Raw genomic sequence first — 70,862 nt, forward strand, 5'->3', positions numbered from 1 at the left:
AAGCATCTGCCTTCAGCTCAGGTCATGATCTCAGGGTCCTGGGATCGAGCCCCACATTGGGCTCCCTGCTCAGTGAAGAGCCTGCTTCTCCCTCTCCCACTCCCCCTGCTTGTGTTCCCTCTTTCGCTGTTTTTCTCTGTCAAATAAATAAATAAATTCTTTTAAAAAATCTTTAAAAAATGTTTTAAATCAAATTTATCCTTAAAGGATGAATATTTTCAGCCACTGAAAATACTCAGAAAGGGAACCTTTGAATCTGAATACAGTTCTCACACTGGAATCCTCCCAAATACTCTGAGCAATGGCAGTTTCCTTCAGGAGATGGAAAAGGTGTCTACTTGTATGATACAACTGTCATCAATTTGTAAGTTTTTTGTATTTTTAATAAAAGCCATTTACATTCTTTCCTAGTTAGTCATAGGTGGTTTACATGTCTGACTCCCCTGCTAGTCTGTATTCTGAGAACAAAATCTTGCCTTATTCATCTTTGTAACCCTAGCACAGCACTTGTCACCTAGTAAGTACTTGGGAAACATATTTTTTCATTTTTGACTTTAGAATTAAAATAAATAAATTTAAAAGGGCTATATAATATGGGAAGTACAGTAAGGGAAACAAACCCCTGCATTTCCAGAACCACACGCACACACACACACACACACACACACACACTGTTAGACATCATCTGGGTGACTGGCTTTGCACCAGAAAACAATGAGTTTATGCTTTGCATTAAGATAGCTTTGCATAAATGAAGCAACTTCTCTAATAATGTCTATATACACAAAGATCTATACAGTTATGTTTAGTCTTAAAATACTTTCATGTTTATAACCAGCTTTTAACCCTCCTCCAGATGCTTAGCAAAATATATGAACACAAGTATAAGTAAGGCCATTTTGTAAGTTGGGAGCTAAGGAATAGAAAAGCCTAACGACTTCGGTGAGGACACAGAGGAAATGTCAGAGCCGAAGGCGCGGCGGGGATGATCTAGTTCTCAGCTCCGTCATCGGTGCCTTCCAGAGCCTCTGGTGCAGAACTGCTGGGATGAGCCCAGCCCTGCCCAGCCCAGGTAGCACGTGGCAGGACTGGAGTTTCTGGGGGCAGCGTCACCGGCCTCACCCTCGTGGGACGGTATTGCCATTTCAAGGAAAGGACTAGAACGCGTATCTTTTCAAGGGACCAGAAATACCACCCTTTTAGGAGGCTAAATTTCACCTGCTTTTCAACACTGTTTTGGAACACAAGTTACTCATTCCACTTCAAATGAAATTACTTAGGAAAAAACCCTTTCACATAAAGTACGAAGGGCTGTTTTTGGAAACAGAGACCAGTTCCAAATTCTGGTTCTACCGCTTATTAGCCTCTCTACATCTCAGTTTTCTCATGCGTGGAATGAGATACCATTCACCAGAAATGATCTGTGTTAATGTTCACTATCTGCATGAGGGAACTGCCTGAGGAAGGGCTTGGGGGGTGCTGTGGGGCCGGGTTGCTGGGACAAGGTCACCATCCGACATTAAGTGAAAGTGGAGTTTGAGTGTTGAAGATTTCTAAACTGTGAGCAAAGATACGCTGTGAATTCTCACTTTCTCAAGTGACAAACACTTCAAGGGCTCCCAGGCTCCAAAGTGGGGGTTCAGGTGTTTGGGGGTGGGATGGCTAGATCAAAGCTGTGGCTACAGTGGGGTGAAGGTATGGACTCACTCAGATTAGCAGGTGCAGCCTCGTAGCAGTGGGGTCTGAACCTGAGAAAGTGATCGCTGTGGCGGAGACCGGTGGTGCCCCATGGAAACAGGTGAGGTGCTGATATCCCTGGGGGCCCCTTCCCAGGGGTGGGATTTGCTGCACCTGTGAGTGATGTCTAGCACTACTGCTCCTAGGGGTGGAGGGTGTGTAGCTCTGCATCTCAGATTTTCAGTCCATTTACAATGTCCATTTTTTTTTAAAGATTTTATTTATTTATTTGACAGAGAGAGACACAGCGAGAGAGGGAACACAAGTAGGGGGAGTGGCAGAGGGAGAAGCAGGCCTCCTGCCAAGCAGGGAGCCTGATGTGGGGCTTGATCCCAGGACCCTGGGATCATGACCTGAGCCAAAGGCAAACGCTTACCGACTGAGCCACCCAGACACCCCAGTTTACAATGTCCTTATTCAAGCTTTCCTTGGGCAGACTTGAGGCTCCCGAGGGATCCCCTCCCCTGACGGAAGCTGGGATATTTTACCCCAGGAGTCCTGTCCCACCTGGTGGCTCCTGCCCAGTCCAGTGCACACTCAGGCAGGCAGAACCACCTTTAAACCTTTCAAAGGGATTTTAGATCCTGGTGGGACTGCTGTGCTTTGGGAAGGATTAAATTAATCAGACTTAATATCCTACATACTGTGAGTCAGAAATTTAGTGACCTCTTCTCGATTCATCTTCTTCCCTTAACCTTTTTTCTTCAAGGCTACCTAAAAGTTGAAAGAGTAGTGCAATGAACACCACGCTATCTTTCACCTCTTCTGCAGAATCTGCGCAGAGAGAAGCCCGGGAGCCAGCACAAGATGCGTCTACGATGTACAACTGGTTCTGGAAGATACTGAAGCTGGCCACACTAAAGCTTTAAGCCAAAGTGTTTTTTTGAAATTAGTGAGGTGATTGCTTAGGCTCATTTGGGAAAGAAAAATAAAGTGGCTTCAGGGCTGGTGGCTGTCAGGGATCCTACATGAAGAGCGCATTGGTGCTTCAAGGGCGTTGAGTTTCCCGGGGTGGCTTTGTTGCTATATGAGCCCTGGTATCGGTAATGCACATGTTGGGGGCCCTTGGCCTTCGTGAGCTCTTGGGGCCTCTGTCCTCTAGCAATAATTTGCTTCCTATTTCCTGGAAACTGTCAGAAGTGGGCCTTGTAGTATAATTACCCTAAATTGTTACAACTAAGTTTTAAATGACAGGGAATGAACCCTCTTTACTTACTTGAAAAGAAGCTAAGGAAGACACTTGAAATGTCAGGAGGACTTTTAAAAGGATGCAGGACTCATTTCTCCTTCCATGGAGAACACCATCTCCCAGTTTTTCCGTATGGCTCTGAAGCGACTGCAGGTACGGGGTGGCCATACCTGCAAATTCTCATCTCTGGGGAAGATTTAATTGCCTTTGTCAAATAGCAATTAAGAGGACTAACTCCTTCCATGCATGGCCACGTTTGCTTTAACTTTTTCATTCAACACTTAAGAAAACAACTCATCAGGACAATGAGCTATGACCTCAGTCGCCTCGCCATGGATATTCAAATAGTACCATGTTATTGTGGAAAGGCCTGGCCTTCCTTGCTTAATTTGCTGAAATATACTACCTATTTTTCTTAGCGTCTTTCAGATAGGATGGTGGGGTGGTTTCACTTTAAGGGGGACTGTGGTAGAAAGTGGGGTGGTGGTTTCTGGAAGAACCCCTACTTTCTGTTTCTGGTGGAGGGGAGGGGGGTCATAAAGAAATTCAGCTGCATCAGACTCATTAGATACCACCTCTTCTTTTTCATCCCAGGACCCCGAGATCACGACCCGAGCCAAAGGCAGACGCTTTTAATCTACTGAGCCACCCAGGTGCCCCAGAATCTCTGCTTTCTGAGAGCATGAAAGTTCTCTCCTGTACTGTGTGGCTCCAGGCTGCCAGAGAGGAGCAGGGAGAGATGGAACCCTTTCTTACCTAAGGACATACTAAACAGAGAAAAACATAGCATTGTTCCCTTGTCTTTTATCCCCTGACTGTGGCATTGCAATACCCCGAAAATTGAAGTTGCCCTTTATACAAAAAACAAAGAAGAGGTGCCTGGGTGGCTCAGGCGTTAAGCGTCTGCCTTCAGCTCAGGTCGTGATTCCGGACTCCCGGGATAGAGCCCGGCAGCATCGGGCTCCCTGCTCAGCGGGAAGCCCGCTTCTCCCTCCCCCTCTGCTGCTCCCCCCTGCTTATGCTCTCTCTCTGTCAAATAAATAAATAAAATATTTAAAAAAAACAAAGAAAAACTCCAATCATTCTAATTATTATTTGCACACTTCCATATCTAATGGCATATTCAGACAGCACTGGTAGGCTTTGGATCAAGGAATTAAGCAGTTGATACTTTTAAGGGCCAGTTCTTTTAATTTGATTTTGATTTTTTCTACTTTTATTGAGATGTGATTGATATATAACATTCCATAAATTTAAGGTGTACAGCATGATGATTTGATACATGTATATATTGCAAAATGATGATTACAATAAGTTAGCTAACACCATCACCTCATATAACTACCAATTTTTTGTGTGTGTGGTGACAACATTTAAGATACTCTCTAGCAACTTTCAAGTATGTGACACAGTATTGTTAACTACGGTCACTGTGAGGTACATTCGACCCCCAGAACTTATTCATCTTTTTTTTTTTTTTCCTTTAGGGAGGGAGGAGGAGCAGGGGCAGAGGGTGAGAGAGAGAATCTCAAGCCGACTCAACGCTCAGCGCAGAGCCCGACTCGGGACTTGATCTCAGCACCCCGAGATCATGACCTGAGTCGAAATCAAGGGTCAGATGCTTAATCGACTAAGCCACCCAGGCACCCCTAGAACTTATTCATCTTAATGAGGGGCTGTTCCGTAGAAAATATAGGCATGATAACTCTTTCCAACCAACTTAGAATCTTACTGACATGAGGCACACAAGAGTTAGAAATGCCGCAGCTGGGGCTGAAGGAAGTCAGGGGAGTCACACTAATGATGGTAGGAGCAGCCTGGGAGACAATGAATGGGCGGGCTTCAATGTGGCAAATATTACAGTACATAACACATACATAATGCGAATGGCGGTCTGGCAGATACACGCTGGAGTGCCGCGTCCTGGGAAGGAGATTGGGGTTGCGTGTGGGGGCTGTCAAAGGGGACTGCTGATTTTTATTGCACCCACATATCACTTGTATAGTCAGTGGTGTGCTGGCAAACGTTTAAGAAGCAGTTCTCGCTCTCTCTCTCAGAAAAAAAGTTGCTATCGTAGTGTTCTCCACGGTGTAAATACTTACAGTATGGCTAAATTCAAGCAACCAATATAGGACCAACCAGCTCACAGATTCTTGGACATTTAAGAATTCGAGCACTTATTATGTGCCAGGTTCTGGGTCAAGCACTGGGGGAGATGGAGAAAAAAGTCTGATGTAATCCTTATCTGCCAGGAGACAGATATATAGCAAGGAAGCTCAAAGAGGAACTAGCGGAAGGACAGATTAGCCTTGGCAGGTGTGGCGAAGCAGGAGAACCAGAGAAAGAACCCTGAATGAACTTTGAAAGATGGGGTGATAGGTAAGTAATTAAAGAATCAGAAAAGACCCCGAAGCATGGATGTACATGATGCATTCAGGGAATTGCATAAGATTCTTGGCACCAAGAAAAGAATGAGGCCAGAAAAGAAAGCTGGGGTCATATTGTCAAAGGCAATGAATTTTGCTTTGTAGTAATGAGAGCTACAGACAATTTTTGAGAAGCATCCAGCAATAATTCTTAAAAAAAAAAAGATTTTATTTGTTTATTCATTTGAGAGAGGGGGAGGTGGGGAGGGGCAAAGAGAGGGGGAGAGAGAATCCCAAACAGACTCCCCACTGAGCACAGAGCCACAGGGGGCTTGATCTCACCACCCTAAGGTCATGACCTGAGCCAAAATCAAGAGTCAGACGCTTAACCGACTGAGCCACTCAGGCGCTCCAACATCTAGCAATAATTCTGATGGCAGTGGGGAGACTAACCTGTAGAAGAGATCACTGCAATGTTTCAAACAGAATATAACGAGAGCTTCAATTAAGGCAATGCGGTAGAGATAGAAATGGGGCTGATCCAAATGACATTTAGGGAGGAAGAACTGACAGGATATTGGATTGTCTGAAGCGAGTGAAGAGACTGGTTGCTGGAAGATAATACCCAGGATTTTGAGAAATGACCACGCTGCTCCCCGTGGAAATGAGTGACTTGCGATCCCAGTTCATCATTTTCTTTGTATCTTGCTGACATTTGTGAGTTTGAAAGGGAGAAGATCTGAGACATGAGTGACAGGCCATGAAAATGGCTTTGTTTTACTGTATTTGGATTTATAGATCTTGATTCTGGATAGTTATGCTATGAAAATTATGGACTTCTGATTTGGGATGGAGGGCCTTTCCCAAAACTGGGGAATAATAATTACCCCAGGAGTTTACTGGATAAATAAGAATTTATCCATGGAGCTTGAAAAAAGAATAAATAAGGGAAGGGAGGAAAGCACCTGGGTAAACCTGTGAATCCAGTTATTCCGAAGAGCAGTAGGCATGACATAGAAAGAATAAGGGAGCAGGAGGTGTCTGGTGATTCACATAAGAAAACAGTCGGGAAGGAGGCCAGAAATAATAGTTGATGCCTTAGATGTCTGTATACAAACACACATGGCATAGGTAACAAGCAAAGTCAACTCGGGATTATAACACTAGGTGTAAACATGATGATCTCACGGAAACCTTGTGGATGGGACTCAAGACTTACACCTAGTGATGAAATCAAACCTCTGCCCTATTCAAAAGAAGCATGCCTACGAAGTGGGGAAGGGGATTCATGTGTGTTGTAGAGGAACCGGCTAGAAGCCCACTGAAGAGCATACAGATGAATATTTAGAAGGAGAGGATCAGAACATTACTATATACCATTTTGCCAGAAGGTAATGGGGAAAAGATTAAATTTCACATTTGTATAAAACATCCAGATAAAATTCTTTCAAATTTCAATGGGAAATCTGACCCTGATTTCACAAACATAACATTTTTTAACATAACATTTTTGTATGTTTTTATGCTTGAAATAGCTACACGTGGTTCCTCACAAAACTTTTTATTTTTTAAAAATACTTATTTATTTATTTTAGAGAGAGAGAGAGAGAGAGAGAGCACAAGTGTGAGGGGCAGAGGCAGAAGGAGAGAGAATCTCAAGCAGACTCTGTGCTGAACATGGAGCCTGATGTGGGGCTCGATCTCATGACCCTGAGATCACAACCTGAGCTGCAACCAAGAGGTGGACATTTAACGAACTGTGCCACCCCGGCGCCCCTGACAAAAACTTTTTAAAAATGACCTCTTGAAACTCTCAATAATCTCTAACAAGGAAACAAATTTTGTTGTGTAAGTAGGTAACAAAAAAATTGAAATGTTTTTATAATTATTTAAACATGTACAAAAGTACTATTTACAACTATTTAAAAATGTACAATAGGACTATGGATAATCAAATAGTACTTCCCTTTTTTCCCATTGACATACGTAATGTTGAAATTCATATGATAAGGCAAACATATCCTTTGTGATGGACAGATACACTCCACTTGTCAATGGGGATAACCCTCTAGTCAGGTTAATAACCCCCTGTAGCCACTGTCTGTGGTGTTTTGTTATAGTAGCCTGAGCAAACTCATCCAGTGGAAATAGAGTTCAGCCCCCAGGAGAGAGGGGGCACTGGTGAGAACCAGGCAGTATGTTAGGGTAACAACCAAGCAGGGGAGTGGAACTTCAGTCCCAGAGAAGGAATGAAAATGAAAAAGGGGAACGGAGACAATGTCTAGTGATTTTTGGGCAAACTCTGTGAATTAAAGCTGTTGTCACAGGCTTTCCCAAACATAAAAGATCTTACATCAAATACAAGGTGGTAAGAACCCAGGAAGGCTGGTTCCACAGAGAGAGTGGCCCAGTGGTTGGGCCACATCATCGTGTGTGAGGTCCCTAGTATCCACGTCTGAGTGGGGTAGGCAAGGCAGTTGTATGGAAGCAGATTTAAGATTTATTATATAGAAGGATAAATTTTGGCTCAGAATTAAGAGAACTTTCACTTTTTCCTCTATAAGAACATTTGAAATTTAAAATATCATATTGTAAAATAGAAAAAAAAAATCTCCCCACGATTCCACTTTTTTTTTAAAGCAATCTCTACATCCAATGTGGGGCTCAAACTCACAACCCCAAGATTAAGAGTCACATACTCTACCGACTGAGCCAGTCAGGCACTCCCACAATTCCACTATCTTAACCAAATTCACCATATATTTCCTTTGTCTTTCTTCATGTATGTATACTATAGGTAGTTGGATATAGTAAGTGTACATATAATTTGCATCCTGATTTTTAAAGGAATAAAATTATAGTCTAAGCATGTTCCTATTTTGCTACATGGTTTCCTATAAAGATGACTATGAATGGTTGCATAAGTCTGGGGAGTGGATGAAGCATAATGAATGATTCCCTGTTGTTGGATGTTAAGGTTGTGGCTGGTTTCTTCCTTATCAATATTCTCTTTAAGTTTCCTTCCAGCACTGAGAGATTATGATTCTATGTTTGACAAAGGGAAATGAAAACCACTTCTCAAATTATCTTCTTCATCTCTAATTACTCTTAAGAAGGGGCCTTTTGAGATATCCTGACATGTTACATTAAGTAAGTCAGATTTCTGTTTATTTCCCGAGTGTCACTTCATAAAAATAATTTTAAGGAATTTCTATCTAGTTGACTATGTTGGACATTTTTTCCCCAGATGTATCTCCAAAATTTTCAAAATGGAAAATGACTATCAAGAATTTCTAGACACCCTTCATCCAGATTCCCCCAAAGTTAACATTTTCCCTAACCACAGTACAATAATAAAAACTGGAAAGTATTTTTGATACAATACTCTTATCAAATCTACAGGCCCAATTCAGATCTCACCAATTGTTGCACCGTGTCCTCTTTCTGATTCCAGATCCAGTGAGGAATCACAGGTTGTATGAGCTGTCATGTCTCCTTAGTCTCCATTAATCTAGAATACTTCCTCAGTCTTTCTCTGTCTTTCACACCTTGATATTTTTGAAAAGTACTGGCCAATTATTTTATAGAATGATCCTCAGCTGGGGTTGTCTTGTGTTTCCTCATGGATTTTTCAATACCCCACCATACTGATGTTGTGTCCTTCTCAGACTCTACGGGGAAGCACATGATGTGGATCTGTCCCGTTACAAGTAATGTTAACTTTAATCACCTGGTTAAGGTGGTGTCTGTCCAATTCCTTCACTGTAAAGTTACTATTTTCCTCGTAGTAGGTATTGTGGGGACCTACTCTGAGACTGTAAAAATCCTGTTTTTCATTATACTTTTACTGATAAATTTTAGCTTTTGTTGATACTTCTCTGAACCAATTATTACTGTGTTTTCCACATGATTTTCTTTTGTTGTTGTTGTTGTTGTTGTTAGTTCTCTCTTTATAGACTCTGGTTCTAGGAATCCACATGATTTTCTATTTTCATTATTCTTTCTATTGTTATTAGTTGTAATTTCCTTGGACAGGTTTTATAGAGTTCCTTAACCCATACAGCCCTCGATCATCCTTTTGTTAAAGCAAAAGAAGAGCATATTTATCTAGGGCTCATCCCGTGTTGTTCCTGTTATCAGAACATAAGGGAGCTGCCAGAGGCATGGAGAGGACAGAGCATCTTCATCTACCTGCATTGACTCCTGATTTTCTGGGTCTTCCTCAGCTAATTATAGCTCATTCTGCCAAGGACTCACACACGCTTCTTCATATATCATTTACCCTTCGATCATTACTGTAAAGTAACAAAGGAGGTAGCAATTGCCACTTCCATTCTACAGATGAGAAAAATGAAACCCAAGGAAGTAGATCCACTGCCTGGATCAGATAGCAGCACAACTAGAATTTGTTTCCAGTTCCTGGAGGTTTTTCGTTCCTATCTGGGGCTGGTCTAAAAAGTATATCCTTCTACTTGTGTAGGGATAACATGATACGTCTTCAAGAAAAGACGTTGCTTTTGAACAAACTTATTATCAATAAGACTGTCATGCTTTTGGCTATTTTTTACTGTTCACCATTATAATCCAGTCTATTATCAGCAAATAACAACGATAGTTACTTAAACATAAGCTTCTTACAGACATAAATTTCATTGACTGTTTTCATCTCAAGCTGAATTCTTGGTGATAACCTTAAATTCCAAATATGGAATCTACCATTTATCCAGAATGGTTAAGAGGTTCTGGTTAACTGAACATTACCCTATGGAGCAGGACCACCACCTTTCAAAGAATCCAAGCACAAAGATGAAGGGCAAGTATTCTTTAAAATCAGACAGTGTCGTATGTTAGTACGAAAAGCAACACTTACTGCATGGTGCCATTAAAACAGGAGGTGGGAGATAAGCTAATGTTTTCTTTTTAAGATTTTATTAATTTATTTGACAGAGAGAGAGACAGCGAGAGAGGGAACACAAGCAGGGGGAGTGGAAGAGGGAGAAGCAGGCTTCCCGCGGATCAGGGAGCCCGATGCGGGGCTCAATCCCAGGACCCTGGGATTATGACCTGAGCCGAAGGCAGACGCTTAACGACTGAGCCACCCAGGTGCCCCAAGCTAATTTTTTCTTAAATTATCTTCTATGTTACTTTATTTTCTTGTCATTTTCTTTTTTCCTAAAAATGGCATGTATGAGAAAGAAATTTTAGATTAGGTGGACTTTCTGGTGATTGGTATCTCGGATTTTAAAAATGTACTAATATATCTTTTCAACTAGTTTTTCTCTTTAGGGTACCAGTAGTTAAGAGTTTACCAATGGGGCAGCAAGCATCTGCACTTGTTCACACAATCAAGACTCACTGTGAACCCAGTGTCTCAGAGCAGGCGCCCCTCCTGGTTGGTGTTTTTTGTTTTATTTTTAAGGTCATTTGTGTCCCCAGTGTTTGTCCCTGTGCCTGGTACAAAGTAGGCACTGGATAAATATTTGCTGACTGATCCACAGACCCACTGACAGCCAGACTTCACATCCAGGGTGAGGGCCCGGCTGGGCCTTCCTGAATTCCTGGGATTTTTTTCCTAATTTCAAAAAACAATACACGGTCATTATAGAAACTTGTAAAATAGAGAAACTCACACACACACTCAAAAGAGAAAATAGAGCTCTTCCTTATCTTACCAGCCATAAAGCTGATTACGCCATAAAGATGAGCATTTTCCCATTTATTAAATATTCTTCAAAAACATGTTTTTAGTGGCAATAAAATGATCCATTGTGTGGATGTGCCCTATTTAATCATTTCCTTGTGGGTCATATAAATTCTTTACAATTTGCCACCATTGGAGATAATGTTGTAATGTTATACAGTAAACTCTCCGACTAGTAAAGCTGATTATCAAGCTGCTTTCCAAAAAGATTATATCCATTTAGGCCCACTTGCTAGGGCTCCATAGATTTTAAATGCTGACACTTGAGAAACAAAGGTTTTGAAACTACTCCTTTCCTTTTAAACAGCTTCCATTGTGATGAGAATGAGCTAGTTTTTTCCTGCAGACTTAATTCCGGGCCCCTGTGAAGGGTAGGGTAAATCACAGGGGAATGGATAATTTGGAAAACATGCCTGGAAACCTCAACCTAAATTGAAGAGAGAGCATTAGCCCTTTAAAAAAAAAAAAAAAAAAAAAAAAGCTTTTAGGAGCACCAATACCCCAAACTGAGTGATTAATAACACAAAACAACTAATATCATTATGCTGATTGTTGACACTTTATTTATGCCCCAAATTAAAAACTATTTTCTCTTTACAGAAGGTAAAATCATGCCAGTGAAAAGAGGAAAATATTTGGGCTAGAAAACAGTCAAAAGGAGAGAGTACTTGGGGCGCCTGGGTGGCTCAGTTGGTTAAGCGACTGCCTTCGGCTCAGGTCATGATCCTGGAGTCCCGGGATCGAGTCCCGCATTGGGCTCCCTGCTCAGCAGGGAGTCTGCTTCTCCCTCTGACCCTCCCCCCTCTCATGTGCTCTCTCTCTCTCTCTCATTCTCGCTCTCTCAAATAAATAAATAAAATCTTAAAAAAAAAAAAGGAGAGAGTACTTTAAAAAAATTAACATTCAATAAATAAATAAATAAAATTTAAAAAATAATTTAAAAAAATGAACATTTGCTTCTGAGGAATAGATGTTTCATCCTGAAGCAAAAACTTGATTTTCAAAAATAATATGTAATAACAGCCAAAAGAATATATAGGAAAATAATATATAATAAAAGTCAAACATTATTTGCTATTATCATAAAAAAAGTTCCATTCTTGTGCTTGTCTTTTTCTGCAACTGCTTAGTCCACCTCAGAGACTGGTTGACCAGGTGTTAGACTGGAAGCTTTGCTCAGTTCCTACTTCAAGTATCCTTTAGCTCCTAAATATAAGATGTACACATCTCTTTATTAAGTCGGCATTTAAAATGACTGTGAACCATTACAAACATCTAAAGTATTATTATTGCAATAAAAGAACTTAAGTATTTAAAATTTAACCCTTGGAAGGACAATTCTATTTCCAGGCTTCCAGTCAAGCAAAGGCTGTAATACTTGGAACTCTGTGGAAGGCTCTAGAGATAGAGCTCTGGGCTCTGAGCCAGTCATGCAGTGGGAAACCGCCATTTTAGAAAGTGGGATTTTTGGAGTACAGTGGGAGTGAGACTGAAATCAATCTTTATGCGGGACAATTTTGCCTGAGTAATTGACCCTTTCTTTATTTTATTTTGTGTTTTCGCTGATTGTCATGAAACCCATTCCAGCTTATTTTCCAATCACAAGCCTATTTATTACATTTTACAGCCTGGTGGCTCATGAATAAACACTGTAACCACCATTAGTGAAAAGGGGATACTCTGTAGAGAGTTGGGGTAATGTGCTTTTATTAATGTGAGGTAGTTGGGAAAGCCGTATTGACCCCACTTTCTTTGTATCTTTCTTTAGATAGTCTCATGGTTGACCTTGTAACCTCAGTGCACGATTGGCTAAAGACAGACCATCAAAAGTGGAATAAAGCCACCAGTGTTTTGTCCCAAAGCATCCTGGGAAGTCAATGGATACCAAAGCTATTTTGTCAGGAGACAAAGAATAAGTCATATTTCTAGGGCCCTTATGTTTCCCTTCAACAAGGAAGTGGAATGGAGAGGAAGATGAAAGACACATAACCACTACTAAGCGATGCAAGATATGTTTTTCTTTCTTCTTTTTTAAAAAGATTTTATTTATTTATTTGAGAGAGAGAGAGATAGTGAGCAAGAGCACGAGGTGGGTGGAGGGGAAGAGGGAGAGGGAGAAGCAGGCTTCCCGCTGAGCAGGGAGCCTAACTCAGGGCTTGATCCCAGGACCCTGAGATCATGACCTGAGCCGAAGGCAGACACTTAACTGACTGAGCCATCCGGTGACCCAAGATATGTTTTTCTATTGACATTCTCCTTTCTAGTGGTGGTGGTAGATCTGAAAGTTCTAAGCTGGAGTGAAGGTCTAAGTAGCTGGGATTTGGGACAGAAACTGGGGATCTATGGTCCAGGGCTCCTAAAGGATGGAGGTAAATTGTATTCTAGGATGAAGTGAACAGAAGTAGAACATTTCCATTTCCATCCTCTGATGCCCACACTTGCATGCCTGCGCCTGTTCATCCAGCTTTCCTAGCTCCACCATGCCACATAATACATCCCTTGGTGGCTGGGGCTGGGGTCAATGGGGAAAGATGGTTTAGTGGATATTTTTGGTATTCTGCCCTTTTCTCCTCTTTACCCAGCTCAATGGACCATGTTTTCATTTGAGTTTACATCCTTACCTATGTACTCTGAGGTGAAATAATCTCAACCTTAACTCTTAGTTGGCTCAATCCAGTCAGCCCATTCCACTTCCAAGCTAAAGGCACTGGTTTGGGTGTGGGTATATGGCTTACAGGGTCCCATCAAGGTGAATCTCAGGATTCCTGCTTGAAATCCTATGACTGGGGTGCTTTCTTTCTCCTTGCTCCAGGAAGTATAGGAACCATTGCAGTCCTTTTGCCACCTGACAGAAATGACCTAAAGATGAAGTCAACAAACGGGAGAGGCACACACAAGTGAGTGGCAGAGAAATGGAGCAGGAGCTCCTGGGTTAAAATTACTCTGAAGCTTGCCCCACTCTGAACTTCCAGTTACATAAACACACGAATGTCCTCATTGTTTAATTCCGTTAGAGAAGATTTTCTGTGTCTTGGAACAGAAAACATTCTAACTCTTTATAGAGGGGTGCAGGTGTCTTGTATCTAGGCATCATAAGGGATATCTTTAGAGACATTGTCTCCCTTCTTTTTTTAAAAGATTGTATTTTTAAGTAATCTCTGTGAGGCTCAAACTTACAACCTTGGGATCAAGAGTCACACACTCTACCGACTGAGCCAGCCAGGTGCCCCAACTCTGTCTTCCTTCTGACATGATGTTATGAATGGTAGTCACTCACTCACATTAACCTAGAATGTAGATTAAACAGTATGCATCTGCAGTGAACAATGCTAGAAAGTCATACTATTTAGGCATATATAATACTGTATAACAAGAGGGGGAAGGACAGTATTTGGGCTCTAATCATCACTTATCACATTATTTCTATGACAATATTTGCTCCAAGTCCCAAATAAGTGACTTACAAGTGAACTTTTAAGGACTCTCTGGATCTCAGGTTTCTCACCAGGAGGTCACATTAGATGAAATTTGAGGTATCTTCTAGCTTTAACATTCTATGATTCTTTGCTACCAGTTCTTTTTAAGCAAGTAAAAGTGAAACCCGGCAATAGGGCAGCATTCTTGAGTAATATGGCATTTGAAGATTGTACATTTCCCATTCAGCAAGCTGTATCTTGTTTTCACAGCCGTTGAAGATTTGCCATCATTATTTTAGCCATTTTTGAAATTCTAGCATACTGCTCACATCTTGCCCCTAAATATTTATACACAGAATACCTTATTTCCCACAGCAAACTCATTTTTTGATTTGTCAGTTTTTGGAAACCTGAGAGCTCTAAACAGTCTCACATTTTGAAGCAAGAACAAATAGTAGTTTCCTCCTTCTCTACCCATGGATTTGTCAAAGCAGAGACTTTTTCTAAGAGTGGAGATATTTGCCATCTTTAGATGGTTTCAATCCAAAAATGCAATGGTTCAAAATACTTTTCCTTCAACACTTAAGTAATAATAGATTGAAAAACAAGTGACCAAGTAAGCACAGAGAGTGCCTTGAAATAAACAGATCCAGGCCTGGAATTGTGATTAGGTGAAAATGACCTTACCTCTAAGTGTGGCAGGTGATGGCCTACGTTGTAGAAAATAAATATTACTAAGAGACTCCTCCTCCAAGTCTTCACAAGACCACCAAGAATTTGGAAACTCTACCAATCACTGTTTAAAGAAACTCTATCATACAAGTCCCCACAAAAATAATAGTATGTTACCTTGGATGAGCTGGTTTTTAGCCCAATGGCTTCCAGTACCACACTAGCTTAGATCAGCCCCATGGCCACCTGCTTGGGGGTGGGTTGGTGGGAGAGGGAAGAAGACACAAAGACTGACTGTGGGGTAGCCTGATGAGAGCCCCTATTGGTTACACAGCACTAGTTATGAGAGACCAAAGATGATTTGGCCTATTTCAAACTGTTGCCTTGGGTTTTCCCTGTATATCTTCATTCACAGGAAGTCAATAGATCTCATTCTCTTTGAGTCTCAGAGGGTGTGGATTGCATTAGCTTGTTTTTTCCACCTTATTCCCATTCTCTGCCCTTTGGTTCCCCATTGTATGATCTCCTACAAAGAAGTCTCACCAGGACCCCTATTCTGTAGCCTGGCAGTTGCTCTGTAGGCAAGAGAATGGCTGATTTTATATGTTGCTTCTCTCCCCTGAATGGTGTACTTAGGTTATGTCCAGAAATAACGCCTCTTCAAGTGAGCCCCTGAGTTGGTGCATGGAGGGAGGAAGTGAGAGACAGTTCTTCTTTTGCTTCTTTCTTATCTCCAGCCCACAGTCCATGTATCAATGGAGAGATGAAGCAAGTAAGAGAAAATGTGATACTGATGTTTGTTTTTGATGTTGTGGAACAAAAGAAGCACAGTTGAACTGATGTGGGTCTGAGACTGTACAATGAATCTATTTGGTGTGCAGCTAATTAGGTAGGATATTTTATGGTGACAATTCCTTAAAAAAGGATTCTGTAGGGCAGGACCTTTATCTATATTACTCTCATTAGATGCTCCACCTTTTGTGGTGTTGTGGGAGAAATGTCTTTGACCTTAATTTCTTTAGCAGGTCTTGCCCTATTTCCCATGTATTTGGGGGCTTCTGGGAAGGGAAGACCCTTGGTGTGGATGATGGCTGTTTTTCTTCAAATAGCACACTAGGGCTATCACTAGGCACATCCCCTCCAATGAAGAGAAATTTTGACTACCCCAAACAACACAGTGGTAAACATAAGTGACAGTATTCTTAAACTGAGTTCAGCAAAAATGAAAGGAACTTGACATTGTATTTGAATGAGCCCTTCAGAAGTGACTCTTATTACTCTTTTCCCCTTTTTGGTGTGAACTTATCCTATTTTATTTTTGGTGTGTGCCAGTCATAAATCTGTTCATGTTATACCTAATGGCAAAAGGCATTGCTCTCAAGACTGAAATCTGTTCCTTTAATATTGGCATGATGGAAACAAAAGATCTCTGCTTCATGCTCATGGTGCTGGAGATGCCGTTGATGTTTAATAAATTCTTCCTGATTGGAACAATTAGCCATGAATTCTTTTAAAGTGCTCTTTCCAATTGGCTTGATAAATTAATGGCTAATACAGAATTCTGAGGACAGGCAATATTCTTAAGTGGCTGAATTGGGCGGGAGATGTGGACAACATTCTCAAGTTGGGTGATAGTAGAATATTGTGAAATATCCAGTCCATAAAAACTGAGGCAAAGCCTCAGTTGCAATAATAGCCCCACAATAGATTCTTTAAAGAGTAGCAAATTGACACTAGGTACAGTCATGATTTGTTTGTATCAGGATTCTTGGATCAGAAAATGACTCATATAGATATCACTTGATAATCAGCTCTATTCAATATAAAACCCCCTGCAAAAGTTGATGTTCAAACATTCTGGTCGAGGATCCTACTTAGAAGAAAAAAATTGAATTTTAGGAAGTCATATAAAGAGATCATTGTTTTTGGTGTGGAATGATGTGTGTTGATAATGCTGGATTTTATGCTTTGAGTTTGGAGCACTGCATCTGAAATTTTCAGTACTATCACACGCAACAGTTTATTCAGCAAGTATTTAGTGAATGCTTTGTGCTAGACACTGTGTGTGTTCGTGGGGAGATAAAAATGAACTAGACGTGATCTGTGCCCTTCAGGTCTCACAGACTAGAGGAGCATAGAGATGCAGTAAAGCTGAGCCACTTGTGACTCACTGTGTGTCACAATGATCACAATGCTGCCTGGGCATAAAGGCGGCAGCCATGATCGTGGGAGCGCGGTTGGGTGGGTGGAGGAAGAAGGGGGCCGCTGTGTGGTAGGGACACATTGTGATGGTCTTTGCTGGTTTGGGGATGTGTTTTACAATCATTAGAATCACTCCACTTGTGACTGTGGACACAGTCTGGAGGCGCTCACGAGGACAAAACAGGTGTGGACACGTGGGGCCAAGTTTTAGCCATCGTGCAGTGCTTCCTCAAGTGAGAAAGGTTGTTGACTTGCCAGAAAGAAGAATCTTTTACACTTGTTAGACATTAAAATATTTGCACCCTGAGAGAGTTTCAGTGCCTTGGCAACCTTCAGTTTTGCCTCTGAGAGGCGCCTGGGTGGCTCAGCTGGTTGAGCGTCCCACTGTTGATTTGGGCTCAGTTGTGATCTCAGGGTTGTGGGATCGAGCTCTGTGTGGAGCTCCACACTCAGTGCGGAGTCGGCTTGTCCCTCTCCCTCTGCCCCTGCCCACCTCTTGTGCACACTCTCTCTCTCTCAGATAAATACATACATAAAATCTTTAAAAAAAAATCCTAGGACTTCATTCACAGATCAAATTGTTGGCATATTTATCACTGTGGGGAAGACAGCACATTGGAAGGTGCTATATATATACAGAAAGGGTGAGTTTATGATCTTAAATAATCCCCAATAGGAAATGCCTTTCCCCCCTAGTTTTAGTATTCTTTATGCCTTTGATCACCTTCCTACCTAACTTTTTGAGCCCTTGACACCTTCTCTCTTCCCCCTCACCTCCCTTCCCCTTAAGAGGTGGCCTGAACTAGAAATCTGCATTTTTACTTATTTATCAAACAATTCAAAGCTGCATGTTGAGCCAGGCACTCTTCTAAGCACTTTATAAAAATCAACTTAACTGGGGCACCTGGGTGGCTCAGTCGTTAAGCATCTGCCTTCGGCTCGGGTTGTGATCTCAGGGTCCTGGGATTGAGCCCCGCATCGGGCTCCCTGCTCTGCGGGAAGCCTGCTTCTCCCTCTCCTGCTCCCCCTGCTTGTGTTCCCTCTATCGCTCTCTCTCTGTCAAATAAATAAATAAAATCTTTTTAAAAAAATCAACTTAACTCACATTTCTTTAGGGTGGCTACTGTCATTACCGCCCCCTTTTCACAGATAAGAAAAATGAGAAGTAGAGATCTTAAAAACTTCCTTAAGAACACACAACCAGAGAGCAAGCTGAAGAGCTGGGATTTGAACCCAGAGATTTATGCTCCCAAACTCCACATGGGTGCTTAGTCCAGCCACAGTGCTAAAGCATGGATATATTCTGCCTTGGCCTCACCTGCTCAACCACTGGGTAGGCTCCGTCCTACTTAACCAAGGCTGTTTCACTTTGGCTCAGAGCATGCTGAGCTCTTTACAGAAAGATGCCTTTGAAATGCAAAGGTTGACAGCTTTATTTGTGGACCCACACTGCGGTTTTTGGCTGGAGTCCGCTGGGCACTGGCTATGTGGTAGTCAGTCTTTAAAAATGGTGTAATATTCACACTGTTTTTGTTGGATAATTGCATGCCTTTAATTTGTGGTATTATAAACAGAGCAGTAATCTGGTTTAGGAGTAGCCAGAAAAAGTTATTTGATATCCATTAAGTCAAGCTGCTATTTTTATTCACCTCTGTAGAGGTGAGTATTATGGTCCAGAAAAAGCAACATTATAATATATTCTAATGGGTGACTCCTGACTGGCTAGGTTGGGAGAATGAAAAAGAATCTTCTGAAGACGGTAGGGAACAATTCTGCTTGCTTCCCTAACAGGTGACTACAATTTTCCCTTTAGATATTACAACAGTTTAGCTTTCTTTAGAAAATGAATTTTTAAAAGGGCGTCTGGGTGGCTCAGTCGTTAAGCGTCTGCCTTCGGCTCAGGTCATGATCCCAGGGTCCTGGGATCGAGCCCCGCATCGGGCTCCCTGCTCCGCGGGAAGCCTGCTTCTCCCTCTCCCACTGCCCCTGCTTGTGTTCCCTCTCTCGCTGTGTCTCTCTCTGTCAAATAAATAAAAAAAAAAATCTCTAGGAAAAAAAATAAAAGGGAAAAAAATGACACCTCTTTCAGTTCATGGATTTGGAACAATGATTTTTCTTAAAGACCTACTTAAACCGTTACTGCCTAAAATTCTGAGAGTTCAAGAAAAATGAAAATATTAAGTCATGTAAAAATAATTTAGTAAATGTGAAGTCCCTATATAGTTAACCATATTGTAAATAAGAATATTCATCATCAGTGGTTGCTTTTCATCAACGTCCTGTGACTTAGGTTGACCTATTATATATTTATAGACAAAGAATAGGTTATTTATTTATTTATTTATTTTCTTAAGATTTTGTTTATTTGACAGAGAGAGACACAGCGAGAGAGGGAACACAAGCAGGGGGGAGTGGGAGAGGGAGAAGCAGGCTTCCCGCGGAGCAGGGAGCCCGATGCAGGGCTCGATCCCAGGACCCTGGGATCATGACCTGAGCTGAAGGCAGATGCTTAACGACTGAGCCACCCACGTGCCCCAAGAACAGGTTATTTAGATAGCATCTTCCATCCGAAGACGTTTCAGTGGTTTGCAGACTTGAGCTTGAGTTAACTGTTCAGTCTTTGGAGATGAATCATTCCTTTTGTTTAGCCCATTGGTATAGTATTTAGATTAACTTGTGGGTTTGTATTTAACCTGACAGAATCCAAACAGCCAGATCAGACATGTGCTGGCAGTCTTTCCTGGGGTCCGGACAGAGTTACAGGCAGGGAGGATGGCCCAAGTCATTAGTTTGTGATTAATGTTTGTAGAAAGTAATATTTCTACCATTTTATGGATGGAGCAACTGAGGCACTAAGAGGTTAAGTGGCTTGCCCTCGTTCACACAGCTATTTAGAGATCCGGGCAAATCAGGCACTAATGCAAGTCAATCATGATTTTGCACTCAACTCTTCACCAATTTTAAATTTTGCAAGTTAAAGTTCCTGTACCTGCCCATGGGCAGGTTACAAACCGGAAGTTGAAACTAAACTAAACTGAGAGGATGTTGCCAATCCTTTTCTAGGGGAAGGAAGAGACGGAGGGTTGCTTTGGCTAACAGAGCTGGCATGGGCACTATCGTCCCCCCCATGGACCCAGCCCTCTTGGATGGGCTGGCTCTCTGCTGATCCCCCAAGGCATCTGTCCATGAGGATTCAATCAGGCTCAGGGCTGCTGGCCGGGGTGGGGAGCAGGGGGTGCTGTAAATCTGGGAAAGCTGCAAGTATTCAGGGTCTTGAACTTTATCAGGTTTGAATGTGTGATTGTGAAAGTAAAGAGCAGAGAAATGACAGCACTCAGTAAATCAAATGCAGAGAAGATCAGGACTGTCAGAGACAAGAGAAAAACAGGCTCTGGGCACAAGCCCTGCTCAAAACCTGCAGGCAGGAGACAACTTTTATGTTCCCTCCAGACTGTGCCTTCTGAAAAACAAATCTCTTTCCCTGTCATTTTATCTAGAGAACAGTATTCTTTGTTTTGTCCCATGGATTTCTTTCTTTATGTTTTCATTATTGAAGTTGAGATCTTGTTTTAGAAGACGGGGTGCTACATGGAAAAAACAAACAAAACCCCAAAACCAACAACCCAGAAAGAAAATCAGTTGAAAAATGGCTGGAGCAGCCTACATTTTATTCTATCAGTAACGTGTTCCGTAGCTTCTAAGTGATCTTTGTTTTTCTATTCCTTCACAAAATGGGGCTAAAGTAGAGTAAGTCTCCTGCATGTACAGTGATACCAAACTGAAAGGTACAAAGCACGGGAGGAGTATAGTCAGATGACCAGGTCCATTTAATTAGCTCCCACGCACCCTTTTATCTAATGCCAGCCCACAGGTTGCCCTCCTTCATGGTCCCATCTATTAACTCACTCCTATCTGTTGCCAGGAAGAAGTTCGCAGGGAGGGCTGCGGCTAGGACGGGGACACTTTTCTCAGGGGATGAGCCTCAAGATTACTCTCTTTGTCCTGTAGAAGACATTGGAGTCTGCGGCTGGCATTTGCAAGGGGGAATGACAGGGAATGTTTCTTCAAAGGAACCAAAAGCAAGTAAAGGAACTATGTTTGTCTCACCCCACCCCTTCCTATTATAATGCAATAAATAAAATCCTCACTGCTGGAATGCAGAGAAAGCCTGAGACCTTTAATGAATGGCAGGACTTAAAAGTTGAATGGGTGCTCAAAGAAGTTCTTTCCTGTAAATTAATTAGCTCCAGGGAACAGTTAGATCACACAAGAATTGAAATCTGGCGTAGTACCTGTGAGTCTATTGCAATAGAGATACTGGTAATCTTTTAACCCCCTTAACAATCCTGTAAGGCAGGTACTTTTATCATCCCCTTGTTATAGATGAGAAAACTGAGGCACAGAGCGATTAGGCAATTTGTCGCACAGAAAATGGTGGAGTCAGGATTCAAACCCAGGCAATTCCCTCAGTCTGTGAGCCAGAGTGACTCCCTTCTTTACAAACTCAGTGTGAAGCCTAGGGGACAATATGAGCCTGGGTACTTTTCCAGAGAAAGGATCAAGCATCTCCCTCCATCTTTGAAGCTGTCTGTGGTACTTTGCCTAACCGGCTCTACAGAAGTGCCAAACTTCTAGACTGTAAACACTTCAAAACTAGCTGCTAACCCTTATTTGTGCAGTTCTTTGTGCAGTATATACGCAGTGCTGTTGGGTAAGTGCAGGAAACCGGAGGGCTGCTATGGGTAGACAACTCTTGGTCCTGATTCTCTGCATATTTGCAACATAACTGAGTGCAGAGGTCATAGTTCTGGCTGGCAAAGGCAGTAATTTTTTATTTTGGGGGCACTTCCCCCCCTTTAATTGACTTAAGAAGGAGCATTACTTACTTAGCAAATCTCCAAAAGCTTATCACCTCCTTTTCTGCTTCCCCTTAGCAACACCCACCCCTCCACCCCCCGCCCCCAAGAAAAGAAAAACAGAAAGGTCTCTGAGCTGAGACAGCTCTGGGGCAGTGGCATCTGGACTCTGACCCTAGAATTGGCATTGTCTGCACATCTAGTGATACCGGCAAACTCCAGGGAAAGCCCGGATCCTGTCTGTCTAGTGTGTTGGAAATTTCTGTATCTCTTTTCCCTTTTGGGGCACAGAAATTTTCCTTCTGATGCTCTGAGTTTTTCTATCCCGGGAGGTTGGGGGGTGGGTAGGATTAGATAAGGTGGGTGGTTTTGGAGTTCACCTTATTTGGAGTGGAGCAATGAGAAAAGAGGCAGATTTCACTTCCGGGGCCCAGCCAGAGGTGACAGAAACTGACGATGTTGGTTGGCCTCTGGAATTCAGAGTCCTGTCTACAGCTTCACCACAGCGCATTAAGGGGATGGCAAAGATACAGGAAGAATCCCTACTGCAGGGAAGCCAGGCAGTCTCTGACACTCTGAGGTTCTTATCCACCCATACTGCAAAGAGGTAGAAACGGCTTAGGTGTGTGTTGAGAGTATGGGGGAATGCTACCTAAGGGGAGAAGAAACGACTCAGTTCAGAAACCCCCAAAACATAGCACCTGACTCCCAAGACCACGTCCCAGTCCTGGATCAGGAAAGTGGATATTCCCTGTTTCACCTTTAGTGAAAGGGAAAGGATCCCCCAAGGGGCAGGGCCTCGGCCCAGTTGGCAGCCCTCAGCTTTGTGTAGTGATGCCAGTAGTAATTAATAATGATAATAAATACCACACTTTATAACCAAACCCAACCTGGGGATGCCTGAATGACTGAACCTCTGCCTCCCACCTGCACGCTTTTATTCTCGGAGTCCACACCCTCGCCATTAGCCTCAGTCTGATTTAGCTGCCCAGTTCCACCCACCAGGTTCTGACCCGGGTTCAAAAGAAGGTCTGTTCCCGACGACCAGCGATGTGGAGTAACGAGGACCCTCGGCAAGCCCGCAGGGAGTGAGGGTGGGAAGGTAGGGCTGGACTGACTCGAGTTTAATTATTAAGCATCAAAAAATAATATAAAAGGGATAGTAATTCAGGCCCTAATGAGCTCGGTTTAGTTTTTCTGCCAAGTGCAGGGGTTCTGTTTTGGTAGTCCAGCCCCGTCCGGCCTGGAGTTCCACGGCTCCCAGGACCCCGGGGCCTGGCACGCCCAGGCCCCGTCGCCTGAGGACCTCCACATTCCCAGGGCAACGGAGGCAGGTCTCGCCCGGCCGGTGGAGATCTGGCCAGCGAAGCGGAGATCTCAGGGTGTCAGGACTCAACCAGGCCGCGGGGAGGGAGACCGGCGCCGTGTGGAATGCCTTTATCGGGATCAGAGAACCACCAGCTTCTCCTTCGCTTCTTTAAGCGATCACGGATAGACACCTTTCGATCTTTTGTCAGACATCTTGGCCCTTAATAGCTAAATTTATTTGGTTTAAAGCGGCCTTGGGAGAAGCCGGGAGGGAAGATCTTTCGTCGGTCATGGGTGGCCTAGATAACAAGCTTTAAAAGAGAGAGGGAAGAAGAAAGTAAAAAGGTTAATGGATGAGGGGAGGGCTAGAAGGCGCCCAGCGTGGGGCTTTTACAGCGACCCTCCTCCGGCCGCCCCCTTATCGCGGCCCTAACTTACCCGCGGCGTATGAAGTACATTAAGTCACGTAAACAGCGCGCGGGGAGGAATGCCACCGCGGTGACCTCTCGCGCGCCGCCGCAGCAAGCCCACCTCCGCGCCGCGCTGGCGGCCGCCGGCGGCGCGCGGGGGGCGGCCCGGGACTGCGGGGCCGGGGGCGGCGGAGGCCCGCCTGCAGCCGCCGGGCGCCGGTACTTGATGCCGACCGCCCGGGCCCGCCGTTGGCGCAGCGAGTTCCTTACCCGAAGTGACCGGCGGCGGGAAGAGGGGGCGGGGAGCCGGGCCGGGGGGGGGGGGGGGCGGCCCAGTTTTCTAGGCTGCGCAGTTTTCGCTCTTCCGCCGCCACCACCTGACATTTCCAACGAGTATTTTTGGGCTTTCGAGAATTAAAAAAAATAGAACAAAACAACCCGCCCTCCCCCACGTGGGCCCAAACACCGTCCGGGCTCTCTGGACGCGACTGCATTGGGTTGACAGCCGCTGAGTCGGGGGACAGGCCGCCCCGACTCGCCTGTTGGGCCGGGAGGATGGCTGGGGTGGGGGGCACCGGGGTGACCCTTGTCCTTCGGCAGAGCCTTCCCAGGGACAGGAAGAAATCCGGTGTAGGCGAGAAGGCCCTAGAGATCTGGCTTTGTAAAAACTCTCAATTTAAAACTTTAAGTCAGAAATTGTATTCTTTCTGAAACGTCGCTGGAGCAGCCGGGAGCTTTGGGAATTGACAACGTAAGGGGCTTAAGTTTGCAGGGGTAAAGGCGTGTCGTTATGCGGGTCCTCGCCCGGGTCTCGCAGCTCCCCTGGAAGCAGAGCGCGACCGGGTCCCCAAACATCCCTTCGCATTTGGCAACAAAGACTCTTCCCCCCTGCCCAATTGGCTGTTCTATTCTGACTGGATTCGAATCGGGAATAGTAGTGTGGCGCGCCCCAAATAAATCAGCCCTGGGGGCAGGTCGCGCCCCAGAGCCAGCACCTCTTCGAGGATGAGGAGGGCGGCTCGAGGACGGAAGGCTCACTCCGGAGGGGCCACTCCTTTTGTCTAAATAGTCGGGAGAGAAATAATTTCGTTTAAGATTAGCAATCCCCCCCCCCCACAAAGGAGACAGGCAGAAGGAAAAGAAAAAAAAAACACGAAGAAAATAGAACTTTTAAGAGCCTATTTACTGGGGAACTACGGGGGACTTCTCCAGTTCTTGGGTTCCTCCCTGGTTAAGGGTACACTTCTCTCTGCGTCCCCTATTCTCCCCACCTTCCCGGACTAGCTGGGGTGCTCAAAGGAAACTCAGAGCACGGGACCTGGGAACCCCTAGGGGGTAGCTTTGAAAATGTGCCGCTCCCATCTGGGAGTGGAAGTTTTCCCCAGGGCCAAATCCAGTGCATTGGGAAAATGATAAACTGGATGGGTCAGGCTTCCTTGCCTTTCTGTCTGAAGAAACTCTGCGGGTTAAACAGTTTTGTTTTTAAGTTAACTGAAAAGAAAAACATTGTACTATCCATTCTCTCCTTTAGTTGGAAAACCAATCTAAAAAATTGTGACTGTGGAAAGGAGCAAATTACAACCTCCCACTCTTGTTTTAGGCAGTGTTAAAGAGAGATTGGGAATCTGGATGGTAAAATGCCGGGTCCCCTCTTGAGCCCTTAGAAGCCGCATGCTGTGGTCAGTGTCTGCCCCGCTGCTCACCTCATTCCCAGCGGTGCCAGGGCCAGCGCACCGCTCGCAGCTGCTGTGGAGCTGCGGGAAAAGCACGTCCCTGGGGCTTTAGCTATTGTCCAAGGAAATTCACACAGACACCTTCATACTTGCTAATATAAAGAAACACACACAACAGGAACCAGGTTCGGGGCTAGGTCTCCTCAAGGGCTCAAGGCTTGGAGGCCGTTCACAGCGTGGAATCTAACTTAGAGGATTAAAAACAAAAAAACAAAAAACAAAACTCGTCTCCACTGGAAATCACCTCACTGAGATATGAATTAAAAAAAAACTGCTTTTAAGAATAAAACTGAAAAGCATTTCAAAAACAGTTGGACTCAAAAGAAAGGCAAACGTCCACAACGTTTCTGTATCTGCTTACAAACGAGCTTCTGAAAAACTCAAAATTTGGTCGGAACTCACGAAAAACCCAAAAGAGAAAGGCTTTGGAAGCTGTGGTCGGAGTTAAGTGGGAGGCGGACGCCGGGTCATCTCTTTTGCTAGTACCGTTCGATCGAACCTAGGTTAAACTTTAAAGCCCTGAGTCCTGCTCCGGTCGCCAATCTCTCTGTTCCAGAGTTTTCTACCTTCACTCCTGCCCAACTGTGGCCACATTGAAACTGGGGGCCGCCACAGTGATTGGGGGAAGCAAAGAGGAATGTAATAAAAGTGACTAAATTGGATAAGAACGGTTTATGGACCGTCGTAGTAGCAATTTAAAATTCAGAAGCGTTTAGCAGCGATTTACAACGAAGAATGAAAAAAAAAATTCTCGCCAACTTCTTCAATTCAGCGCTCTTCCCCTCACTGCCAGGCCCTGTCCCCTTCTCCCCCTAAGATACACAAGCTCACATTCACAATTATATTGAGAGGAAACATACTTTTAACGATGAGGTCTCACAGTCTCTCAAAAATCATTATTTTACAATGTCCCTAGCTACGCCGGTTCAACTCTGCTTAGGCTCCTCTCCCTTCCCCAACTGGAAAAACACACACATACAAAGGAGCCCAAATACTTTCAGGGAGACTGACCTTTGGAAAATCATTTACTTCGATTTACCTGGGGGGGGGGGATTGTAAAATCCATCCTCACAAAGCAACTCCTCCTGCCCTAGTTAAAATTCTCTCTCCGCGGCCTTCTGGGGTCACGTCTGTCGGAAGAAATCTTTTTGTGAGTGAAAGGGAGCGAGACATAGATCACCGCTACTGCGGCGGACGAACCTGCGGCCGCGCGCCTCGCTGCTGACAGATCCGCGCTGATAACCTCGCGACGTTCATTTCCAGTCCCTTTGCCGGCTCAGGACCGTATCAGTTTGTACACAGTTGTGATAACCATTTGGAGGGAGCGAAGAAGGGGTGTGTGAGGGTGGGGGTGGGGAAGCGGTATTTCCCGCTGGGTCCAGTGAAGGTGCACCCCCTCCCCCCCTTTCCAACGCCTTATCCGAGACTTACCTGAAGTTCTCCAGGATAAGCTCAGAGCAAACGGGACACCAAAACTTGGAAAGCATCTTGGGGCGCAACTGGGGTGAAAAGCCCTTTTCATTACGCGCACCTTCGGGGACTAGCCTTTACATATACCGCGACCCCGAACTGAAAGTTCCCAAAGGTTAGCTGGTGAGTGTCGACGTGAACTTCCCGAAACCTCCTAGGGATTTAGTCTGTTTCTAAAAAGCAGGGCAGAGATAGGGAGCTGGGCACCTGAGTTCCTTCTTTTCCGTATCTTTGGAGCCTCGATGCCCGACAGTCACCAGGACCCGAGCCCGAGGGTCTCGATTAGAGGTTGGGCAAACTTTAAGGTAGTTCACATACAAAGGCAGAGCATAATGCTCTTCTAACGTGGATGAAGGAGCGGGGAAGGCCCGCGGAGCAAAGCACTTTCCCCCTCATTCTGGGGGCACGTTGACCCGAAAGCTGGCGCGTCCCTCCCGCCGCGGTGGCTGCGCAGGGCTGTGCACAGCCAACTACTCTCGTGCCAGACCGGGGGGGGGCCCCCGCGGGGGCCCCCGCCCCCGTGAGTGCGTGTGTAACTGGGGGCGGAGGAAAGTGCTGCGCCGCCGGATGGGTGTGGGTCGCCAGCCAGGTCAAGCGTTCCGCCACCTCCGCCCCTCCCCGGGCGTCCCAGGGCTCGGCGCCCCCTCGATGGACTGGCCCCCTCCCAGGAAGGTACTCGCAGCTCGGCCCACACCCGCAGGCTGCGCGGCGCTCATTGTCTGCTGGGGTGGCGCGCTCCCCTCCCCCCGCCGCCCGCGGTCCCCTCCCCACCCTCTTTTCTCTCCTCCCCTCGCTCCCTCCTCCTCCTCCTCCTCCTCCTCCTCCTCCTCCTCCTCCTCCTCCTCCTCCTCTTCACCTCCAGCGCCCAGCTGCTCGCACAGCGCAGTTCCGACCCACAGCCTGGCACCCTTCGGCGAGCGCTGTTTGTTTAGGGCTCGGTGAATCCAATCAGGAGCGCAGGCTGCAGTTTTCCGGCAGAGCAGTAAGAGGCGCCTCCTCTCTCCTTTTTATTCACCAGCAGCGCCGCGCAGACCCCGGACTCGCGCTCGCCTGCCGGCGCCCACAACCTCTCTCCTCGGTCTAGAGCAGTCTCCGCCGCCGCAGTTCTCCATGCGCAGCGCGCACCCGAGGTTCGGCTGCTTTCTCGCTTGCTCGGGCTCCCCTCTTTCCTTCCCTCAAACCCTCACCCCGTCGCGAGCCCCTCCGCCCCGGGCCATCCGGCCCTCTGCGGGCCCCGTCGGCTCTGAGGGTGTCTCCCTCCTCCTTTCGCGGCTGGCTGTAGCGGCTCCCAGGTTCCCGGGACACCGCGGACCAACTTCTGCTGTTTCTTCCTCTCCCTGAAGCGCTTATCTGCGCGCAACCTTATCTCCGAGTTATCTGGCGCAAAGGGGCGGGAGCCGGCAGTCAGGCAGGCAGAGAGACTTCTTTCTTGCTATCTAGTCCGGGTCTGTGTGTGGGTATTAATTTTAGTATGGTTATCTCCAAGGAGCCGAAGCGATTTGGAAAAGCAGCTCGGAGCAGGCCCGTCCGGCTGCATTTTGCCTCCCTACCCCACTCCCTCCGAGTCTCCCCGTCTTTCTTCTTGCTCTCCCCTTTGGGGTGGCCTCGGCCCCAGGGCGGTCTCACGCCCCCCCCCCACCCCCCGCATTTCCCCCTCCTCCTTTTCTCTGCGATCCGCTCCACCCCGCTACGTCCGATTCCGGAACGGTCCGGCCTTTCCGCGGCTGGGGAAGATCTCGGGGTGGGCGGGGGTGGCCCAGCCGGCGTGAGCGCACGCGCTGGTGGCTGCAGCCACGAGCCTTGTCGAAGGTGTGCGGCGCCACGGGGAGGAGGGTTGGGCGTGAGACTGCGGCCCCGCGGGCACCCAGCAGTGCCCGGGCCCGGAAGGTCAGAGACTGTGGTCTCCGCCTCGGCGCCCCACCTTCCCTGGGCTGAATTGCACTTCTCTGGAACTCGCGTTCCGTCAAGCGCAGTCCGGGAAACTCTGGGAAAGCCAGTGTGGGAGAACGCGGCGGTTTCGTTTTCGGGGACAGGTTGCCTTCCTTAAGCTAATGATTTTCGCGCGGGCAGACCTCACACCGAGGCATTCCGGGCGGGGGGCACCCGTAGGGAGGCGGGAGAAGGCAGCGCCGACAAGCACAGCTGCTTAAAAAAATTCTTTTGTGTGTCATCGGCCGAGGGGGAGCCACTTTGGGGGCGGAAGGAAAACCTTGTTCAGTCTCACCGTCACCCCTGGGACCTGGCGCGCGCAGATGGAGGATGCTGCGGAGGGGTGGGCGGGAAGGCGAGGGAATCCGGGTGGTGCAGGCGAGGGAGGGCGGATATCCCGGTCCTGGGAGGACCTTGCGGCAGCTACCCAGGCTCCGTTCCCGTCTCCTTCCCCCACTCCCGCGCCTGGGGCAGAAATGCGATATTTGAGGAATAGAAAAGGCAGTGGGAGTGAGATTTTGTGCGGCCTGCGCTTTTGTTAACCCTTCTTGATTTTCTCCTCCCGTCCCTGCCTCCCCTCACCCCGCCTCAGGAGCTAGAAGTTAGCTTGGAGAGGCGCCGGACCGTGGATGGCCTTGACTGACGGCGGCTGGTGCCTGCCGAAGCGCTTCGGGGCCGCGGCTGCGGACGCCAGCGACTCCGGAGCCTTTCCAGCGCGGGAGCCCTCCACGCCGCCTTCCCCCATCTCCTCCTCTTCCTCCTCCTGCTGCTCCCGGGGTGGGGAGCGTGGCCCCGGCGGCGCCAGCAACTGCAGGACGCCGCAGCTCGACACGGAGGCGGCGGCGGGACCCCCGGCCCGCTCGCTGCTGCTCAGCCCGTACGCCTCGCATCCCTTTGGGGCTCCCCACGGACCTTCGGCGCCCGGGGTCGCTGGCCCCGGGAGCGCCCTGTCGAGCTGGGAGGACCTACTGCTCTTCACTGACCTCGACCAGGCCGCGACCGCCAGCAAGCTGCTGTGGTCCAGCCGCGGCGCCAAGCTGAGCCCCTTCGCACCCGAGCAGCCCGAGGAGATGTACCAGACCCTCGCCGCCCTCTCCAGCCAGGGGCCGGCCGCTTACGACGGCGCGCCCGGCGGTTTTGTGCATTCTGCAGCCGCCGCCGCAGCCGCCGCCGCCGCGGCCAGCTCCCCGGTTTACGTGCCCACCACTCGCGTGGGCTCCATGCTGCCGGGCCTGCCGTACCTGCAGGGGGCGGGCAGTGGGCCCGCCAACCACGCGGGCGGTGCAGGCGCCCACCCTGGCTGGCCTCAAGCCTCGGCCGACAGCCCCCCGTACGGCAGTGGAGGCGGCGCGGCCGGCGGCGGGGCCGCGGGGCCCGGGAGCGCCGGCTCGGCCTCTGCGCACGTCTCCGCGCGCTTCCCCTACTCGCCCAGCCCGCCCATGGCTAACGGCGCGGCGCGGGACCCCGGGGGCTACGCCGCAGCTGGTGGCGGGGGAGCGGGCGGCGTGAGCGGCGGCGGAGGCAGCAGCCTGGCGGCCATGGGCGCCCGCGAGCACCAGTACAGCTCGCTGTCGGCCGCGCGGCCGCTGAACGGAACGTACCACCATCACCATCACCACCACCCGAACCCCTACTCCCCCTACGTGGGTGCACCGCTGACTCCCGCCTGGCCCGCAGGACCCTTCGAGACCCCAGTGCTGCACAGCCTGCAGAGCCGCGCCGGAGCCCCGCTCCCGGTGCCACGGGGCCCCAGCGCAGGTAAGGGGTGGGCCGCCGCGTGGGAGTGGGGGCCTGGGGCGCTGGGGTGTACGGGGGTGTGGAACAGCTAGTTGACTCCGGCTTCGTTCTTAGGGTTTTTCTGTCGGGGTGCCTAGAAGTCGGCCCGGCCCCAGGGAGGATTTGCAGAACTCTGGCAGGGCCACCCAGAGTCTGGCAGTGTTGATGAGGTGCTTTATTTTGTGGATTCTTTTCAGTTCCTTTCCAGGCTCAGGGCGCGTATAGGTCTCAGTGCCTTGGAGAAGCTCAAGGGACTTGAACAGTGAATGGGGTGGGTAAATTGGAGCAAAAGGTCCTGGGAAGGAACTGATAGGGCCCCGAGACCTGTCACCGACCCTAATTTGCCTAAGTGGAAGAATGAGACTCTGTTGGGGGGGGTAAATTAGGAGAATGCTGGGCACTTGATTCATCCTCTCCTCAAATACAGTCTCACCCAGTTCAACTCTCCAGAGGTGAGGAATTGTGTTTTTCTCAAGGAGAGTATTTAAGAGATCCACGGTGGAAAAGGAGCTAAGGCGGATATTTGGACTGGTCAGCCTCGTGACTATGCCGAGGGAAAGCTGGTGGAGGGGCCCTTTTGCTTGACATCACCTGGGCCGAGGTGTCTGGAGTTGTGCGGCTGCTGGCCCCTGCCAGGCTGGGATCCAGGGGTCCTGGAGGTCCCACAGCATCAGTTCTTCCTCCAGAGTTCAATCCACCAGTTTTTTCAAGTTTTCCATGCCACACATACTTTCCAGTGTTTGGGAGCAATGTGGAGTGAACTGGGAAAACACAATTGTCAAAATACCTGGAAACACCCCATTTTGAAAAACGTTTTCTGCTCAAGCAAAGGCGGTTATGAACTCTTGTGTCTGGGACTTCTTCTTTCGGCTGCTGCAGCATTCTTGGTCCTTCTACGTGCTTTCGTGGGTCTCTTAATTTTGTATTTAACCCGTTTGATAACCTGACAGACTCCTGAGACAAACCCTTTTTGGGGGGGCGGGGGCTGTTTGTTTGGGGGGAGGTGTGAGAGTCAGAGGTGGCAAAGAGACATGGGTCAGCCTAAATTATCCTACCTGGTGTCTTCACATTCCAGGTCCGGGCTCCTCCCAGCCTCAGTGCTCCGTTTTGGGACGAGATCTTTCAGGGGCCCTAACTAGTAGGATGAAGTGATGAATTGCCAGCCTTGTGTTCAAAAGACATACTGGAAATACCAGTGGCCCGAAAGGGAAGGATGTGACTTGAACAGACCTCCTGGTAACACTGGGAGGGGGGACAACAGGCTTTTGGTATCTCTACTTCCTAAGATTCTGGTCTCAGAATTCCCTCTTCTTCCCTCTGTGAAGTTGGCCCTGGAGACCATCTTCAACATCGTGTAGAGTGGGTGTAGAGGACCCTGTTGCGTAATTGAGAACAGAGCACTGTCACCCCGTTGTGTAGCATAGGGACCCATGGCTGGTTCCCTGGCTGGAGCTGAGAGACTGAGAGATGAGGAATCTTCAAAGAATGGGAAGGGTTAGGGTGAGGCTTTTGTCAGTCAGGAATCCAGCAGGGAATCCAAAAGGGCCTGTGAGTAGGGGGCAGCTCCCGTTGGAGCGAGATCCTGCAGCTCCACCTGTTTCAGGACACACCTTAGTGTGGTCTACAGATCCCTCTCCTCCAGTCTTCGGCATTTCACAGGACTGAGAAAGAGTAGTCCCAAAAGACATCAGAGTTCCAATGTTTACGCAACTTGTTTTGTATAAAAAATCTTTTCAGAGGCAGGAGGGTGCCATTGCAGGCGAGTTACAAATTTCATTTTAAACCTAGCTTATTCTTTACCAACTTTTCACCTTCTAGATAGGACATTGCAAAGTTAGGAAAGTCTAATGTAATCCAGAGTATGTTAAAAAAAAAAACAATGGGAAGGGGCTTGGGAACACCCAGCTTTTGCATAGAGTCTTTTAAGAAGGCAGGAAGCTACTGAGAATCCACCAGTCTGGGGGTGGGGGAGGCAAAAGACCTAATTGTGGTTGTCCTCAAGAGGTGTTCTCAGGGTGGAGAAACCTTGACCTCCAACCCCTCTCCTCCCAGCTTCTTAGCTAGATTCCCTCCTTCTCCACTTTGTTTAAAAAAAAAAACAAAACACCATTTTTGAAGGCACTCTTTAATTGATTTGGGCAAACAGCAGGGCTAAAACCTGACCACTGAGCTTTTTCAACGTACACAGTGTGGAGGCCTCCAGGAACCTGCTCCATACACCTCTCCCTGATTCTCTGGTGGTGGGTGGATGGGAGGGAGTCCTGGGGTGAGTCTTCACAGCGCTTGAGTCCCTGAGCCCAGCGCTCTCCTAAGCTCCCGCTAAACTGTGTTCCATTCTTCGGGTCCTGGGACGGCATTTGCTGGCCGTGCCCTTCTCCCCAGAGCTTTTTATTTTCTACAGGGGAACCCAAAGCAGTCATGTTAGGAGGTGATGATGAGTAGGGGGAAACGATGAACAAAGGTTCAGCACAATTAGGTTTCCTAATTGTTAAAGTTTTTCTTACGTTAGTCCGTTGTAGGATTGTAGCTGCTGGGTAAGCAGTAGGGAGAAAATGGGAGCTGGAGATTTGATTTAATTAGACATAAGCAAACTTCCTAAATTTTATTTATCCAAAGTGGACTTAAGTTTTGTCTTTGGGTTTTCAGATGACTAAAGAGATTTACCTGGAGAGTTCACACTGTCTTCTCTAGGGAGTCTTTATTGTTTCCCGCCTGGGGGAAGGAGGCCAGGCATAGGGCTGGGTTCTCCAGGGAATGCCCCACTCCTCTATCGAGAGGGTCTCTGATAGGTAACATTTTAAAGTCAACAACTAAGACAAATACCTTGTTTAACTTCAGTGTCCTTGAAGTCCTGAGCATTTTACTGATTACCGTAGTCAATAGTGGCTTTTAGGGTGGAGAAGAATAAATCTTTGTGATGTGTTGTAAGTTGCGGTATCCCTGTGACAACTTTGAACTCCAGTTATGTTGGATAGTAGTTTCCTTTAAACTTAATTCTTGAGGAGGAAGGAGAGGAAGGAGACCTGTTTTGTAGGGTAAATAGTACTAATGGAACTAGAGTATTCACGCCAAAGACACATTTAAATATCTTTACAACAAGTAGTTTGATGGTAGAAACAAGCTGTAAATTGCTCGGGAATGAGAAAGAATAGAAAGGTTTGTTAGCACACATCTTCAAATAAAGCTTTAAAATGTAATGTTTATTTATACTTTAAAAATTCAGAAATGTTTCTTAAAGCAAGCTAAATTTGGACATTTAAATCCTCTATAAGTAACCCTAAACAGAAGGATATTTTTAATTTACGAAGTCTATTTTAGAAGTACTTAATTAGTACCTATCTCATTTTAGACAGTATTTATTCGTTTATATTTAACAAATTTAAGCGGAAGTAATAAATGTTACAACCATTTACTCGAGATTTGTTTTCTTATTAACAGGTTTAGGCTGTAAACACCAAAAACTAATCAAATAGCAAAGTGACACAAACACAATTTAGGTAGATTGCATAAATTGAAGTTTAGTGTATGAAAATATGAAACAGTTTTATTGCGCACCGAGACGGTTTTAGTAATGTTCTGAATCAATAAAATATCAACTGTTGTAGAAATTTTGCAGATAGAAGCAGTCAGACCCATGTGGAACTCAAAATATTATAGTGTTTGGTCCTTGTAGCATGAAAAGAAAACTTAATATCTCTGTGCTTGTTAATGTTGGTGTTTTTTTTGCCCTGGGGAGACCTGAGTCACTTTCTAGCACTTGCCCAAGAACAGTATTTCTAATTTCCCTTGTCCATTTTTTTAAATTGGAGAAAAGGGTGACTAATTACTTGGGATAAAAGTAATAAGGTAGCCCGACTGTGTCCCAGGATATTTGTGGGTTTGGTGTAGGGGTCAGTGATCAGTGTTGATATTGTATGGTTTGCTCTGCTTGGCAAGTGGCACACTGTAATTATGATGGATTTCAGTTTTGAAACGCTTGGGAACAGCCGGAAAGGAGGGGTCAGGGGACCCAAACCGACTTCCCACAGCTCATCTCAGATCCGAGGTCCTTGGAGACTGAAGGCAGATGATTCGGGCTCGGCCTCCAGCATCATCTCCTGCTACTTCCCTGGGGTTTTACTGGGCGCGCTCGGGGCTGCAGAAGTATTCGACAAACGCTCAGCAGATCGATAGCGACAACGGCCGGCTCCTAGCTTGACTGCTGAGCAGCAGAAAGATCGTGGGGAAGGGCGCGGGCCGGGAGGCGGGCAGCACGTCGCCAGCACTGGGGCCAGGGGTGCCAGGGGTCTTCCGGGGAGCCCGGGGAGGGGCGGGAGCGGCGCCGCCTCACCGGGTCTTTTGTCCCCGCTCTCGCCGCAGACCTGCTGGAGGACCTGCCCGAGAGCCGTGAGTGCGTGAACTGCGGCTCCATCCAGACGCCGCTCTGGCGGCGGGACGGCACCGGCCACTACTTGTGCAACGCCTGCGGCCTCTACAGCAAGATGAACGGCCTCAGCCGACCCCTCATCAAGCCGCAGAAGCGCGTGGTGAGTGCGAGCTCCGCCCTCCCCTGCGGCCGGGCCCCGAGCGGCCCTTCTCCTGTGGCCCGGGCGCTGCCGGCTCGCCCCGGGCCTCCCCGCGGCAACAGGTGCGGCGCGGCCGGGGGCCGCCGGGGTCTGCCCGAGAGCGGGGACCCAGCTGTCCCCTTCACACCCGCGAGCGCCCCAGTGGGAGGTTGTCCCGAAGAAACCAGCATCTAGGGAACGGAGACAGCCTTTCCCCTCCCCACATTTACACCCAGAGCATGTCTATAAATGGGGGAGGAAGAAGGTGTAGGGAGCTATACCATTTTTTTTAAATATACAAAAGTCTATGTTGATAGACGTACTTGTAAATGCACTAGAAAACTGGAAGGACACAAATTAGTAATGACTGTAACCTCCGGCTAAAAAAACTGAGTATACCAACCCAGATCAAATGGAGGGAGATCTTTTTCACTTAACTATGTACTGTTCGCTCTGGTTTGGATTTTATTCTTGAAAAACCTTGCTCGTTTATACTCCCCCCACCCCTTCCCCATAGAATATGACAATCACAAACCCATACTCCCTTTCTCTCTACAGCCTCATTCAGGGTTCCTTTGATTCTGTTCCTTATACCTTTGGGTCCCTTCTACCTCTTCTCCTGGGAGTGAGACAGATTTTAGCCCCAAATTCCATCCGTCTTTTGGATTGTCTTTGAGTTTGATGAAAATTTACTCTAACCTTTGTTATTTTGAAATCTAGCTGTTCAGAATACTACATAGAACTTGAGCGGGGGGGGGGGGGGGGAAGCAGTCTTAACGTGCTTCTCAAGTTGGGATCCAAACGCTTTTACTGTGTTTTAAATTATGGGAATTTCTTCAGGGATAAATCTTAAGAGTTAGGTATGGTTTTAGGAGGGGGCAATTTACTGCTGTAGTGATTAGAGAAAATAAATGAAAATGTTCACAGGTCCCACTGTAGGGTTAACATTGTTTAACCAAGCACTCATACTCTTAATACCTTTTAAAGTAAAATATTTTACAGTGAGATGCCAGACATCTTAAGTATCCAAGTAATTTATTTAATTGTTATACTCTAATTAGCAAGAACAAATGCTACACATGTTGTTTGTGTTAAAATAGATTAGAGTGATATTGCATCACAATGGAAGTCTGACACCTTAAAGAGAAGCAATTAGCTTTATGGTTGTTTTGTTTTTAATGCATTTAAAATAAAGTGGCTGAGGCTAATTTAATGTATGTGCCTTAAACTTGTTACAACCTCCAGCAAACTTGTTACAACCTCCAGCTTAAAATTGTCTTCAAAGGGCATCCCCCTTCACTTGAGTATCTGATTCCCTATGGTTTTCATTTCTTATGTATCATATTAAGAAAAGAAAAAGTAGTGGCCAGAAAATATTCCGAGAAGTTTTGTTCTCATGTCTGAACAGTGAAACTGTTTTTTTTTTTTTTTTTTTTTTGGAAAGGTACATTGAGCTGAGTTCTAGCTGAGTTCAGCAAGGTAACCTTTTCTTGAGATTGAGGGAAAAACTGGTAGAAGAGTAGCTGATTAGGTTCTAGTTGCATTCTGAATTTGATCTAGAAACATCCATATTTAGATGGTGCCATTTGTTTTGTGCACTTACCAGAAAAGTTCCAGAAAAGTTTTAACATCTCTTAATCTGTTGGTTTTCCTTCTGTGTGGCAGGTGTCTTGGCGGTGACCCACCAAGGTCAGCCATTGTGCTTTGTAAATGGGTTATAAATGATACCAATTGAAGGGCGTGTTCATCAATTAGTTCTTGTGGGCTTCTTATTTATGGTTTTGATGGATCTAGCTTAGTTCTCAGAATGTTGAACCCAAGTTTGTTTAGCCAGCAGTCCAGAACCAATCACTGTGAATTTGAACTTGTAATACATTGCAAAATAAGAGATTTATGGTGTAACTTGAATTCCTTGTCAGTGATGAATATAACTGAGATCACTTGTTACAAGGAACTTTTATAACCCATTCACCTTCATTTCTCATGTTTATGGAGACTGGCTTCACTTATGATTTGCAGTTGACAGTCATAAAGTTCTTTGTTATAATGGCAAATTCTGATAACAAGGTTACTTCACATTGGCTTCAAATTCCACTGGAAACTGTCATAAATGACCTGTTTATAAAATGAAACTTCTTGTCCCCTAGTTAACTGATTTCACATTTATGAAGAGAAAGGGGTGCTCTCCTAGGAAAATTATTTTTTCCATAAAAGGAAAAAGAAACAAACAAATCCCGATGTGTAAGGTTTTACATGTTTTTATCATTTTAACAAAAACAATCCCGCAAATGGTTTGCCTGTGAGCCAAGCATGTTCATTTCAGCCAAGTGAAATCGATTTTTTCTTAGCATTGACTTGAAAAACCTCCAGTGTCTCTTTGTTTTTATGATTTGTCTGTAAAGAATAGTACAGTAATAGAATAGGATGTGAATTGTAAACGCAAAATTCAATTTTATATTTTAAATGTCAGCAAAGGGTTTGATAAATCTGTCCTTTAACCTGTGAATATTCAGTACACCCTCAATTCCCATTTTTGTTTTACATTCTTTAAAACTATTCTTTTCTGAAATTAATTGGTGTAACTAACTTCCTAAATTCTTTCAATATTCAGTACACCCTCAGTTCCTGTTTTTGTTTTACATTCTTTAAAACTATTCTGAAAATAATCGGTGTAACTAACTTCCCAAATTCTGTCAAAATCTTCCAATTTATTTTGGTCCTTGGATTTTCCCTCACAGCTTTTTTACTGAAGTCATGGTGCTGTTTTTTAGTTGCCTATCTAGGTAATTTAAAAACAAATTTAGATTTTGGCATTTGGGGGAGGAACTTAACAGTACTAGCTTCAACTCTGCTTTATAATGCACACATAATAATTCAGATGAGATAAATTTCTTCTGAGGATGTGATGGGCATAAAAGAACATGGAAATCAGAATGACAGTGCCTTTTCTGATAATATCATTTAATCCTTTGTATGAACAAAAGTTGGGTACTGTACTAACAGGGTAAAGAAAATATATCCTTATCACTGATATGTCTGTAAGACAACGCCAGCATTAAAACAGTGCCATAAAATTTGCTTATCCTTTGTAAAATGAATAATACAAAAACTCAGGCGGCAGGGAACCATGATATTGAGATGTATCAGAATACATTTTTCTTTATAAAAATTTTGTATATGTTACAAGATCTGTTTCTATCTATCATCTATCTGTCATCTATCTACTTATCTGCTTTTCTACAGTTTTTGGATTATTCCTCTGCACACCTGATTATCTCTGGCTTCCAGGGTGGGGGGGTTGTGATTGAGTTTCTTGACTCTTATATTTCCTCTCACAACAGTGAGCACAGTTATTGGCCAACGTTGTGACTCATTCCCGATTATTCTATAATCTGCATGAATATGCTGGAGCAACCCAAACATACATGTGGGATGGAGCACCCTATGTGAAACTTCAGTGTCTTGGTTCAGGAAGGTCAATCTATAATTATAGTTTACATTTTTTTCTCAGGGGACCTTTTATTTTTTTATAATAAAAGGTCCATGCTTGTTGACGGCAGGGAAAGGATACATTGATTGATGTATGTAGCAGATAGTCACTTACATCTGTATACTTACTTTTCTTGTGCTACTTTTTAGCCTTCCTCCCGGCGGCTTGGATTGTCCTGTGCCAACTGTCACACCACAACCACCACTTTGTGGCGCAGAAATGCCGAGGGTGAACCTGTGTGCAATGCTTGTGGACTCTACATGAAACTCCATGGGGTGCGCCACCTGTTTTGCTCATGTGTATACGTGTTTAGTCTCTCATTTGTACCTGGTATCTGTTAAAAAAAAATCAGCCAGGGAGAGGGGATGAAAGTGAAGAATCTGATGTTTTCTATGCACGTTATTGAATTGAGGATGTTGTTATAATGTAAACGATTACCTTACATACCGGTAAGAAACAAAAAATGCTGCCAGTTAAACTGTCACGCACATCCGTGGTAAGAATTTTAGAAATACTAAATTTCAGTAATTTTAGAAATACTAAAAGGTGAAAAATGTGCATTTTAGAATCTAATGTATAGTAACCTAGTAACCTTTTTTTTTAAACTGTATACTCAAAGGAAAAAAAAGCATGGAACCAACTAGAAATGCACACAACTAGTTTATATCTTAAACTTTAAATTTTTTTAGTGCAATCAAGTCCATTTATGCAAAGGAGCAATAATATATTTGGTAGTTATATTTAGCAACATTCTGTCCTTCATTTGAAGGATAGCATGAAATGTTAGAAGCACATCAATCTTAAAAAGGAAATTAACCTTGTATGTGTAGGAGGAAGAGAATACACAATCTCTTTGAAATAAAAATATGTACCCCGTGGTTTTACTCTATAACTGAAGTTGTTTATTTTTCCCTGGCAAGTCATCTCATTATCTCTGAAGGAATTTGCATTTGATGGGGGAAAGTGTAGTCTTTGTATAGGTTGGGATCTATTGAGCATGTATAAAAATTGGACTGAAATTTATGCCAACTTGAGGGCTTTCAGTACTTGATGTTGAGTTCTTCGGTTGAAGTTGGGTTTCTCTTCAATACAATATTTATTTATTAAACTTAAGGCCTATATGAAAATTTTTCTAGGTGCCTCGACCGCTTGCTATGAAAAAAGAGGGAATTCAAACCAGGAAAAGAAAACCTAAGAACATTAATAAGTCAAAGGCTTGCTCTGGTAAATACAATAGAATGCTATTTAATTGTAAAGTATTGGCCAACTGTAAGAGTAGAGTATGTGTATATTTATGAGGTTAATTTTGACTGTTGCAGGTAGTAGCAATAATTCTGTTCCTATGACTCCAACTTCCACCTCTTCTAACTCAGATGATTGCAGCAAAAATACTTCCCCTACAACACAACCAACAGCCTCAGGGGTAAGTGTTAAAGCAGCATAGACTCTTTTCTAAGCTAGTAGGTTGCTCTTTAGTATATTATCTCAAATTTTATCTTATCTGGTAGTACAATAATCTAAACCAACAGTTAGTTTAGTTAGCTGATACCTAAGAATAGTTTTCAGAGGAGATTACATTTGAATGTCAACAAAATGACAAACTTAAGTACTTTACAAACTCTTAATTAAGATCTATATCATTTTTTTATGGTTAAATTAACCCAAGTAAAAGCAAGGTTTGGTTTGAAGTGCTTGAAGTTGTTTTATTTCCCGGTTTCTGTCTGAGCTGCTATATATATGTATTTCTGATGTAGATCAGGAGAACTATGAACTCAGAGGTTTTATACATCTCTGTGACCGTGGCCTTTAAATTGCTTTTGCTTATCATAGCAACCCCATCTTTTTTCCCTTCTCTTCTCCTCTTCCTTCCTTTTTAAAAAATCATTTAAAAAAGCAAAGCTCATCATAATGTGTTCTGTGCTGCTGTATTCACTGATCTTCCTTTACCTGCTGGCCTCTTGCTGGGGGCCTTGCCTTCTAATGCATCTTCATGGTACCGCGGCTTATTTCAGCCTTGCCACAAGCCTGGGAGCAGTTCGGTTTGTGAGGTTTGTGAGTAATTCATGCCCCTAAGGATAGGGATGCCAGGGCTTTGTGAGGATCCCAGTTAGTTTCTGTTAAAAGTGTGATTCCTACCTTAAATTTGTTCTCCAAATTTACCTGGAATGCTCTTGAAGAACAACTGGGCCTTACCCTAGATCCCCATGGGATCTGGGGTGAGATCTGGGCCACAGGACTTCACAGCAGGCCCTGGTGATTTTTTTTTTTTTAGGATTATGCGGAGACTAGTTTAAGACAAAACACCGGCATTAAAACCCCCATGTACTTAGTAGTTGTTTTTTTACATTTATCTCTGCTCTGTTTGGGGTACTTTGAAATGCTACAGATTCCTAGGCCCCACCCTGGATTTTCTGAGTCAGAGTCTCTGGGGGTGGGGCTTGGAGAGTTGTGTTTTTGAACTAGCGACCCAGGTGAAATTGAAGCTTGTTGCCCTTGAGGTGTCTTCAAACCAGGGTTTGGGAACCACAGAGCTAGTTTCTTCATCGTATTTCAAATGGCTTAAACTAAGCAAAAATGAAACATTAAAAAAATTAAATGATATTTCTGTTGGTCCTCCATCCCAAATTCTTTTGGACTTTTTCTTTTGCTTTAACGACACAAGTATGTTCAGAGTTTCACAAGGCAAAAAGCCTTTCCGTTGTTTTGTTTGTTGGCAGATGTTAAAGAACATTTCTAACCTTTATAAAGGTGGACTCTGGTGTAAGGTGTTGTTTTTGGTTTTTGGTTTTTGGTTTTTTTTTTTTTTTTTTTGGTACAGAAGGCTTGGTGTAATTTTAAGGGACTCAGGTGGTAAATAGAACAGTTACTTGTGTGGAAATGGAAAGATAAAGGTTATTTAAAATATTCTTTATTATGCCCTAAGTCCTCAGCAGCACTTGGGTAGCAGCTAAGTGAGGCAGAACAAGGTCCTGATATTTGAAAGCACTGGGGAAGCAGCCAGGTTTTTGACTTGGGTGTCAGTCTTTTCTAGCTGAAATGGAAATTGCTGCCAGCTTCAGGTCACTTTTGTTTGTTAAGGCTAGCTGAAGCCTGGAAAAAGCCAAATTTGAAAGATAAATGGCACAGAAATACAGGTATTTCCCCAACAATGGACTTTGGGGGACGCCGCGTTCGTTTTGCTTTCATGGTTTTGTGATGTAAAATTTCAAAATGGGGCCATTTGCGAGTCTGATTGGTCCTCCTCCGAGGGAGGAACAGTGGAAGGTCAGTGACGGGGTCTGGGTCTGACCCTGGCCTGCCAGGAAGAGGGACCTCAGGAGTTGTGCCGGCCGGCCTCTGGCTGCTTCGCTGGGCATCTCTCACCTGAGACCCAGCACGCCGGAGACCGCTCGCCGGCCCTTGCCCTTTGGTGGAACGCGCCGTTCCCTGCTAGGGGCCAGGCTGCACAGCAGCAAGGATTTGGGAGGTTGGTGGAGTTTGAGAGCAGCTCCATGCGAGGTCTTGTGCTGTAAGTCCCCAGCACTCCGTAGCCCAGGCAGCCTCCACGGGAGCGGGTGTGTGAGCTGCTGACCAGACGGTGGTGGGTGGGTGTGTGTGCGTGTGCGTGTGCGTGAGCTTGCAGAGCCCAAGCGGCCTCAAAGGCTTCCCAACACCTTCCCAGCGCAGGGGGCACAGATTGCCTGCTCTCCTCCTCTCCTTACAGGGACCCACTCCCCCAGGGTTTTCTCACCGGGTTAGTCCATCACAGATGTCTCCAGCAGCCCCGACTTGACGTGCTGTTGTGGGGGACCAGGCGCCCATGACAGAAGCCAGTCTGCTGGCTGCCTTTGGAAACTGTCCCCCTCCAGGAATACTTGTTGTCGACCCAAGCGGTGTCCCCAGGTGACTACCGAGGAGTACCAGCATGTGCGCCCCATGGTCCGAGTACCTTCAGAGCCTTCTGTGGGTGGGTTGAGACTTGGCGTGTGCGGCCGGTGGCCGAGGGGCTGTGAGGGGGCCCTTGCTGGGGGAGCCGTCTGTGAGCCACTGGTGGAAGCATTTGTGAAAGGTGGCTGTGCTGACAAGATGTGTCATTTTCCCATTTTGGTCACAGTTTCTATGATGTTGGAAGGCAGCAGGTGTGTGACTGCGTGACTGTAGGATTTGGGGAAGTGCTGTAGGTGAGGAAAATGTTCCATCCGCATTGCAAGGTTGTGCCTGGTAAGCAGCACACAGCAAGTACCCTGGCTGGCTCAGCGTTTAAGCCTCCTTTGATGATGGGTCCGTCCCATTGATCTCCAGTAGGCGCCTGTGGCTGACGTGGTGGAAATTAGTAGTTCAGCGTGATTTCACCTGCAGGGTGTCATCCGAGCTACAAAACAGGGTAATCTCACGCATACTCCGAGTGGCAGACAGGAACTGGGGGCCACGTGATGCAAGTGGAACATAGCTGCTTTGCCATCTTAATGACGATTGTAACAGCAAGGAAGTCAGATTTTTGGAGTGGTCCACAGCAAACCTGCTGTCTTTTAAGTCCCCCCTGAGAAAGCCGTGTAGGAGATGATCAACAGGCATTCCCAGCCTGCTCCTTTAAAATCCTGATGTTCCTGCACTGTCCTGCATGTGGGGGCAACTGGTTCCTGAGCTAGCCTGGCAGGAGCTGAGTATTCTGGAGGGAGGGTAGTTGTCTGCTGCTGTGAGCAAAGGCTTGACAAGTGTCTCGGGGCCACGGAAACCATTTTTTGTGGTGCTCTGAGGCCTCATATCTTCCCTTGTCATAAAGCTACAGTGTCTTAGCTTTCTGTACTTGTTGCTAATTTTTGTTTAACTTAGACCTCTTGGAAAAAGAAGACATTCTTTCTGATGGTCATCAGGTTGTTGACTTGGCTACCTTATGACTCAGTTTCTCGTTGTTGTAGGTTTTCTATGTGGTGTGTGTGTGTCAGAGATGGAGGGCAGTGTTCCGGAAGGTTGACTGCCATGTAGCCTCATAGTGAAATAGCCCCTGTCTTGTTCCTTTCAAATTCTTGTGTTTAAGGAATGTGTTAAACTTAAATTTTGATAGACAGTTGATTAATTTTTGTGCCTTTTGAACTTAAAAGATTTTCCTAGAAAAGTCTTCTATGCTAAAATGTTCTTACATATACAGGTTTACTGAAAAATACGTATTTGGTTGACTTAAAATAGATAACATTTTCTTTCATATTTATATTCTCTGGTGGATTGTAAGAATACTTAAATCTTTCATTGAATTCCATGTATTGACTAAATTACATTTTACTGGTTTGTTTTTGTCATTTAGGAGGGAAATACGGGAACGTGTTCTATTTTAGCAATTCCCAAATAAGATTTATTATTTATTTATTTGCCAAATAAGATTTAATAAATCTATAAATATTCTTATCCCTCCTATGATTTGTAACTAAAGATTAGTAAAACTGGAGAATGCTTTACATATATGTAAAATATGTGTGTAATAGATGTATAGTGTATAATATGTATATATCATATATAAGCTTATATATGTTTCATAGCTCAGTTCCCAAATTTTATAAATAAAAGGTATTTCCTTTGTGACAGGAAGGATTAATTTGGGGATGAAATTAGCAGTAAGACTTAACGTCTGAGAATAAGAAATCACTGAACATATTTGCCTGCCTAATAACTCTTCTTAAAAATAAAAAGCTACTTAAGTTTGTATTAAAACTGCAACTATAATGTTGAAGTCATCATTAAACATATAATGTTAGAATAAATGGAGAACCTTGCTTTATGGTCATGGTTCGATTTAAAAAGTACTGTGCTCCGGGAGGCCCTATTTACAATTGAGTAAAACAAGGCACCTGACCTCAAATTGTTGATAATGTGGTGGTAGGGGTGGGGAGCACATGTAGTCGAAGCTCACGGCTGGTCAGATGTGGAAGTGCCTTAAATGAGGGACACCTTGGGGTAGGAGTCGAAAGGAGGGAGCAGTTAATTCGGACCTCAGAGTTGGAAATGGCTTCACAGAGTGCATCTGACCTAGTGGAGGAGGATTTTTGCAGGGCAAAGGAAACACTGGGCTGGAGCTCTCCAGAAAGAAGAGCATGGGCATCTGTGGTACTTCGAGGACATAGTTGTTAGTGTCCAGTGTTGCTGGAGCATAGGGTGTGGAGCCAAAGGCAGGAGGTGAGCCGGGTGAAGTAAGTGGAAGGTACACCTTTGAAACTGGCTCACATCAATATAAAGTCAGCCTTAAGTGGGGCCCGAAGTACCTTCATTTCTAAATAATGGGCCTTCTCTAATCCCCATCTGTGGTGACAAATGTCTTTCTTTTCTGTGCTAAAGTCCCACAAAGCATTCTCCACAGAGTATTTTGATAACTGATGTAAACAAATGGTAGCATGCTCCTGCTTGTACATTTTAACCATCAGGATTTCCCCTCATAATTAGTAAGGAAAGGACTCCCCCTCGGAGCTGGTGGCATGCACTGGCCTCATGGCGTATGATGTAGGCCTGGGCTTTTGTTCCTCTGTCCCCAGGGCTTCTGAGGGCAAGATGGTTTGGGGTGGTGCCTGGTGAACCTTCTTCTGAATGGAGACATACTAGGCATGGTGTGTTGGTAGTAGGAAATATTTCCGCACCTTTGAGGTTCGTTGCTGGTAATAGACAACTTCCACAAAGAGAGGCAGACGTCCTCAGACTGAAACAAGGACCTCATCTCGGATTTGACGCTGGCTGGTTCTGCGCCTTTGGGTGGGGGTGGGGGGCTTACCTGCTGATTGGTCATTTTCTTGATCCTAATTAGGTGTCTTCATTCCTCCCTCATTTATTCCTCTGGGATGCTATGTGCCTGGATAGACCTGTTTCCCGACTGTGGTCCCTCCTTGGTAATAACTTTATCCAATGACCGTGTCAGAAGAAATACTTCTCTGAGCTGTGTGGTGCTAAATCTTGGGCTATAAGTGGTTTGAAAGAGTTAATGTGCACCCCTAGTGCTTGTAGGGTCTCTGGGTGTCCTCAGAAGGCCTTCTGAAGAAAGGCTAGGTACTTGTAGGTTAATATCTAGTTTTTTTAATAGATTTTATGTGTTAATATTTGCATCCTGTGCTGAACATTGGAAAACACCGCTTTATAGTCACATGGCTTACTTCTGTATTAGCAAATTTATACTCCACTGTCTTTCTCCAAGTGATTGGATCACACTGGATTTACTAGGGCATTATGGTTGGTGACAAATAATAATTCCTGTTATTAATGATTCCCACAGTTAAGTAGCTGAAAGGTAGATTCATGAAGGACTCACATATACAGTATGAGTTGTTTTCACTCTGCAGAGCAGTTCTGACTCAGGAGACTCCCGGAGGGGGACAAAAAAATTACTGTTCATCTCTTTAAGTTGAATATGATACAGAAGCCTTTAGGTTGCAGGAGAGCAGGGCATTAGTGTTAGTCTTGCATTTTATCATTGTACTCTTGCTCTTGAGAAGATCTCTCTCTTTTCCATGCTTTTATCATTTACAAGATACTGGACATAGGAAAGCAGAAACCTGCTTCTTTCAAGTACTTTTTACGTGTCAGGTGTTTTATGTACATTTTCTCTTTTATTCATAATTACCACTCAGCCTATGGTGTTGTATTTCCATTTTCGATTTGGGGAGAGGGGGAGTAGTGAGACTCAGAACAAAGTAACAGGCCCAAGGTTATGTACGTATTAAGAAGCAGGATTTGGACCCAGGTCTGGCGGTCAGTGTTTTGTCACTATGGTATACTAGATTTTTTTTTCACTTAGTAATTTAATTTTTTATTTAAATGCAACTAACTAACATACAGTATATTATTAGTATTAGTATGTCATACTACATTAAGACATGATAAATGATATTGAAATCTTCGGAGAAGAAATAATATTTTCTTAAATCTGACTAATTGTCATTAGTAATTTGAGCATCAAAAATCATCCTGTAGGTGGGAAAATTATGCCAGAGAAGTGATTTGCTTGTAACCAAATATATAAGGAACATTGTACAAATTTTTATGTATTTCTAAATAAATTGTGTTATAGTACGAAGACTATGGTAGTTGGATAATAAAAAGATAACAGGTAGTGAAATTTACTGTGGTCGATGTACCTAATGTGATTTTATTAAAAGGCTCTCTCACAATCGCAAATACAAGGTTGCAGTACTAACATCCTTCTAATGGTGTGATTTCAATCTTAAAACGCCGTGAGTGATGGGCGCCTGGGTGGCTCAGATGGTTAAGCGTCTGCCTTCAGCGCAGGTCATGATCCCAAGGTCCTGGGATCGAGTCCCGCATCGGGTTCCCTGCTCAGTGGGAGGCCTGCTTCTCCCTCTCCCACTCCCCCTGCTTGTGTTCCTTCTCTCACTGTGTCTCTGTCAAATAAATAGAATCTTAAAAAAAAAAATTAGCTTTAAAAAAACAAAACAAAACAAAAATACCGTGAGTGCCAGGTTAGTTGGAATTGTTCAGAATGTTCAAATTGCCATACAGTTAGTTTTTTATGAAATCATTGAAAAAGCATTTAGTAGGCAAGTGTCCGTTTCGCTGCAGAGTTTATGGTCCACGACACTCTTTTCTAAATGAATAAAAAGAGAGTTAAAAAGTCATTAATCTCCCACCAGGGTCTGTGAGAGTGCTGCAGTTAGGTTTTATTATTGCCTCATTTATAAGCCAGGATCCAGAGTGACTCCATAAGGTCACAAAACCAGCCGGTGTTGAAGCCGGGACTGGAACCGATGTCTCCTGCCTCCCCGTCCCAGGGCTGTTACCACTCCCAGGGAGTTGACCAGTCATCACAGTTATTAATATCCTACTTGCCACTCGCTACAGAGCCGTGAACGTAAATATTTTGTTGGCATTTTATCTTCACCCTCCCGACGTGCCAGGCTCCCTTTCTTCTTTCAGTTCCTTCTAATAACTCACGTTCCTGTCTGACCACATTGGCCTTAGCTGAGAAAGTCACACGCCAGCCTGGCAGGGAACATGGAAGCATGTGGAGTTTGCATACTTTCATTTTGATTCCAAGGCCTTTTCTAGACTTCCTCCTGTTTGTCTTGCGTGCAGCAGAACGCGCGTGCGTGCATGCACACCTGTGTATTATGGGGAGGATAGCGAGGAGGAAGAGTTACAGATGCATTGCACTAGATTAATTATCCAGGGCCTTTATATATATGTTAGGAGTCAGCGCAACTGTATCGTCCTTTAAATAGTTTATAATATATATGTCCATCCAATTTATCACAGGACTGTGGTCTATTTTTAATAAGTGACTCATTATCTCAATCTGAAAGCCAGAATGCTAGGTAAAGAAGTGTGGGCAGGGTGTCCTGCGCCTTCTCATGGCCTCAGGTTAGAAGGCTTCATTTTAGAACACAATGTTTCTCTGTAGATTACAGATCCCTTGCAGTTCCCCCCCCCCCCAGCCCTGCCTCTGTAAGAATATACAAATTGTCACAAAACATGAAATAATGTTACGGGAAAACATGGCCAAATTTAAGAAATCCTGGCTTAGAATGCTCTGAAATGTTATTGCTAAATTAATTTTGAAGAAAATGAATTCCTTTACTGGAACAAAAGTAATTTATTATGCATTTCATGGGTGTCTGCCAAAAGAGTTACTAGCAATATGAAGATCTAATGGATATGAATTAAATACAATCTGTTAGCTTTGTTCATGTTGAGATCTACCTGTTAATTTTTCCCGAAACTAAAATAATTTTAAAAAGCATCTCCAAAGATAGGTGTTGGTATATGCGATAATTCATAATTCAGCGACCTGTGGCCCCGGACCCAGCCTTTGGAATTTGTGGGACTGAGCACAGATTATTCTATTGACCTCAAGATTTTAAGAAAGACATGGACAAATAGACAACAGGTATTGATCTCGGTGTCCTGTATGAGTCTTGGGAGTAAATAGTCCCAAGTCAGTATCCGATGGCTGTGCTCCTGGTTCGTTGTTAACGTGGCATGGTTTCACCAGAGCTGGGGGCACACACTCCGGAATCCTATTTTTATCTTATTAAGGACACATACTTTTTAATTTAAAGCTCTGATGAAGCCTGTTTGTTTGATTCATGGTGAAGCCTTGGCATGGTCTGAAGTTCATTCTGGGGGTTCACAGATTAGCAGCTGGGAGGAAACAAATTCAGGCAGCCAGGGGCTAGCTCCAGCTCTGTGTGTGACTACAGTAAGCTGCCGAGGTTTTATAAAGCCTCTGTTTTCCTCCTCCTAAAAGGGGAAAGTAATTCCTACCATCTGGTCCTTCAGAGCATTGTGTAGCATAAGTGGGAGATGCCTGCAGACCTCTTTGAAGCTCAAGGAGAACAGCACTATTTAAATATAATCTTGGAAGCTAATAGTGATGGGCTTTATTTACATGGCACTGTTTTGGATTTTTTTTTCCATCCCAAGACATTAGAAATACTTTCCTAATGGGGGAAATTAAGAGATGTAGAGCTGTTGGGTTAACAAAGTAACCATGGGTTTTTGTTTTTTGTTTTAAGATTTTATTTGAGAGAGAGCGAATGAGTGAGAGCGAGCGCATGAGCATGTGTGGGGTGGGGAGGGGCAGAGGGAGAAGCAGATGCCCTGTTGAGCAGGCAGCCCGACACGGGGCTCAATCCCAGGACCCCGAGATCATGAGATCGCAACCTGAGCTGAAGGCAGACGCTTAACCAACTGAGCCACCCAGGCGCCCCCAAAGTAACCATATTTTAAATATTTTTATTTTTCTGATAGCCACAGTTTTTCGTTCCTTGTGACACTTAGTCCTTCCATAATGCTTTCTTGCAAATGCTGCTTGGTTCTAGGACCATGGTCTGCTTTCTGTGATTGAGACGGTGAGATTAAGATACTCACCCAATTTGAAAAGCCAGTTTTGTTAAAAAAGATAATTCACCAGGTTTTAAATCTTTCCTCGGGATCTTTTATGACTTGACTTGAATAGGGTCATCCATTTTGATTTAGAAGATAAACTTTTTCTTTAGAATGCCAATGACTTAAATTGTGGGACAAACCTTCCCCCCTACCATTTATGTTTGTAATCAGCATTTTTAAAAAAAGTTTTTATTTATTTATTTGAGAGAGTGCAGAGAGAGCATGAGAGCAGGAGGAGGGGGGAAGGAGCAGAGGGAGAGGGAGAAGCAAGCTCCTCACTGAGCAGGGAGCCCGATGTGGACCTCAATCCCAGGACCCTGAGACCACGACCTGAACCAAAGGCACTTAATCGACTGAGCCCCCCCCCCCCCCCGGAGCCCCTGTAATCAGCATTTTACTGTTAGTCCAAGGGCACTTAAACTTCGGGCTATGCCTTTCTTCAAACAAACCTGCTATTTGAATGTGTACAGATGTATAAAACAATCTGCTCCTTTGCCCAGGGTAGATTGTGTGCATAGAATTGTTCTTCCCTCCTAAAAATGGGCAGCATCCTGGGGTATGGGTTGAACCTGGCCTACTCAAGCCCAGGAGGGGTGGGGTGAAAGGGCCCAAGAGGGCAGCCAGTGAGCTCTGCATTAAATTCGCTTGTTAAAGTACAAAAAAATAACGAAAATATTCTGCTAAACCCTGAATTAGGTCATTGGCTACGGTGATCGTGACTCTTAACTTCTTGTGAGAAAAGGTGCTTATGTTCTTTTGCGTTGAGTTGTTAGGGGAGACGTAAAGGGTTTTGTTGTGATGGACGACTTTTACGGGTACTGATGGAGACAGAACCTTTGTGTGTTTGTGTATCTTCTTCCCAAACCCTTAGTGAGGCACTTTCGTGTCTCCCTCCTAAACTCTTAGGCCATTTCCTAAACTCTTAGTGAGGCACTTTCGTGTCTCCCTCCAAACTGAAATGAGTATAGTTTTTTAGAGTGAAAATATCTAAAAGTGTTTCTCTTTTGTTGGAATTTACGCACAGTTGTTATTTATTTATTTTTTGAGCAGGCCGCTCTAAAGCACAAGAGAGCCTAACTAACCTAGAGGTTACAAAAGCAGAGAGGAGAGCATTGGCAGGGAGGGATGGCTGGCTTCCCCTCACACAAGAAAAAGCTGTAACCACAAGCTTGCTTAGATGCAGGAAGGACAGATCAGAGACCATGGAAGCCAGGGGTCTGAATTCGAGCTAAGGAGGCAGTGTGACCATCATCACAGTCTTAAGCTCTGGCAAGGATCGCACACTCGTCCTGGGGTTGCTGTGTTTTGTTTCTTCAGCTCAGGGCTCCGTTAAGAGAGATTCCAGCACAGAGGACTGAACATATCCCAGTTGACTCCTTTTTGATTTCCTTCCTCAGAGATGAAATTGATGTTCACAAGCTAGAGAACCTACGCTTCTCTGGAATGGCTGTGTCCTGTAAGGGTTTCTTTCGCTCGGAAGAGTCACCTATCCAGAGGTGCCTTAGGAGCTGTCTCTGGGCCTGCCTGTGAGGCAGTGGAAAAGAGAGAGAACTGACAGGGTTGGTGAGCCCACTGTGAGCCAGACACTGCTGGGCACTGACTCCAGGAGATTATCAAATTAGAAATCCTTCACTTTTCAGGGGGCGCCTGGGTGGCTCAGTCGGTTAAGCATCTGCCTTTGGCTCAGGTCATGATCCCGGGGTCCTGGGAGCCTCGCATCGGGCTCCCAGCTCAGCGCGGAGCCTGCTTCACCCTCTCCCTCTGCCTGCCGCTCCCCCTGCTGGTGTGCTCTCTCTCTCTCTCTCTCTCTCTCTCTCTCTCTCTGCTTCTCAAATACATAAATAACATCTTTTAAAAAAAAAGGAATTCTTGACTTTTCAGATATGTTCAAAAGTTGTTCTCACGGGGGAGAAAAAAATCCATGTGATCATCTTAAGATGAACTATGCCTACTTCACAGGCTAGTGGACATTTTCCATGTCCCAGCCTCGCAGAAGCCCAGGTTGTCCCTGAAGTCATTTATTCTTTTAAGAGGGAGATTTCCAGCCAGCCACTCAGCCGGGTCTCCCACCTAACCTGGCCTGAGTTCAGTGCTAAGCCCCAGCCGAGTCTGGAGCTGATAACACATTCTTTCAACAGGAAGTGCCTCCATTTTCAGTTGTCTGTGGGAGGGTGGAGGGCAGATAAGCTGTGAATGGAAACCCAGAACAGATTTCTGCTCCACCCTCATAATGCACTTTGATCAGAGAAAGAACGAGGACCTCCGCCTGCGTGAGCTGCCCACCAAGAGGAGGAAGGATGGTTCAGCTGTGGGCATTCTGAAACGCTCCCTTCCGAGCGCCTGTTCAGGAACGCTGGTGGGGTTAGGTTGGTTTACGTCAGTGAAATGCCTGCTTTTGCTGTGTTTAGATGTCTTCGATATGAACTAATAAGGTCCTTTCAAGGGTTTAACTAGATGTGGGAAAACATATTCATCAATCGAAATTTATGCTTATAATTTTCTGTTGTGTGTACTGGGCCCAGGGTCGTAAGTTTTCTCTCATTTCCCCCTCCCCCCAAGTTGCAGTGTACTGATTCTTCATAGGGTAGCTCTTGAACGTCATCAAAGAGGGAAAGGCACTTCAGACAAACAATGATATGACAAGCCAGGTTTCTTAAGGAGAGTTGTGCCAATTCTAGATTTCTTAACACAGAATACTGGTTTCAAGAGCTCAGATGACACGGATGCACCCAATTGTAGCGTGTTGGGTGTTTTAACGTACGTAGAACCATGTTTCACATCTGCCAGCTTCCAGCCGGTGGCAGATGGCATGGATGGAGGTGACTTCGGGGTGCATGGGTGCCCATTCTGGTTCTCCCTTCTCTCACTTAGTACCTCCACTAGGATTCCTCCCTATTTTTTCATGCTACTTTACGACTTTCCAGGCTGGCTTACCCCTCAAGTGCTTGTGCGTGATACTTCTGGTGCTAATGTTTTCTGCCTTCCCCAAAGTTAGACTGCACTACGCCATTCAATTAAAATATTCCAAGGAAGGTACTGATGGCTAATAGATGGTCCCCCGTCCCCACACACTACTGGGTTCCCTTGAAATACTTTTGTGTGCATAAATTGTAATTATATCCTGCTGTTTTTCAGTTAACGTTGCCGTTACAGGATTTTTTCCACTTTGCTACATGATCTTATTATTTTTAATAATTGCATAATAGTTCATTGAGCGGATGTACCTTGCTTTTCCAAACCATCCCATATTATTAGGCGTTAGATTATTTCCATGGTTTCCCCTATTATAAGTTACCCTGCAATGGATGTCTTCCCTTGTGGAGCCTGTCCCTTCCTTTGAATTCTTTCCTTATAAATACATTTCCAGAAGTGAGATTACAGAGCTAAGTAGGGTATAAAGTTCTTGATGGGCTTTGCTAACTGCCTTCTAAGGCGTGTACCAGAATATAGCTCTGCTGCCCATGGATGAGGGGACTGGGGTTATCACGGTCTCATCGTATATCATCACTATGATCTCATTATGTATCATTACATAAACATTTTTTTTTTATTAAGGTATGACTGATAAACAAAAAAGCTGTAGCAGTATTTCATGTTTAAATAATGTATCCCCAATTACAAATAAGGTTCTTTTTTTTTTTTAAAGATTTTATTTATTAGAGAGAGAGAATGAGAGATAGCAAGCACGAGAGGGAAGAGGGGCAGAGGGAGAAGCAGACTCCCTGCTGAGCAGGGAGCCCGATGCGGGACTCGATCCCGGGACTCCAGGATCATGACCTGAGCCGAAGGCAGTCGCTTAACCAACTGAGCCACCCAGGTGCCCTACAAATAAGGTTCTTAAAAGTGTTGGCATAAGCACTTGTTCCATCTTTTCCTCAGAAAGTCAGATGTTGCTTTCGATTTCAAATGAGCTGATGTGAGTCACTCATGTAATTTGGGGTTTGCCTGCCCTTTGGCGCAGGAGTCTTGGTCTGCCGTATAGCTTAACATTTTTGACTGAACAAAGAAGACAAAGAAGGTAGTTGAGTTTAGCTTTTGGAGTTACTGCTCAAGGGTTAAGAAGAATGTTCAAGGTACTAGGATTTCTTCAATGTAGTTTATTTGAAGAAGGCCCATGAACCTTTTGAAGGGCTAAGGAAGCACCTTGGTTTTTGTTTTGTTTTGTTTTTTTGTTTTTGTTCTGAAGAGTTGTCAGAAACAATTAGAAGGTCACTGCTGAGGTAGATGGTTTTCACTTAGCTCTGAATGAGTTCTGCTTCTCCCACTAAATGGTGGGTGGTAACTCACCTGGTGAAGGGCGGACTTGGGGAGATTAAATTAGGTCTATGCTCCTTAATAAGAATAATAAAATGCTAATAGTGGTGTATACTTGTATCATCCTTCCTGTTGTCAGATACTGTTGGAAATGCTTTATGTATGTTAATGAATTTTAGGGGCGCCTGGGTGGCTCAGTCGGTTAAGCGTCGGCTCTGGATTTCGGCTTAGGTCATGGTCTTGGGGTCCTGGGATCAAGCCTTGCTTTGGGCTCTGTGCTCAGTGCAGAGTCAGCTTGTCATTCTCCCCCTGCCCCTCCTCCTGTTTGTTCTCTTCCTCTGTCTCCCTAAAATAAATAAAATCTTTAAAAAAATTTGCATTTTTCTAGGTGAGGAACCTGAGGCCTAGAGAGTTTTCAGCCTGGCCTTCTAGTTTGCCTCTCCCACGTTGTCTCCTTGCTGCCTTTGCTTGTCCTTCTGGTTCAGAAGGCCTCTGGTATGTCCTACGTGCCTCCCATGCTGAAAACCCTGTCCTCACCACTATCTTGACCATGGCAAGGCATCATGCTGATGCTTTTACGATCACTGAATCACCAAACCCTGCCTGACGGGTGACGTGAAGGCCAGTTTACCCAGGAGGAGGCTGGCAGAGGTGACCTTACTCAGTAGGTGGCTGAACCAGGGTAGTGCTTGGAAGTCTGCTTGCGGCCCATCCCCAGGAATCCTTTCCCTCTTGATTCCTTTTTGACCTATTTCTCCACCTCCGTATCTCGGCCACTCATTTTATCATTAATGATAGGCAGTTGTTCATTGTTACTTTCACGTGTGTATGTGGCCTAGGAGCTCATCCAGGGAGCGACTGTCTCTTTGGGGCTCATGGTCACGGTGCCTGGCTCTCATAAGCACCTTGCTAATGTTTCCTGTTGCTGACTTGAGGTGGTGACTGACCCCTCTGCTCTCTCAGCATGTCTGGCCAGGTGAGGTGGGCTGCTTCCTGGGCCAATTCAGGTACCCTTTTTCTTTCAGAAAATTAACACTTGCTGTGGTTGGATAAATGCACATGTGCTTTTTCTGGGAATAGGTAGATCAATATGAGATTGGATGTGACATAAATCATTTATAATTGCACTCACTCTTTTTTATTAGTTGTATGGTAGCTCCTTTCTCAAATGAGTCCTTTTGTAATTGAATATCACCCTTTTGTTTATTTCTTTGGGGGATAGATCTGGGTCTATGTTGGGTTTGCTCACAGTGGAGTTTCTGGAATTAATGGCTTGTTAATTACCATATTTATGGGTAACCAAATCATCACTTAGGTGTGTTTGACAGGATTATTTCAGCCATTTCAAAATCTGTTTTTAAGTTTTAGGCATCTCAGTGACTTCATGAAATTTGCTTTTTTATGCACCCAGAGCCCTCAGTTTAAGTCTCGTGTTAATTTAAAAAGAACTTGGAGTGTGGTGGTACTGTTGTGGCTGGATTTTTATATATCCTCATTTTCACCAGGAAAGAGAAGGATTGGTTACCTGAGAGGGGCTAGATTGGGAAGTTGGGATGGACATTCCAAATGGATAGGAATTCCCACAGCCAGACCTCCTAGAGCCCTCCTTCCCAGCCTCATGCAGTTACCTTGAGGATGAGAGAGAAAAGCAGATGTTTTGTTCCAGAGAGAGCCAGGACCACGTTGATTCCAGGCCCCTGTGTGGAGTTAAGGGGTGCCTTCCGTTCAGTTCAGCCTGTGTCTGGTGCCCCATGTTTCTCTGAAGTAGATGTCACATCAGCTCAGACAGACAAAGGGATGTTTTTGAAAAGCACAAAATATTCTACTTGTGTCAAAAAGCAAATAGCCAGTAATTTACGGGATGAAACCCTGAAACCTAGGAAGAAATAAGAGACCCTGAGCTTTTTAGAAGGAAAAAACCATGATTTAAGTATGGAATCATGGCTAGATTTTTTTTTAACTTTTAATTATTTTTAAAAAGCTTTTGTTTGTCAGAGAGGGAGAGAGAGAGCACAAGCAGGGGGAGCGACAGGCAGAGGGAGAAGCAGACACGCCGCTGAGCAGAGAGCCTGATGCGGGGCTCAATCCCAGGCTACTGAGATGGTGACCTGAGCCAAAGGCAGACGCTTCACTGGCTGAGCCACCCAGGCGTCCCTAGATCCTGTAACTTCTTAAACCAAGCACAACATACATATAAATCTTGAGGGAGACACCCTTGCGTTTCCTGTACCTGGCAGTCAGCACTGCGTGTCGCTGGAGAGAACAGTGGAATGTTCTGCAGGTCGAAGTTGTGGCTGATGCACATGTACCGGTGGAGTTCTGACACCAGAGGTGGCATGTTCCTGAACTCAGATTGGTAAAGGATGCTCCAGGAAGACGTTATTTTTGACACGTTGGGGCTTCTTCAACCTCCGGGGGCACTGTGTGTGGACGGCCACTGTCTCTCTGGGTGTTGAGCACGTCACTGACCCCTGCCTGTCCTCAGAGGCATACCGAGCAGCCTGGGCATCATACTGGTCATGGCTAGATTTTTTTTTTTTTTTTTAAGTCAAAGGCAACTGTTTTCTCAAACTGTAGTCTAAACATGATTTTAGTTATTTTGGTTTGATTCTACTAAGTTATATCATGTTTTCTATTTGACCTTTCTCATTTGGATGGAAGGAATGAATGAAATAAGAGAACAGTGATCTTTTGCTTCAACAAATATTGCCACAACCATGACAGATACTGGATGTTAGCATTTTCTTTATAACGTGGCTTGCTTTCAAAATGGCCTGTTCTCCTTGCGAAGAATTAAAGGTAAATGCGGTAGATACTAAAACCTGTGTACGAAGTCAGTGCTCAAAAATTTCATTTATTAGTTATTGCTGAGCTGTGTAGCTTTCCATTTTCGACTTTGGCATAAGTGCTCAGGTTGTGGCTCCGCTGTGTGTGTGTGTGTGTGTGTGTGTGTGTGTGTGTGTGTGTGTGTGTGGCGGTCTGTTTTCTCTGGAAATGATTGGATCAGTGTGGGCATCATGAGACCCGTTTACCTAGGTGGTGTGGTTTGTTTCGCTGTCAGAGAGCTGAGAGTTCTGCTGCCGTTTTTACAAATCGGCCTCCCGCGGTTGCCCTTTCCTACCTTGGTCCAGCCTTGAGCTCTCCAGGGTGAGGCCGGTGGCGCCTCACAGCCGGCCCCGCTGCCCATCTCCTTTGTCCCCGGGTGTTTTCCTTGCAGGAGAGTGCCGCCTGACAAATTTATCGATAACTGTCTCTCCCCTTCTCTTTTCCCTCTCTGTCCCTCTCTTCCGCCAGGCGGGCGCCTCAGTGATGTCTGGCGCGGGAGAGAGCACTAATCCCGAGAACAGCGAGCTCAAGTACTCAGGTCAAGATGGGTTGTACATAGGCGTCAGCCTGGCCTCGCCGGCCGAAGTCACATCCTCGGTGAGACAGGATTCCTGGTGCGCCCTTGCCCTGGCCTGAGCCTGCTGCCAGGGAGCAGGAGGGCGCGCGGCCTGTGGGGATTTTGTCAAGCCGGCCACACCAGGGCGAGTATGCTGACAGAACATTCCTCTGATGTGTGATTTCCGTGCCTTTATTTTGAAAGAGATGTATTTCCCGAGAGGCCTGCTCTGCCTTCACCCTGCCCCTATCTCTGAAGAGCGGGAGAGGAGATGGAGAGCTTCCAGGGAAGGGCCGCTGCAGCCCACAGCATGTCGCCTCCTCCCCGGCCACGGCCCCTTCCAGCCACCAGCCAGCCAACCTGCCTCTGGGCCCGCCAGGGGATCTGATGTCCACCGTGCCACTTCCAGAAAGCGGGACTAGGACCGGGGCCTTGCCTGCTAAGGAATATTGAGAGAGATTAAAAAAAAAAAAAAAGTTTTATGTGTATTGCCCCAAATCATGTGCTTCTTCTGATCGGTTTTGGTTGTTCCAGAATTTCTTTGTACCTTTTCCACACCTGAATTTCACCTGCTTTCATGGAGAAGACCATTTGGTACACACCTCTGGAGGCTGAGTCAGGACTGTGACTCAGTTTGCAAGACTGCATTATGACTGTAACGTACACTGTGACTGACGTTTCTCAAAGTGCATATTGTGTGACTGATCTGAAGTCAGTCGGGATTTGTAAACAGGGTAGCAAACAAGATGTTTTTCTTCCATGTAAACAATAATTTTTTTAAAAAGTGCAATTTGCGTTGCAGCAATCAGTGTTAAATCATTTGCATAAGATTTAACAACATTTTTTATAATGAATGTAAACATTTTAACTTAATGGTACTTAAATAATTTAAAAGAAAAAATGTTAACTTAGACATTCTTATACTTCTTTTACAACCACATCCCATTTCTATATTTCCAATTGTGAAAGAAAAATACTTCAAGAACAAATCTTCTCTCAGGAAAATTGCCTTTATCCATCTGTTAAGAATTTTTATACAAGAACACCAGTATCCCCTCTTTATTTTACTGTGGAATGCGTGCTGGAAAAATTGCAACAAAACTTTACTACCTAACAGATAACATTTGTAAATACTGTAGGCATCTGTACACACTACGATGAAGTCTATAGTGTGACTAACCCACAGGCAGGTTGGTTTACATTAATTTTTTTTTTAAATGGGATGTCTTATGGAAACCTATTTTTGCCAAAGTTTTAAAAATAAAAAGGGTATTGTTTTGTCTTCTGTACAGTGAGTTCCTTCCCTTTTAGTTTCATTTGGATACTGTATGTGGCTGGAGATGTTCATATAAAACAAGTGCATGTGATGTTTGCAAATTGCCTTTTGGCTTTCCTTTCAACGAATTGTTCTTTTGGAGCTGCTTTGTACCTTGGTTTGTTTGAAGTTGGCACATGGAGTTATCACCTTCAGTTTGCATTGGGGACACTTTTTATAAGTGAAAAGGACCTAGTATTCTGTGACAATATCTGAGATTATAAGCATTCTGTGTAGGGCTAATCCTTGAAAACATTTAAAGAGTCCAGAGTTCCTTTCCCTCTGAATGAAATACACTCCCAGCAACAGAACAGTTTTACTTTCTAATTCCTCCTTTGCAAAGTGCCACCAAGTCTCCCAGCTCATCTGAGGTTGAAGTCCTTTAACACTCACCAGAAGGTAGGAAATGATCTGAACGGTCTCTGTGGATTTCAGAAAACCAGGAGACTGTTTCACGACACAATGGTGGCATTTCATTTTGGCTCCCGAAGTGTGGGACATTTTTTTGCTTCTTTGATTATCATTCTATGGGGGCCAGTCTGGGTCTCCCAAGAGAGGGGAGATCTTGCTTTGTGGTGGGTAGTATTGCAAGTGAGACACAGAGCTGGGGGGTATATGTGTCTGGAGAAGCCACTGAGTCCCACATGTACCCGGATACCATTAAGGTGGGCTAGAACCATGGTCTGGGTGTGGACTCAGACTGCTAGGGCTTTGGGTCCCTGCTCGGCATGCACGAGCTCTGTGACCTTGGGCAAGTGTGTTGACTTCGAGGTAAGGTGGCAGGAGCTTTTACCACATGGGTGTTCTGAATGCCTTACTCCCTGTGGGGTATTTAGAAGTTTATGGTCTGTGAGGTTCTGGTGTCCCTTGACTCACTTGCACTTTGTGAACAAGGCTGGGGTGAGTGAAATGAGGGATTCTCCTAGCCCAGGGGGTGGCTGAGTTGGAGGGAGGGAGCGCACGAGAGAAACCAGTCTGAGTTCGGCTATTTTAAAAGAAAAGGGTTAGTCTGACAGCAGAAGAAAATTGTTAACCCAATTTTTCCCCCTCCTTCCTCTTCCAGTTCTCATTACTTTGAGTGCTTTCTGGTTGGGAGTTTGTTAGAGTTAATACGATTTGGTTGGAAAATGAATTTTTCTAATTGGGGCTTCCGAATAATCTCTTTCTGGGGATGGTCTCGGATGTTGCTCCTTCCAAACCCAAGACACCACTGAGTTGCTAAAGCTTTTTTTTTTTTTAAGAACACAAAAGGGAAGGAATTCAAGCTTCCATAAAGTAAAGTACAAGGGGCAAGAATGAGGGGAACGGGGCTTCTTGTAATCTAGCCTGTCCTAACACCATGAGCTCTCCTAAACTAGGCCTTTCAATGCTAACCTCACCTGTGATTGTATAAAGAAGTTTGATAATTTGTTCCAAATACATGATCTCAGCACTGCTCCCCCAAAGTGTGACCTACAAAAAACAAGCCATATCTCAAAAGAGGGAGTGCATTTAAATAGATGGTTCATCTCAGCTTCAAGAGTCCTCAGACCCATTACCGTGGGTTGCAGAATTTGTCTGTCACCCATGGCTGATTTTAGGCCACCTTACATAATTGAAGGCTCTGTCTGGGGTCTCTCTCCGGGGTCACTTTGTGTTGTTTCCTGGTGCCTATGGGAGGGTCAGGAAAGCAAAGGGAGCCATTCATTTCCCCCTGCAAATAAATTAACTTCTTGCTCATGGGAAATGTTTTCCTCAGTCCTTGGAATAATTTCAGATCATAGATTCGCTGCTGGGAGGGCAATACAGCAAGTCTTTGGTGGCTATGCCAGATTTCAGGCTGCTTTTAATTTGGGGCAGTGTGGTAGCTTGGTGCGTTCAATTCTACGTACTGGCATTTTCCACGGGGTCTTCAGATCCTATAACTCTGAGGAGTAAATAATTTTATAGGCAAGGCCAGGTGGGGGAGCAGGATCAAACATTCAGGGTAAGGCAGCTCTTGCTAATTAAAATGCGTTTTGTTTCTGGGTTGAAATACCAAGTCAGCTTGGCACCTGTTGTTTGGAAGCTCTAATGGGCAGTCAGGTATGAATTTGATAATATTTTAAATGAGAAACATCAATACATTTGCTAGACCAAATCTTTCAAAACAGGGTCTGTGGTAAAAATTCGGTACCTATAGCTCTGGCTCCTTGAGCCATTCGAGATAGATCTTCTGTGGCTGAACCTTTAGCTGCAACGAAAGCAGACCCCTCGGCTGTGGTCCCTGGAGGTGGGTGGGGGCTGGGGGCTCCGGACAAGGTGGTAGCCTGCTGTAGGACCTGCAAAGGGAAAGAATCCTATGGTGTCTGTGACTGATTCAAATGTTAAATACTAGGAGGCTGAAAGCCTAAGTAAGTTCACAGGGGCTCTGGATAAAATAAATTACGGTTGATACTTAACGCACAGCTTCTAAAGGAAAGTTAGGATGTGGCAGGTACACGTCGAACCCCTGAGTTAGACGTTCGAGCAAGCGACCACACTCCCACCTAGTACTCCGGCATCTCCCAAATCTGCACCCGAGAACTGGTGGGTCGGCTGGTCTGCGCTGTGCTTTCCCACTCGGGAGCCGGCCCAGGGAGGTGACTGCTCACACAGTTCTAGTTAAAGAGATACTTTGCTCAGAAGCTTTTTTTTTTTTTTTGTGCTTGTTTTTAAAGACTGGGCATTTAAAAAATGGCTTAAATATAGCAGTTAGAGATGAAATAATGTTTTAATTAGTGGAAGGGCTTATATTTCAGTCATCGGCGGTTCCCTGTGGTAGGATGATAATCTCGATATCCCTTCACTTTGGGGCAAGTCATTTCCTCTCTCTGGACCTCCGTCTCCGAAGCAGCCATAAAATGCAGAAAATCAGGCAGTGTGGCTGCTCAGAGGTCCCTCCCATCTGCATTTGCTGCCCACGGGCCCAGGCGCAGATTCAAGGCAGAGGCAATGGTGTGTCTGTGGGAAGCTGGTGGAGTTCGACTTCCCTTCTAGCCCTCTTCTGGTACCCTTACCAGCTCATCCTGCTGCCTTAGGCCACAGAGGGTGAGAATCCTGGTCATATTCATGAACACAGGGCTTTGTAAGAGGTGCTGCCCCACCCCCTCATGCCAAACCTGCTTGGTCTGGGGCCCCTGATACAAAACTTATACAGCGATACGGACCCAGACCGGAAAATGGAAACGTCTGGCAGCTGAGCCGTCCGCAGAACAAGGAAAAAACAGCTTTGCTTTGCTTGGCCCATTGCTTCAATATCTTGTAGTTGGTTTTTTATTTCTTGGAAACAATCGACTTTTCATTGTTTGCCTTCTGTGTCGTCTCTTTAGCCATCGAGTTTTCCTCCGTCTCTCTACCCCTTCCCCGGGTTTTACCTCTGTTTTTGTGAATTCTTTTCCTTTAACACTGGTCTGAAATAGCAAATATTTATCTAGCACTGACTACGTGCCGGTTTCTATACAAAGTGTTGCACATATGTCGATTTATGTCATGAATGAAGTGGTGCTATCCCCATTTTACAGATGTGTCTGCAGAGGCACAGAGAAGTAACTTGCCCAAGGTTACAGAGTGGCACAGCTAGGATTTGAGCCCGGGCAGTCCGGCTCCAAAGCACATGCTCTTAATCTCTCCATCATACTGTCTTTTCATCTCGATTTAAAGGGGAAGAAATTGGAGAATGCAGAAGGGAAGCCGGAGTTGCCTGAGACTTGAGGCTATGTCCTTCCTCTCTCCCCCAGCATCTCAGAAATACGTAATTGTGATTTGCAATATAGATATGCCTTTTTAAGACACCTAGTTAAATGTATGTGTTTCTTCCAACGACAGGTTTCTTTAGAACCCACAGAAGGTAGGGTGTAGTTGTTAGCCGGAAAGGAAGGGCAGGAGTTTGCAGGTATTGTGCTGTGTTTGAGCAATTTACTTGTCTTTTCATGGAACTCCAAGTAAGGCTTGTTATGCCCTTACCTGGCACAAAAGATGAGGCTAAAGCATTTTGCAAAGTGTAAAAAGCTGGTAAAATTATTAGTAGTGGTTAAAACTGAACACGAGAGAACAAGGAATGCTTCATTGTGGTGTCAAATCTTTCTATGCTTGGTTGTGCCAAGGAATTTTTTTCAGAAAAACTTGTGCAAGATGTTGGCAGTGGTGTCTTAGGCTTTATCTTTTTAAATAAGTGTTCATTAGTGCTTACATCATTGTTGCTATTATTACTTTGATAAGTGTACATTACTAATGATGCTCTCTGTCAGGGTTCTCAGACTTCTATTTGCATGAGAATCATGCATAGTGTTTGTTAAAATTGCACAGCCCCTGACTCTTTCCCCAAAGAATCTGATTGTGCAGGTCCCATGTAAGGCTGAAGAATGTGCATTTTTTGGCCTTGCATTAATTAAAATTTCTTGACTAGCACAAAATTCAAAAGTTATAAATTGGAATACAGTGAAAAACAATTGCCCTTCTTACCCCTATTCCCCAGCCACTCTGTTCTTCTCCCAGATGTAACTTCTTATTTCTTGTATTGATTATACACATTGACTATCGGTTCATACACAAGCATATACAAGTATATATACTTTTTTTTTTACACATCTGGTAGCATACTATACACATTGCATTTTGCTTTTTTCACTTAGTATGTCTGGGTAGTTCATTATTTAATAAGTGCCTTACTGAAGAACATTTGTTTCCCATCTTCTGCTATTTGAGCAATGCTGCAATTATTATCCCATATCTGTGTCATTTCACTCATATGCAAATATACCTATGAGGTGAGTTTCTAGAATTGGCATTACTGACTCAAGGGGTATCTCTACTATTAATTTTGATAGCTTTGCCAAATTGGTCTTACAGAGGTTGGTTCAGTTTGCACTCCCACAGGCAATGTACAAGAGTGCATGTTTTCCCTTAGCCAAACATGTTTGTTACCAAACATTCTGATTTTTGTCATTTTCGCATCTCTGAGTTTTGTTTTCATTTATCTTATTGCGAATGAGGTTGAACATTTTTTCCAATGAGTAAGAGCCATGTGTGTGGTTCCATTTATGTGAGCTCTTTGCCCGATTCTGTTCGTATTCTTTACCTATTTTTTTCTATTGGGTTATTCGTTTCATTGATTTGAGAAGCTCTTTGCATATGAAGGACATTAGCCTTTTGTCTGAAATATACTTTAAAGATATTTATTCCTGGTTTTTCGTTTGACTTTGTTTATACTTTTAAAAAATCATGATGTTTTCTTTTTTAAAGGTATTTCAGTTTATCAGTCTTGTCTTTTATGGCTTTGGAGTTTTGTGTAATATTTAGGAAAGCCTTCTTCACTGTTAAGATTTTTTTAATCCCATGTTTTCTTCTAGTACTTCATGATTTTGCTTTTGAGGTTTACATTTTGTTTCCATCTGGAATTTTTCTTTTTGGTGGTTGTAATATGTATAGTGTATATTTAACCTTATGTTTTTCCAAATGGCAACCGAATTGTCCCAGCATCATTTCTTAATAATCCATTTACCTCCCAGTGATTCAAAATGGGAATTAAAAAAATATGTAGATTCTCCTATGTATATGTATTCTTGTATAAATTCTTATGTGGATATATATAATATAAATTTTTATATATATTTGGCTCTATTTCTGGATTTTTCTATTCTGTATCAGTGATCTGTTTGTTCATGCTTTGATCCCAAATTGCTTTGACTATTCAATATACTTAGAGGGCTAACCCCTTCTCATTAATCTTTTAAAAAATGAGAACTTGATCACTATTTTCACTTTATTTTCCATACAAACTTTAGAATCGACTTGTTCAGTAAAACAAACAAAAAAAAAAACCCTATTGGTATTTTTATTGGGATAATATTAAAATTTTGAATTAATTTAGGGAGAATTAATATCTTTATTTTGTTGACTTACCTTTTCATTTGTTTAGATATTTTTTTGCATCCCTCATTAGCATTTTAAACTTTTCATTTAGATCCTGTGCATGTTTCTAGTTAAGTTTATCCCTAGGTGTTTCACACTTTCTGATGTTAGTCTTACTTTTCTAATTGGTTGTTACATGTGCTAAGTGTATATTAAGCTTGTTTCTCAGAATCATTCTGAATTTTCATACCTTCTTTCAATTGATTCTCTGGTGTTTTCTGGGGGGACATGTAGTTTCTGTTTGCCCTGCTGATGGCTTGGGTGTTGGTGGGAAACCCTGCTCTTGGTGGTGTTTGAATAAGGAAATACATACCTTCTAATGTACTTGTTCACTTAAATCATGGATTCACTTAACTTTAGAAATGGAAGGACCTTCCTGAGGTCCAGCAGAGGAAACAGATTCTTGAGAGGTTAAGTCCTGCTGGTTAGTGTGGACCATGGGTTTCCAGACTCCTGACTCAGTGGCCTTGGCTCTGGGCTAGGCTGAGAGGTCACTAAATGAAACTAAACTAGAGAACCAAACACTGTGAGCAAAAATTTGGCCTTTGGCAGAGGCTAGTAACTTCTACTACTCTGAGCATTGCTTCATTAATCAGTTTAGAAATTAACAAGGTACTGAGACTTGGGCCAATAGAGTTGTTCAAAGATTGGGTATGTCCCCAAACACCGGCTCAGAGTTACCTCCAGGGAGTAGCACAAATGACCATTGGTCTCCAGTGAATCATCAGGCTGTGTTTGCTGGAATAAATGAAAGCATTGTGAGAGCAGGAAATTAGGACAAACACCTACACTTGCTAACCCAAACAGCTTCCCTTTCTGAGCCCCCGGAGATCACTTATCACCAAATGGACAGATACACTCTGCGAAGTTTTTGTAGGCCTCACAGCTTGTAAATAAGAGACTGTATTCTTTATGCTCCCTTCTTGTTGAATCTGGCAGAGGGAAGATCTCTGGCTCCAATCAGCTGGGCAGTGACCAGTAGCTTGGCTGGCTGAGAGTGATGACTCCAGTCAAACGAACTTTGTATACCCTGTGTATTTAATTCAGAGCACCCTACATTTTGAGGACACAAGCCATCTTATTCATGGAAAATGATGTTGGGAGCATTTGTTGTGTATTATCTATAAGACATACTGAATACCAGTTGGTCTGTGGGGAACACACTGGCATAGATTATGTAATATTTAACATTTCTATAACTCTTACCTTCCCTTTACTCTTTCTTACACACTTACTATTCCTTATATACTTTTACCAGAAATGTCTTTTTGTTTATTCTGTTCTTCCATTTACATTTTGTTGAATACTTGAGTTTACAACAAATATTTCTGATACTTTGATATCACCAGATTCATGGGTGAAATTTTTAGTTGAGTCCTTCCAAGAGAAATTCCTAGATGGTCCCTCCTTTCCTTTCCAAATGAGTGAGAGGTTCTTTTATTATGGAACTGACCAGAGAAGGCCTTTGGTTGGTGGCTGTATATCTTTTACTGGGGCAGTGGAGGTAGCTGCTCCTCAGTTCAGTCTTCCTTCCTTGACCTCTTTAAAGCATTTGACATTGTGGCCGGCTCCATTTTTCCTGAAACCTCCCCTTTTGACTTGTCATGATGTTGGGGGAAGGACTGTGGACTTTGGAGTCATGCAATCATGAGTTTGAATCCCGGCTCCACACACCAGCTCTGTGGCTTGACCACATTGCTTGAACTCTCCAGGTTGCAGTGTTCAGTGTTCAACAAAAAAGAGAGCGATATTACCACCTCATGGCCCTGTCATCAGCCTTGAAGCCTCACTCAGCTTGAGCTTTGTGGAGGGAGGAGCCGCGTATGTAACTCTGGGCATGGTTCTACTACAGTGCGTTTATGAGATAGACACTGATTTAGTTGCTTTTTATTTCCCATGTGCAGCCTAGAAGAACCTCATTCATTCATTCACTATCTATTAGTCAGGGTTCTCCAGAGAAACAACCATATACGTATATGTACATGTACATATGTATGTACTTTTATATGTGTATTTTCATGTGCATGTGTATATATCTCTATGTGTGTATATTACCTTCTCTTCTCTCTCCCTCGCTCCCTCCCTTTAAGGAATTGGCTCATGCAGTGTTTGTGGGGGATAACAAGTCTGAGATCCATAGGGCAGGCCAGCAAGCTGGTAACTCAGTTTAAGAGTTGATGTTGGCTCAACACCCATTTATGATAAAAACTCTCAACTAAGCAGGTATAGAAGGAATGTACTGCAACAAAATAAAGGCCGTGTATGACAAGCCCTCAGCTAACATCACACTGAGCAGTGAAAAGCTGAAAGCTTCTCCTTCTAAGGTTAGGAAGAAGACAAGGATGAATCTTCACCACTTTTATTCACCGTAGTATTGGAAGTCCTATCCAGAGCAATTATATAAGAAAAAGAAATAAAAGTCATCCAGGTTGGAAAGGAAAAAGTAAAACTTGTCATTATTTTCAGATGACATGATACATATAGAAAACCCTAATGGCTCCATCGAAAAACTAATAAACGAATTCAGTAAAGTTGCGGGATACAAAATCAATACACAAAAATCTGTTGTGTTTCTTATACACTAAAAAGAAACTATCAGGAGGAGAAATTAGGGAAGCCATCCCATTTATAACTGCATCAAAAAGAATAAAATACCTAGGAATAAACTGAATCAAGGAGGTGAAAGACCTGTGTATTGAAAACTACAAGACATAAATGAAATTGAAGAAGACACAAATGAAAGACATCTCTTACTCATGGAGTGGAAGAATTAATGTTGTTAAAATGTCTATTTACTCAATCAACAGGTTTGGTGCAGTCGCCATCAAAATTCCAAGGGCATTTTTCACTTTAGAAATAAAACAAATACCTAAAATTTGTGTAGAACCATGAAAGACCCAAATAGCCAAAGCAATCTTGGGAAGGAAGAAAGCTGGAGGCCTCATGATCCCTGATTTTAAACTATATTACAAAACTATAGTAATTTTTTTTTTAAACTTTAGAAGCATTCCCTTTATTTTTTTTAAAGATTTTTATTTATTTATTTGACAGAGAGAGACAAGGAGAGAGGGAACATAAGAAGGGAAGTAGGAGAGGGAGAAGCAGGCTTCCCACCAAGCAGGGAGCCCTGATGCAGGGCTCGGTCCCAGGACACTGGGTTCATGACCTGAGCCGAAGGCAGACACTTAACCGACTGAGCCACCCAGGCGCCCTAAAACTATAGTAATTAAAACAGTATGGTATTGGCAGAAAAGCACGTAGATCAATGGAACAGGATAGAGAGCCTAGTAATAAACCTGCACATATATGGTCAATTAATTTACAACAAAGGGGCCAAGGACATATAATGGGAAAAGGTCAGTCTCTTCAGTAAATGATGTTGGGAAAACTGGACAGCCACATGCAAAAGAACAACAAGTTTTGTTCTTTTTTGTTCTTTTCCACTGTCTGACACCGTACACAAAAATTAACTCAAAGACTTGAATGTAAGAACTGAAACCATAAAACTCCTAAAAAAAAAACAACCCAAAAACATAGGTGGTAAGCTCCTTGACATAGGTCTTGATGATGATTTTTTGAATCTAACACCAAAATCAAAGACACCAGTGAAGATACATCAAAAACTAAGAAGCCTCTGCACAGCAAAGGAAGCCTTCAAACAAAATGAAAAAGCAACCCACCGAATGGGAGAAAATATTTGCTAATTATATATCTGATAAGGGGCTAATATCCAAAGTACATGAAGAACCCATACAACTCAGCAGCAATAAAACAACAAACCCAATTAAAAACTAGGCAGATCTGAATAAATACTTTTCCAAAGAAGACATACAGATGGCCAACATGCACATGTAAAGGTGCTCCGCGGCACTAGTCATGAGGGAAATGCAAAGCAAAGCAAAGCTGCATGGGATACCACCTCACACCTGTCAGAATGGCTAGCGTCAAAAGATAAGAAATAACAAGTGTCGGTGAGGCTGTGGAGGAAAGGGAACCTTGTGCACTGTTGTTGGGAATGCAACCTGGTACAGCCAGTATGAAGACTAGGATGGAGCTTCCTCAAAAAATTAGAAATAGAACTACTATATGATCCAGCGATTCCACTTCTGGGTATTCATGTGAAGAAAACAAAAACATTAACTTTAAAAAGATACATGCACTCCCACGTTCACTGCAGCATTATTTACAATAGCCAAGATGTGGAAGTAGCCTAAGTATCCATCAATGGACGAATGGATAAAGAAAATGTGGTTATATGTATCTACGAGTATTAGCCATAAAAATGAAGGAAATCTTGCCATTTGTGACAACATGGATGGACCTTGAGGGCATTATTCTAAGTGAAATAAGTTGGGCAGAGAAAGACGAATACCATCTGATCTTATATATGGAATCTAAAACAAAAACAAAGCCCTCCGCAAAAGACCTAAGCTCATAGATACAGACGAGATTGGTGGTTGCCAGAGGCAGGGAGTGGGAGGTAGGAGAAATGAGTTGAAGATGGAAAAAAGAATCGATGTTGGAATCTTGAGTCTCAGTTTTGCAGGGCAGTAGTCTGGAAACTCTGGCAGCATTTCTATGTGGCATTCCCGAGGAGGAGTTTTTTCTTTGGAAACTCTTAAGGCCTTCCACTGACTGGATTAGGCCCACCCTTCTTATGGAGGGTAATCTGTTTTACGCAGTTTACTGTTTATATGTTAATTATATCTAAAAAATACCTTCAGAGCAACCTGTAGACTAATACTGGGGACTCCCACAGGCTTCTCACTGGGCAGGGGACATTCTGTACAAGGGTGTTTTCCTGAAGTGTAGGAGCTGTTGACTCCTGTCCAGTCAAGTCCTGAGCCTGGCTTGCCATGGTCAGGCTGTGTGACTCTGGGCAAGTCACTGGGCTCTTCTGGGCTTCCGCTTGGACATTTAGACTTGATGAACCTTACGTTTTCTTCTCACTTTTTAACACCGCATTTCTCTGCTCCTCTAGTGTTGGTACAAGATTTGCAGAGACTTGTTAGGAATTCACAGCTTGTGATTGCTTCACTTTTTTTGGATATGGCATCACATGTTTATGAACCAGAAAAGGGGTGTCTTTTTATCACTGATGTGATGATGTCATTCATCTAGTCAGTGCTTGAGAGGTGTTTTTAGATTAAAAAATATTTTTAAAAAGTATGTCTCATTAAAAAGACATGTACCCGCACAAGCTCCAGGGTAACAATAGGCAGACTCACCCTCTGTATTAGCTTTCTTGAAATTTAGGGAACTATAGAGTATACTGGAAAGGACCAAAGCTTTGGAAGAAGATAGATCTTGACTTAAACCCTGTGTTTCCACTTAACCAGTTGTGCGAACTTGGTCATAATATTTAACTTCCCTGAGCCTCCGTTTGAGAGCAATGGGATATCTTCTGGGGTTGTTGTGAAATTAAATGAAATGCTATATGTGAACTGCCAAGCATAATACCTGACACCGAGTAAACTTGAAATAAAGATGAGCCCCTTTCTCTTCCCCTCAGTTGTTTCTGAAGTTCGGGAACCCAATGGTGCCACTAGGAAGTGTGAGGCAAGAGGCTTACTTTCAGGGCTGTGGAAGAACACAAAAAACACAAAAAACCCCAAGACCCCACATCAGGGTGTGGTTACCATCTGAGTCTATCAAATGAGAAAGGGGAGGGTTAGGCTGTTGGGTGCTTTGCTTTTTTAAAAACAGACAAGCTGTACTCCAGGAATCAGCTGTTCTTCCATTCTAGGAAGAAGTGATTAATCATTAGAGGAAATAGTTTTGTACTGTATTTTTTTCCTCGAGTACCTTACCGATGAAAGTAATTAAGACTAGAAACTTCATTTGAGAAAAGTCAGAATGGAGATGGGCATCCTAGGATTGGAGTTGACCTCCTAAGAGTTATTTAATTCTATCATGGTTTTATTTATTTATTTTTTTCCCCAAAGATTTTATTTACTTGACAGAGAGAGACATAGCAAGAGAGGGAACACAAGCAGGGGGAGTGGGAGAGGGAGAAGCAGGCTTCCTGCTGAGCAGGGAGTCCGATGTGGAGCTCGATCCCAGGACCCTGGGATCATGACCTGAGCCGAAGGCAGACGCTTAACCGACTGAGCCACCCAGGCGCCCCCTATCATAGTTTTAATCCCTGTCATGATGTCTCCAAGGCCACAACGGGCTTGTATATTGAAAAATAAATTTGTTCAATGCTACTTCATAGCAAAAGACTTAGAATACCATCAGCAATAGGAATACTGGCAAATAATAACTAACTAAAAACGGGCATCTATGGGTTGCTGGAGAAAAGCTCCTTTCCAGCCGGGGAAGATGGGGAAGGTCTGTTGCTTC

General features: G+C 44.4%; 2 protein-coding genes across 17 annotated transcripts; one reads left to right on the plus strand and one right to left on the minus strand.

Annotated features, from left to right (window-relative positions):
* Positions 1–23,248: 23,248 nt before the first annotated feature.
* LOC113912436 (atherin-like) lies at positions 23,249–28,054 on the minus strand. Of its 9 annotated transcripts, none has more exons than XR_004819576.1 (5): positions 27,917–28,032; positions 27,022–27,089; positions 26,630–26,720; positions 23,886–25,777; positions 23,249–23,758 (listed from the first exon to the last, which is right to left on the minus strand). XR_004819576.1 is itself a non-coding variant. In XM_035723888.1 (3 exons), exons 2-3 carry the CDS (start codon positions 24,239–24,241, stop codon positions 23,653–23,655), a joined length of 462 nt encoding a protein of 153 aa, XP_035579781.1. In that variant the 5' UTR covers positions 24,242–25,773; positions 26,630–27,006; the 3' UTR covers positions 23,249–23,652. The 9 variants fall into 9 exon arrangements, 2 of the variants coding, with proteins under 2 accessions (XP_035579781.1, XP_035579780.1); XR_004819573.1 differs by lacking the exon at positions 27,917–28,032 and having other exon boundaries at positions 23,886–24,918; positions 25,561–25,777; positions 27,022–27,163; XR_004819575.1 differs by lacking the exon at positions 27,022–27,089 and having other exon boundaries at positions 27,917–28,054.
* GATA6 (GATA binding protein 6) lies at positions 27,606–58,587 on the plus strand. 8 transcript variants are annotated; one of them, XM_027575466.1, is made up of 8 exons: positions 27,606–27,732; positions 29,582–30,747; positions 35,125–35,291; positions 38,949–39,074; positions 39,936–40,023; positions 40,119–40,222; positions 57,205–57,333; positions 57,497–58,587. In XM_027575466.1, the coding sequence occupies exons 2-8, from the start codon at positions 29,619–29,621 to the stop codon at positions 57,743–57,745; spliced, it is 1,992 nt and encodes a 663-aa protein (XP_027431267.1). In that variant the 5' UTR covers positions 27,606–27,732; positions 29,582–29,618; the 3' UTR covers positions 57,746–58,587. The 8 variants fall into 8 exon arrangements, with proteins under 8 accessions (XP_027431267.1, XP_035579779.1, XP_027431272.1 ...); XM_035723886.1 differs by lacking the exon at positions 27,606–27,732 and adding an exon at positions 27,908–28,042; XM_027575464.2 differs by lacking the exon at positions 27,606–27,732 and adding an exon at positions 27,932–28,190.
* The last annotated feature ends 12,275 nt before the right edge of the window (positions 58,588–70,862 follow it).

Source organism: Zalophus californianus, chromosome 14 (genome assembly GCF_009762305.2).
Source record: "Zalophus californianus isolate mZalCal1 chromosome 14, mZalCal1.pri.v2, whole genome shotgun sequence".
Taxonomy (NCBI): Eukaryota; Metazoa; Chordata; class Mammalia; order Carnivora; family Otariidae; genus Zalophus; species Zalophus californianus.

Excerpts from the sequence above, each read along its gene's own strand:
- LOC113912436 (XM_035723888.1), bottom strand. The coding sequence starts at position 24,241 with ATGTCAGGTGGTGGCGGCGGAAGAGCGAAAACTGCGCAGCCTAGAAAA. Across the intron at positions 23,759-23,885 it reads ATGTACTTCATACGCCGCGG|CTTGTTATCTAGGCCACCCA; the intron begins GTAAGTTAGGGC and ends TCTCTTTTAAAG.
- GATA6 (XM_027575466.1), top strand. The coding sequence starts at position 29,619 with ATGGCCTTGACTGACGGCGGCTGGTGCCTGCCGAAGCGCTTCGGGGCC. Across the intron at positions 39,075-39,935 it reads TCTACATGAAACTCCATGGG|GTGCCTCGACCGCTTGCTAT; the intron begins GTGCGCCACCTG and ends AAATTTTTCTAG. Across the intron at positions 40,024-40,118 it reads TAAGTCAAAGGCTTGCTCTG|GTAGTAGCAATAATTCTGTT; the intron begins GTAAATACAATA and ends TGACTGTTGCAG.